Source organism: Camelina sativa, chromosome 8, assembly GCF_030686135.1.
Source record: "Camelina sativa cultivar CO46 ecotype springtype chromosome 8, ASM3068613v1".
Taxonomy (NCBI): Eukaryota; Viridiplantae; Streptophyta; class Magnoliopsida; order Brassicales; family Brassicaceae; genus Camelina; species Camelina sativa.
This window is the reverse complement of record NC_141887.1, coordinates 17,747,376-17,819,298: the sequence shown is the minus strand read 5'-3', so window position 1 is coordinate 17,819,298 and position 71,923 is coordinate 17,747,376. Positions and strand designations below refer to the sequence as shown.

The 71,923-nt window shown below is 36.7% G+C and overlaps 4 protein-coding genes, 1 long non-coding RNA gene, 2 other non-coding genes and 1 pseudogene across 9 annotated transcripts; 2 read left to right on the top strand and 6 right to left on the bottom strand.

The window, feature by feature from the left end:
- The first annotated feature begins 17,134 nt into the window (after positions 1-17,134).
- LOC104707202 (indoleacetaldoxime dehydratase-like) lies at positions 17,135-20,885 on the top strand. Of its 2 annotated transcripts, none has more exons than XM_010423501.3 (4): positions 17,135-17,658; positions 17,878-18,369; positions 18,462-18,740; positions 18,817-19,220. In XM_010423501.3, the coding sequence occupies exons 1-4, from the start codon at positions 17,269-17,271 to the stop codon at positions 19,153-19,155; spliced, it is 1,500 nt and encodes a 499-aa protein (XP_010421803.1). In that variant the 5' UTR covers positions 17,135-17,268; the 3' UTR covers positions 19,156-19,220. The 2 variants fall into 2 exon arrangements, with proteins under 2 accessions (XP_010421803.1, XP_087316553.1); XM_087460427.1 differs by lacking the exon at positions 17,135-17,658 and adding an exon at positions 20,252-20,885 and having other exon boundaries at positions 17,872-18,369; positions 18,817-19,098.
- Positions 20,886-30,198: 9,313 nt separating this feature from the next.
- LOC147940105 (small nucleolar RNA R71) lies at positions 30,199-30,304 on the bottom strand. The gene has a single exon (XR_015564872.1). It is a non-coding gene; the product is annotated as a small nucleolar RNA R71 (small nucleolar RNA).
- Positions 30,305-36,457: 6,153 nt separating this feature from the next.
- LOC104707200 (indoleacetaldoxime dehydratase-like) lies at positions 36,458-39,136 on the bottom strand. The gene is made up of 4 exons (XM_019229203.2): positions 38,698-39,136; positions 37,295-37,771; positions 36,930-37,208; positions 36,458-36,835 (listed from the first exon to the last, which is right to left on the bottom strand). The coding sequence occupies exons 1-4, from the start codon at positions 38,881-38,883 to the stop codon at positions 36,506-36,508; spliced, it is 1,272 nt and encodes a 423-aa protein (XP_019084748.1). The 5' UTR covers positions 38,884-39,136; the 3' UTR covers positions 36,458-36,505.
- Positions 39,137-48,125: 8,989 nt separating this feature from the next.
- On the bottom strand, positions 48,126-50,477 carry LOC104707199 (arginase 1, mitochondrial). Its single transcript, XM_087461689.1, has 6 exons — positions 49,962-50,477; positions 49,710-49,869; positions 49,448-49,581; positions 48,966-49,175; positions 48,772-48,882; positions 48,126-48,557 (listed from the first exon to the last, which is right to left on the bottom strand). The coding sequence occupies exons 1-6, from the start codon at positions 50,112-50,114 to the stop codon at positions 48,297-48,299; spliced, it is 1,029 nt and encodes a 342-aa protein (XP_087317815.1). The 5' UTR covers positions 50,115-50,477; the 3' UTR covers positions 48,126-48,296.
- A 49-nt stretch (positions 50,478-50,526) lies between these two features.
- LOC147940104 (uncharacterized) lies at positions 50,527-51,233 on the top strand. Its single transcript, XR_015563857.1, has 2 exons — positions 50,527-50,668; positions 50,746-51,233. It is a non-coding gene; the product is annotated as an uncharacterized LOC147940104 (long non-coding RNA).
- Positions 51,234-56,096: 4,863 nt separating this feature from the next.
- On the bottom strand, positions 56,097-58,028 carry LOC104709547 (putative inorganic phosphate transporter 1-6 pseudogene; annotated as a pseudogene). Its single transcript, XR_015564698.1, has 2 exons — positions 57,968-58,028; positions 56,097-57,787 (listed from the first exon to the last, which is right to left on the bottom strand). The product of XR_015564698.1 is annotated as a putative inorganic phosphate transporter 1-6 pseudogene (transcript).
- A 3,043-nt stretch (positions 58,029-61,071) lies between these two features.
- Positions 61,072-61,410, bottom strand: LOC147940103 (F-box protein At2g35280-like). Its single transcript, XM_087461150.1, has one exon. It carries the CDS (start codon positions 61,408-61,410, stop codon positions 61,072-61,074), a length of 339 nt encoding a protein of 112 aa, XP_087317276.1.
- Positions 61,411-69,185: 7,775 nt separating this feature from the next.
- On the bottom strand, positions 69,186-69,292 carry LOC147940102 (small nucleolar RNA R71). Its single transcript, XR_015564839.1, has one exon. It is a non-coding gene; the product is annotated as a small nucleolar RNA R71 (small nucleolar RNA).
- Between the last annotated feature and the right edge of the window lie 2,631 nt (positions 69,293-71,923).

Here is a 71,923-nt window from a genome sequence, read left to right as displayed (position 1 = left end):
TTTGTCTTTTAGCATTTCTAGGGCTTCCCTTCCTTTACCTATAAAAGGTATTGTACCCTGCAGCCACCAAAGAGAGAGACTTTTTAGAGTACAATTCTAGACCTAGTATCTACCCTTTAGGGATTGTTTACTTTTTTGCACTTCTTTGCTTAGATTCTTTAGCCACTTTTGTAGAAAAACAAAGAAATCTTTGATACTTGTTGGTTTCATAACTTTCTAAGTATTGAGAATTTGAGTTTGATTTCTTCTTCAATATTGTAGATCTTCATCTCATCTATCTAATAATGCAAGTTTCATTGATTTCTGGGTTTATGACTTTGTTCATCATGTTTTGTGATTGTGAGTAGTGGCTTAGGATCTTGAGGATGGATTAGGGTGAATAAAGGTTATGGTTGTTTGGATTGGTCAAGATTGATTGCTTAATATCTCTTCTGGGTTAGATATGCTCTATGTTATTCTTATACTGAAAGGGTAAGGGTAGATCTTAAGCTTCTTAGCATCATACCAATGTCTAAGTTGCTAGATAAGGCTAATGCTAGAGATTATCATGAAGCATGCTAAGAGATTAGATTTTTTGTTGATTTTTGACATTAATGATCTAGTTGTTTAATGCCTCCTTTGATATGTAATAGCTAGTGAGAGCTAGGTCTAAGAAGTATCTTGGCTTGATTGTTATTGTCATGAGAATGGATTAACATGTATTAAAAGATCATTGTCTAGAGATAGCTCATTGTTGATTGAGGTTTGTTGGCCAATTTAGATAACCATAGCTTGAGTCCATCCCATGAATCCATCCTTAAGACCTTTCCTTGTTTATTGATTTCCCTGTTTTAAATCCTGTTAATTGATTGCTGCTTGCTCTGTTTCAATATTTGCTCTGTTTCTGACATTCGCTCATCAACTCGACCATCCACTCGATCGAGTATCCGATCGAGTGCTTGCTCGAGCTCATTCCAGAGTTCCTGTTTTATGTTCTGCATCTTTCTGTTTCATTCCCTATCTCATTCTAGTTACATTCATTTAGTTTCTGTTTAATCCTGTGGCATTACTTGTTTAGCATTAGTATAATTTCTGTTCCTGTTCCTGTTTCATTCTATTATTGCTTTGATCATTCTGTTTACTTTGCATCTAGCATCTTGTTTTAGTAGCTTAACATTTCTGCATTTCATTATCATCATTAGGTTGTTAGTGACAAACATCCTTTATATCTGGCTTAACTAAGATGAGTATTCACATCCTGATTGCTTGCATCACACTCATTATGGTTTGACATCCTTTATGCTACAACTACATAAGGGTAATTGAAATACCTTGCATCCATCTCTATATTCATCAACATATCATATCATCCATCATCATCACACAAGAAAGCAAGTTTCAAAGGGGAATTTAACGCACTAATGGTACGTTGACGGAACGGCCCTCATGTCGTGGATCAAAAGGGACCCTAGGATGATGTTGTAGACCGCCGGCTTTTCGACCACGACGAATTTGTGCCATGATTCAACTCCTGAGGTATAGATTGGTAATTTTATGGTGCCGGACGACATCATATAATTTCCATCAAAGCCTGTCAAGGACATCTCGAAAGATAACATTGATGGAATTCCCTATATCGATCATAATCCTCGTGACTTTGCTTTTGCCGATGTGCAATTCGATGACGAGAGGATCATTATGTGGGAAATTAACTTCGACGTGATCAGTTGGACGAATGGAGTCAGCCTTAACGTAGTCGTGGATGGAGCGCACATAATCTCTACAAGTTGTCAAGCCTCCCATGATCATGTCGACATGACGGCGAGATGGCCACTGAGTCATCGTTGGGTCGCCATAGAGGGTGTAAGTGTCGAACGCTGTTGGGAATTTGACGCACTAATGGTACGTTGAGACGTCAGCCTTCATTTTATGGAGCCAAGGCGTCCCGAGGATGACATTGTACGCGGTTGGCCTATCGATGACGGCGAAATCGATGATGCGGACTATTTCGCCAACATATAAAGGTAGCATGATTGTGCCGAGGGAAGTGAGGGAGCTTCCATCAAAACCAGTTAGGGTTTGCACATCCGGTATGACAAGATGTAAATCGACTCTTATCCGGGAGAGTGCGCTTCTAAAAATAACGTTTACTGAACTTCCTGTGTCAATTAGGACATCTGGGACCAGGCAGTTGCCGATATTCATTTCAACGACAACGGGTCCGGTAGGCAAATCAGGCAGTCCGGCAGCATCTTCTTCTCTAAACATGATTCGAGCGTATGAGCGACAAATAGGCGTGCCCCCAGCTTGCCAGGCGCTTTTTGTACGTTCAAAATCGTAGGCAGGGTCGAATGGTAAGCATCCCATTATGACATTGATCTTGCGAGGGGCCGGGGGTAGTGGTGTGTTGGCTTGTAGATTCTCCTGTTCACCCGCCTGGTTGCCGGCTTCAATTTGATTATTCGGGGCGGGTCAGTTGTTTGGACGACCTTGTTGCCCTAAGCGGCCATGTGCGTTACCACGGCCCCACTGAATCGTGACCTCGCCGTTGAGGTATTTACCAAGTAAAGCATTTTGCAAGTGTCTACAGGACTGCGTTGAGTGGCCAGTGCATGCATGTACTCGCAGTAAAGATTGTGGTTGGGCTCATCTCTCGCACCATTAGGTGGGGTCGTTGGTACTAGAGTTGACGGGCTAGCAACCGGGAGTGGTGGGGCATCGTTAGCAAGATATGTTGTGTCGCGCTTCTTACTATCCGTGACGTATATTTTGTCGAGGTGCTGTCGGGGCTCGTGGTATATTTCCTTTTCCTTGCCGGTCAACAGTTTGGCCGGGGAGTGCTTCATGGCCAAAACGACCTTCTCCTCTTCCATTTCGATGTGAACTGCCACCCGGTGGAGAGCGTCCTGAAACATGGGAAATCTGTTCAGCTTGAGGTCCTCTCGGAACTTCGACTCATACCATAAGGCCTTTTGAAAGACGGCGAGTGACACGCTATGAGGGGCATTCACTTGCGTGGAAATCTTCTTAAACCACTCCATAAACTTTCGCAATGACTCGTGTTCCCCTTGCTCGATATTGTGGAGATCGGAAATTGTTGCAGTTGGGATGGCCAAGATTGAGTATTGCTTCAGGAAGGTCAACGAGAGCGTGCAGAAACTGTCGATCGAGTTGGGCGGTAAGGAGGAGAACCAGCCCAGGGCCTCGCCACTCAGTTTTTCTATAAACAGCTGGCATTTCCCAGCGTCGAGCTTTTCTGGGGAGAATTCGCATCGATGGAATGCTATCTCAAAGGACGTTAGGTGATGAGTTGGGTCTGAGTCTCCATTGTATGGGGTCAGGTGTTTGATCTTGCAGTTCGGGCGAATGACAACCCGACAAATTCAAGCAGTGAATGGAGTCTTTTGGGATTGTTCCAGCATGTGATCCACGTCGGGCGCTGCGCTGGTTGCCTGGTGGAACTTGCTCGTGACAACCTTCATCTGACTTTTAAGCTTGGCAATTTCGCTGTCCTGACCCTTTTTTGCTTCGTTGTTAATGTCTGGTTGGTCGGCATTTTCTTGGAGCTTCGCACAGATGTTGGAAAGATTGGCAAAACGCTCCTCCGTCTTTCTGTCTTGGGCCTCCATCTTTTCAAGTATGCTCCGCATCATTGCGCCTACATCCAGGGTGCTAGTTCCTACGCCGACCGACCCATTTGGGGTAGTTGGAACCCTGGTCGGCATTAATGGTTCCTCCTGGGCCTGCCGGACGCGATCTGGAGTATTTGCTACGCATATGTGGCTTCCCGTGATCTCTGCTTCTGGCATCCTTCCCTTCGATGTTGGACTTCTCTTTTCAGCTATCTTTGTTTCGGCCCCACGGTGGGCGCCAATTGTTGAACAAGTACTCGTACTGGATCGAAAATAATAAGAAGAAATGGGTGAAACAAAGGACTTTATTGAGATAGTCGAAAATCGGCAAGTTTACAATATCTGATAATAAAGCCGGTCGGCTAATTACATTATTGCACTCTTGCTTTAAGACTACTTAGACTTAGAACTAGAATCGGCTAATCGCTCCGACTCATGTTCCGGAATTCCCCCTTCTCTTTGGCGAGAAAGTCTCTATTTATAGTCGATGGGATGTTTCATCCTCGTGCTTTGGGGTCGATGTGGTACCGCCTTGAGGTGTGAATGGCAGTTGACTTTGTTCGGGCCATCGCTTAACGGGCTGGACGTAAAGTCGGGCCCTTCTAGAAGCTTATCCAGCTCAGATTCTCTTATCTGTCGGTCAATTCTTCTGGTTTTATTGACTTCCTCTGAGATGGGCCAAGTGGAAGGCCTGTTAAGGCTGGGTGTAACCCATATCCAACACTTCACATACATAAACTAATACAATATACTAAAATTTTATTTTAAAATATAAAATATACAAAATTTTGTATAAAATAAAATTTAACCAGTGTTATAGCACATGTACTTATCTAAAATCATTAACAATATAAAAGTTACAAAATATGTGTCTTTTTTCAAGCCATCATCTTTAGCATATGATTTTTTAGATAATGTTTTATCCAAAAAAACTTTTAAAACAATCACATAAATTATCTTTTATATAAAAATTACAATATAAATAAAATGAATTTCAACCTGTGCTCTAGCACGGATCTTAATTTAGTAATAAATTATAAGGCCAGTGAACCAAATTTTGGTTTTAGGAATGTCACTTGACACTATAAGCTGGTTTGGGTTACGATTCGACTTTTTTTTCGGTTTTGTTTGGTTGAAGGGAAAACCCCTAGGGCACGTTTAAAAGAGGAGACTCGGCAGTTTAGCCACTTTTCATCCTCTTTTGTGAAAGAAGAGAAAAAAACTTGGTAAGAGATTTTGTGATCGAAAGGAGAAGTGATCTGAGTGTGTGGTGACGTCTAGGGTTTTTTTCATTGCTGTGTCGTTTCCTTGTCAAAGTTTTAATGTTTCAAGGTGAGTGTGGGATCAAGCTTATCTAAACATTAAAATTGTATGTTCATGTGATGTGTGATTGATTGCTTGACTTTCTCTGTGTTTTGGATGTGTGTGATGACCTTGCATGGCTATTGTTGTGTGTTTGGTAGTGGGACGAATGACTGAAGTTAGATTTTCATTAAGGAGAGATCGATAGAAGGATGTCGAGGGTCTCAGAGTCGAATGATATCATGTGGGTGTCGGTCGACACCAGATGTGTAGAATCGCGAGTCGTTTGCGATAGCTGACGATTGACACCAGGTATGTAGGATTGCAAGTGGTTTATGATGGAGAAGTCGATTATCACCGGAGGTTTTGTTGGTGACGTCTAGTGGTTGATGTTAATCGGGACCTGCCCACCAAACACTGACGGCACCACAAGAGCCTGCACACCAGCCGCGCCAACACCTGAGCTAGCAAGCCCATCAGGACATTCTCCTTACCTGGAGCCCCCTTCGCTGCAACCTCCACTCCCAGGGCAACACCTGTATCGACACCGAGCCCCCCAGCCCTGTCGATACCAACACCATCCTGGTCTCTAGGCACTCTAGGATGAACCTGCGACTCTGCCACCTCCTCACTGGCCATGCTCTAGGTTACACTCACACTGGCCTCGGGAACCTGACCCGCCCACGACCACGACCACGACCACAACCACTCCCGCGACCAGCAATTCCCTCACCTCTAACCATCTATACCACCAAGAACAGAAGGCTAAGCAAGCAAAACGACTTTCTACACAAAAACACACAACTTATCGTGGAATCACAAAGCAGGCTCAAAGAGGATAGTCTAGGATCGTATGCCACACACAATCATTCAATCCAACATCCACAACACGAAGCACACATTGAACCCTTACCTAGAACCGTTTGGGTTCTGATACCAAACTAAAACAACCCGACCAGTTTTTTTTTTCTTTTTTTAATATTATAATATCTAGTTATCCCATATTCACTAGCAACGTAACCCAATCAAACAACAGCGGATAACAAATAAATCAATCTAATAACCAACACCGAACAAAGGAATAACATAAAGCCAAATCCAACAACAATTAAAACATAACAGTCATAGAACCAGCAATCCTAACAACCATTCTAGACAACTAAGTTCAACTATAGCATCCTATCATAGACACAGAGCAATCAACTGAGCCTCTAAAACATCCTCCTCTTCATAGCCTTGATTTCACGATCACACTTTGCCTTTACTTGCGCCACAACACAAAAGAGAGGCGTAAGTATTACCAGAAATACCTAGTGAGGCAATCCTTCCATCTACTGGTCTATACACACAAGCAATAAGATATATCATGCCACAATCAACCAAACAATAAGAAAAACCAGGCAATAAATAAAGCAGCATGACATCAGCCGCTGCCGAAGGTTGGTGTCGATCGACACTGACACCTGCAAAGGGTGTGTTGATCGACACTGGCACCTGCAAAGGGTGTGTCGACCAACACCCAACGTGTGTCCACCGACACAGTGTCGACCAACACAGAACGCCTCGCGTCGACCGACACACTCCTTGTGTTGATCGACGCATACTCGATATTCCACGAAATCCCTAGTTGCATCGACCAACACCTCCACATAGAATTGATCGATGCTCCTAGGTCAAACGTGTCGTCCTTGTATCAGTGTCGACCGACATAAAACTGGTGTCAATCGACACTCATGCGGAGCATCGCCTCTTCACAATCAGAAACTCTGAATCTCGCCTCCAAGCTTCTCTAATCCATCTCCCACGATCCCAAGAACAGATCTAAGCCAGAGTCACAAAAAACGCATAGAACTCACAAGAAAACAATAACACAATACACAAATCACAGAAAACAACAAGATCATGCACTCACCTTTGCCACACAATATCTTATCTTAGATAAGTCATTGTCATGCACTCATCTTTGCCAAACACAAGATCTAAGCCCAAGCGACAAAGCTAGCACCATATCAAACTTTCCACCATGTTCCTAGCCTTGGATCCACAATCTCCAGGAAAAAAACACAGTAAGAGGGACAATAATCTCCAAAAACTCAAGAACGCTCTTTGGAAAAACTCTCTCTTCTCTTTTTTTTCTCTCTGTAAGTGTCAAAAGCGGCTAAAAGTGAAGGAAGTCGACTTTTCCCTTTTAAACTCGGGTCTAGGGCTCTCATAAACCAGCCACGCAAACCGGAGAAATTCAAATCAAACCGAACATCCGACTAAAAACACTGTGTCGATCGACACCACCTTTGTGTTGATCGACACACCCTAAAAGACATCATTTTTTGGTTCGCGGATGTTACAACTCAAAAAAATATATATATGAAAAATTGAAAATACATATCTACACAATGAAATATGAGTCTTAGATAATTCAAAGATATAAAATAGAAACTAAAAAAAATCACAAAACTTAAAATATTACAACATAAGAATATTTAAAATCTAACATATCCTTAACTGAAAAAAAAATCAAAGACAAAATATAGACATATATATATATATATATATTATCACAAAATTCTAATTTAAAAATAAACTTAAAATAAATAATGTAAAATCTAAAAATATTACAATAAGAAAAGAAAAATTATGAAATATGAAATTTAAACAAATATTGATCTTTCATATCCTTAACTGAAAAAAGAAATTCGAATAAACTATACTAAAATTTAATTTTAATCATCACGGATTTAAAATTAGAAATATAAATTAAATAAATAATATAAAATTTTGATTAACATGTCACCATCTTTTATACATATAACATCAAAATATAATATAAGTATAATCATGTTAATGATTAACCTTGAAACGAAAAGGGAAAAAAACTTGTGTCATGATCATGTCAACGATATATTTTGACACGTGTTGTAACACCCGAGAACCAAACTCTGCGTTTTGGGGGTGGGTGTCGATCGACAACCAGGGTAGTGTCGGTCGACACCATTAATTTCTGGTTCGACCAGATGGTTTCAATTGGCGATTTTGGACAGTTTGGTTTAAGGAAAACCACAGAACCGGACTATTAAGTGAGAAAAACGACCTAGGTCGTGTTTTATTGTTGTCTCGCCGCTGAATCAAAAGAGGAAAAAGAAGAGAAAAGTTTGTTCTTGAGTTTTTGTGAGTTTTGTGAGATTTCAAGGCTTTGTGGGTGAGATCTTGCTGTGGGAGTGAGGATTCAAGGCTAGGAACGTGTGGGAAGCTTTCTGGGAGTGTGGATTCGTTAATTGTTGGTCTGAATCTTCCTGCAAAGAGGTGAGTGCATGACCATGGCTAATCTAAGCCTTTGATTTCCTTGTTCTTTCTTGTTTGTTGTTGTTTTGTGTGTTTTTCTTCCTGGGATTGGTTGCTACAAGTTCCTATGGACGTATTTGGCTTGGGTTTTGAGAATTGGACGATTTGGAAGAGGTTGGGGAGCGAGATTCGACTCTCGGCTTCGAGCGGATTGTGGTTGCAGAGGGAGTGTCGACAGACACAACTTGGTGTCAGTCGACACCAGCAAATTAGGCATCAATCGACATTGTGGGGTAGTGTCGGTCGACACCAAGGCCAGTGTCGGTCGACACTTGGCTTGTGTCGGTCGACACCTCCCTTCCAGCGAGATGATGTTTGATTTCCTGGTTTGTTTGTTTTGTTTGTTTATTGTTTGGAACATTGGTATCACTGTTGCTTGTGTGTATAGCCCAGTAGATGGGAGGATTGCCTCAATGAGTGTTTATCAAATACTCATGCATCTCAATATGTGTTTGTGGTGCAGGTAAAGGCAAAGTGTGATCGTGGAATCAAGGCGATGAAGAGGAGGATGTTCTAGGGACTCAATTGGATGTTGTCTGGCGTTGCTAGGTTGCTAGAGTTGGGTCATTAGAACATTGTTAGGTTGCTGGTTTCCTGTTTCCTGATGATTGATTATTGGATTATTATTATTGGTTATTTATTTATGGGATATTTATTGGTATTGTTATTTCCGCTGTTGGTTGTGGTTGTGGATAGGTGGCTAGTGGGTATGGGACCACTAGTTGTAGTTATTTATTATTATTATTTATTATTTATTATTAAAAAAATGGGTCGGCTCGTTTCAGTTTGGTCTCAGAGCCCTTACGGTTCTAGGTTTGGGTTCACTAGGCTTTATGTTGTAGATGTTTGGGAATGAATGTCTTGATTGATTATGTGAGTTAGTCAATTTGGGTTGTAACATCCGTGAACCAATTCTTTGTTTTCTAGGTTGGGTGTCGATCGACACCATGGTGGTGTCGGTCGACACCAATATTTTCTGGTTCGACCAGTTCAATTTAATTATCGATTTGGACCGGTTTGGTTTAGAGAAAACCATTGAACCGAGATATTAAAGGGAGAAAACGACCTAGGTCGTGTTTTGTTTGGTCTCACGCCGTTTTTGAGAGAAACAAAGGAGAGAAAAGTTTGTTCTTGAGTTTTTGTGAGTTTTGTGAGATTTTAAGGCTTTGTGGGTGAGATCTTGCTGTGGGAGTGAGGATTCAAGGCTAGGAACGTGTGGGAAGCTTTCTGGGAGTGTGGTTTCGTTCTTTGTTGGTCAGAATCTTACTGCAGAGAGGTGAGTGCATGACCATAGCTAATCTAAGCCTTTGATTTCCTTGTTCTTGCTTGTTTGTTGTTGTTTTGTGTGTTTTTCTTGCTGGGATTGGTTGCTACAGGTTCCTATGGACGTATTTGGCTTGGGTTATGAGTATTGGGCGGGGAGTGTCGATCGACACCAGCAAATTGGGCATCGATCGACACTGTGGGGTAGTGTCGGTCGACACCAAGGCCAGTGTCGGTCGACACTTGGCTGGTGTCGGTCGACACCTCCCTTCCAGCGAGACGATGTTTGGGTTCCTGGTTTGTATGTTTTGTTTGTTGTTTGTTTGGAACATTGGAATCACTATTGCTTGTGTGTATTGCCAAGTAGATGGGAGGATTGCCTCACTAAGTGTTTATCAAATACTCATGCATCTCAATATGTGTTTGTGGTGCACGTAAAGGCAAAGTGTGATCGTGGAATCAAGGCGATGAAGAGGAGGATATTCTAGGGACTCAATTGGATGTTGTCTGGCGTTGCTAGGTTGCTAGAGTTGGGTCATTAGAACATTGTTAGGTTGCTGGTTTCCTGTTTCCTGATGATTGATTATTGGATTATTATTATTGGTTATTTATTTATTGGTTATATTATTATTGGATATTTATTGATATTGCTATTTCCGCTGTTGTCTGTGGTTGTGGATAAGTGGCTAGTGGGTATGGGACCAGTAGTTGTAGTTATATTATTTTTATATTTATTATTTATTAATTAAAAAAAAATGGGTCGGGTCATTTCAGTTTGGTATCAGAGCCCTTACGGTTCTAGGTTTGGGTTCACTAGGCTTTGTGCTGTAGATGTTTGGGATTACATGTCTTGATTGATTATGTGAGTTAGTCAATTGTGTGTGGCATGGAGTCCTAGAATATTCTCTTCGAGCCTACAGTGTGATTCCACGGTGAGTTTTGGTTTTTGTAGGCTAACTTGGTTACAGATGCACTAAGTCGGAAGAGGGTAGCTTCGGCTCAGGAGCAGGAGATGGAGTCTCTAGTAGGAGAGATCGGTGCGTTGAGTTTGTGTGTTGTGTCTCAGGAGCCGTTGAGTTTGCAGGCGGTTGATAGAGCAGATCTTTTGAGCAGGGTGCGGTTGGCTTAGGAGAAGGATTTGGGGCTGGTGAATGCCTCAATCGATGTGGATTCAGAGTATCAGGTCTCATATAATGGTATTATCTTGGTGCACGGTCGGGTTTGTGTGCCTAAGGATGAAGAGTTGAGGCAGGAGATCTTGAGAGAGGCTCATGGGAGCAAGTTTTCTATTCATCCAGGAGCGACTAAGATGTACCGTGACCTCAAGAAGTACTATCATTGGGTCGGGATGAAGAAGGATGTAGCTAGTTGGGTCGCGAGGTGCGATGTGTGCCAGCTAGTGAAGGCTGAGCATCAGGTTCCAAGAGGGTTACTGAAGAGTCTTCCCATTCTAGAGTGGAAGTGGGATATGATTACTATGGACTTCGTGGTAGGTTTGCCAGTGTCCAGGACGTTTGATGCTATTTGGGTCATTGTGAACCGGTTGACTAAGTCGGCACATTTTCTAGCCATTAAGAAGACTGATAGAGCAGCGGTCTTGGCTAAGAAGTATGTGAAGGAGATATTCAGGTTGCATGGGGTGCCAGCGAACATTGTATCTGATAGGGATTCTAAGTTCATGTCGGTGTTCTGGAGAGCGTTTCAGGCAGAGATGGGCACTAAGGTGCATATGAGTACAGCGTATCATATCCAGACAGATGGACAGTCTGAGAGGACGATCCAGACGCTGGAGGATCTGTTGAGGATGTGTGTGTTGGATTGGGGAGGCCATTGGGCAGATCACTTGAGCTTGGTAGAGTTTGCTTACAACAACAGTTATCAGGCGAGTATTAAGATGACTCCCTATGAGGCTTTGTAAGGGAGGCCGTGTCGTACACCGTTATGCTGGACTCAGGTGGGGGAGAGGAGCATTTACAGGGCAGATTTTTTTCAGGAGACCTCAGAGAAGATTCGGGTTCTCAAGCTGAACATGAAGGAAGCTTAGGATCGGCAGAGGAGTTATGCGGATAGGAGGAAGAGAGATCTTGAGTTTCAGGTAGGAGACAGAGTGTACCTCAAGATGGCCATGTTGCGGGGTCCGAACAGGTCATTGACTGAGACTAAGTTGAGTCCAAGGTATATGGATCCGTTCAGAGTGATTGAGCGTGTTGGACCAGTGGCTTATAGACTGGCGTTACCTGAGGTTATGCGTGCATTCCATAAGGTTTTCCATGTTTCTATGTTGAGGAAGTCCTCCGTGAGGATGATCAGTTGTTAGCTAAGATTCCCAAGGATCTTCAGCCTAACATGCCTTTGGAGGCGAGACCAGTGAGGATTCTCGAGAGGAGGATTAAGGAACTTCGGAAGAAGAATATTCCTTTGATGAGAGTCCTTTGGGACTGTGATGGTGTTGAGGAGCAGATTTGGGAGCCTGAGGCGAGGATGAAGGCAAGGTTTAAGAAGTGGTATGAGAAGCAAGCCGCAACTTGAGCTTGTCTAGCCTGGTCCCATCTGTAATCCGTGGCTGGAGCGGGAATGGAGTATTCCAGCCCATCTCTCTTGTTTACTTGGTCGCTTGGGATGGTTGGTTGTGCGACTAAGTAACAAGAAGAGGTGGTGCTCGGGGTACAAAGTTTCCGTGAGGCGGGGTTTTTGGAGGAAAGTTCTTGAAATAGACGTTTCCAAAAGTGGAAAGTGGAAAAAGTGGATAGTTTTATGTGAGTTAAAATTTGTCCATTTTAGTGGAGAGAGCCTTGGAGGGGCTTGTGTGGCCTTAGTCGCGGACTTTTTAGTCATTGTGTGGCCTTAGTGGCGGACTTTTTAGTCATTGTGTGGCCTTAGTGGTAGACTTTTTAGTCATTGTGTGGCCTTAGTGGCAGTCTTTCGAAACATTGTGTGGCCTTTGTGGCGGGCTGTTTAGCCAGATGTGTGGCCTTTGTGGCGGGCTTTTTAGCCAGAGTGCCTGTTTAGGTGGTCTTTGTGACGGTCCTATTTAGGACATTTGTTTGGCCTTGGTGGCGGTCCTGTTTAGGACATTTGTTTGGCCTTGGTGGCGGTCCTGTTTAGGACATTTGTTTGGCCTTGGTGGCGGTACTGTTTAGGACATTTGTTTGGCCTTTGTGGCGGCCCTTGTGGCAGTGAGATGATCCATGTGTGGTCATGAGGTATCCCAGTGAGGGGATATGTGGTTGGTAGGACATTGAGATGTCTTACGCGAGCCACGGGAAGGAAACCTGGATAGGGATAGGACTCAGACATGTTCAGAATTGTTTGCTCGCGACTCTTGGGGGACTTAGGTTCTCCTAGTACTGCTATATTCTGAGACTTTGTGGCTTGGGAGTATGGTTGATATATCGACTTCGGATGACAATCCGGGGGCGTGCTGTAGGGTGGAAAACTGAGAGACGAATATTGGATTTTTCCTTATATATTATGGCATGTGGGCTTTGGTCCGATGAAGAGCCAATATTATGGCATGCAGACGTAGGTCTGATGAGGAGCCAATAAAACTCAAGGTTTAGGCCTATGAGTAAAGGAAAGTTCAAAAGTCGAGAGCAAATAATGCCTGGAGCGTGAGTCTATCGCCTAGAGGTGACTTTTCACAGATCTATCGGAGGAGTGCGGGCCGTGGAGACGGTGGCACGGGAGTTCTTGACTGATGGTTGGTTGAGATTCGAGGACGAATCTATATTGGTGGGGGAGAATTGCAACACCCGCGAACCAAACTCTGCGTTTTGGGGGTGGGTGTCGATCGACATCCAGGGTGGTGTCGGTCGACACCATTAATTTCTGGTTCGACTAGATGGTTTCAATTGGCAATTTTGGACGGTTTGGTTTAAGGAAAACCACAGAACCGAATTATTAATTGAGAAAAAATGACCTAGGTCGTGTTTTATTGTTGTCTCGCCGCTGAATCAAAAGAGGAAAAAGAAGAGAAAAGTTTGTTCTTGAGTTTTTGTGAGTTTTGTGATATTTCAAGGCTTTGTGGGTGAGATCTTGCTGTGGGAGTGAGGATTCAAGGCTAGGAACGTGTGGGAAGCTTTCTGGGAGTGTGGATTCTTTCATTGTTGGTCTGAATCTTCCTGCAAAGAGGTGAGTGCATGACCATGGCTAATCTAAGCCTTTGATTTCCTTGTTCTTGCTTGTTTGTTGTTGTTTTGTGTGTTTTCTTGCTGGGATTGGTTGCTACAGGTTCCTTTGGACGTATTTGGCCTGGGTTTTGTGAATTGGACGATTTCGAAGAGGTTGGGGAGCGAGATTCGACTCTCGACTTCGAGCGGATCGTGGTTACAGAGGGAGTGTCGATCGACACCACTTGGTGTTGGTCGACACCAGCAAATTAGGCATCGATCGACACTATGGGGTAGTGTCGGTCGACACCAAGGCCAGTGTCGGTCGACACTTGGCTGGTGTCGGTCGACACCTCCCTTCCAGCGAGATGATGTTTGATTTCCTGGTTTATTTGTTGTGTTTATTTGTTGTTTGCAACATTGGTATCACTATTGCTTGTGTGTATAGCCCAGTAGATGGGAGGATTACCTCACTGAGTGTTTATCAAATACTCATGCATCTCAATATGTGTTTGTGGTGCAGGTAAAGGCAAAGTGTGATCGTGGAATCAAGGCGATGAAGAGGAGGATGTTCTAGGGACTCGATTGGATGTTGTCTGGTGGTGATAGGTTGCTAGAGTTGGGTCATTAGAACATTGTTAGGTTGTTGGTTTCCTGTTTCCTAATGATTGATAATTGGATTATTGTTATTGGTTATTTATTTATTGGATATTTATTGGTATTGTTATTTCCGCTGTTGGTTGTGGTTGTGGATAGGTGGCTAATGGGTATGGGACCACTAGTTGTAGTTATATATTATTAATATTTATTATTTATTATTAAAAAAATGGGTCGGGTGGTTTCACATGTCAACATGTTAAATCGATAACTTGACATATGTCATGTTCACGTTAATGACTAACTTTGAATACAAAATTTTATATAATAAAATTGTTAGCTTTTCTTTTAAAATTTTATATAATCTTATCGACAAACTTGACACTTTTCATGACCATGATAATGGGTAAATTTGAAATGAACCTTTATATATATCTTAGTTATTAAGTAAATACAAAAAAAATCTATCAAATTTAGGTTTATAATTAGAAATTAGTTTTTTATATATATCAGTTATTTGTTCTTACTTGTGTATAGATTTCTTTTCTTGATCGTTTTAGAAATTTTACTTTTTTATTTTCTATGTTTTAGTAAATTTAGAATTAACACGTGTCGACATCTTATTAATACAATTGACACATGTCACGATCTTGTTAATGAGTAATTTTGAAACAAAAATTTATATAATAACATTACGTAGATTCTTATTTTAACTACAAATGAAACTACCCGACCTTTTTTTACAAGTAATAAATAAATAATAATAATAAACAATAATAAATAATAATAATAATAAATAATAAATATAACATCCATGAACCGGAAGGGAGGTGTTCTTGACCTGTTCTTGAGGATTTTGGTAGATCTGTGGTTGTTCTTGGAGAGATCTGTAGCTGGGATCGTTGTAGAAGCTTGCTAGGAATGTCAGATTCTTCTTTGGAAAAGGTGAGTGCAGTACCATGGCTTATCTAAGCTTGAGATTTCTCTCATTTTCATGTTTATGTATTATGTGGTTGATTCCTTGGCTTGTTAAAGCGTTTTTTTGTCATTTGGGGCTTTGTGAGGCTTCTTTGTGGCTTTGGATCTTGTTTTGGTGGTTTAGGAACGAAGATTGGGCAAAAAGCTTCGAGAAAGAACGATGTTCGGCATATGCGTCGATCAATGCACTTTGTGCATCAGTCGATGCAATATTAGGACGATGCGACTTGACCTAGGAGCATCGGTCGATGCCATGTGGAAGTGTGATGGATGCAATTAGGGATTTCGTGGAATGTCGAACAAGCATTGGTCAAAGCAGTGTTGGTGTCGGTCGATGCAGGTGAGATCTACATCGGTCGATGCAGGCTTGCGTCGGTCGATGCAAACCTTAGTTGGTGTCGGTTGATGTAGTTGTCCTGGTTTATTTGTTGATTGTTGTTTGTTAGTTAGAGTTATCTCAATTGCTTGTGTCTATAGCCCAGTAGATGGGAGGATTGACTCACTAAGTGTTTTTAAAATACTCATGCATCTCATTTGTCTTGTGGTGCAGGTAAAGGCAAAATGTGATCGTGTAATCCAGGTGAGGAATAGGAAGATGTTCTAGTGGCTCATTGATGTGGTCTGACTTCTGTTCAGTTATTAGAGTTGGGTAATTAGAACATTGCTAGGTTGCTGGTTTGTTGTGTTATGAATATGTTGGTTGGTTTATTATTGCTATTGAATTATTGGTTTGTTATTTATTGGTTATTGGTTTAATGGTATATGTTGGTTATTTTTAGTTGTTTGGTTTGATTGTGTTTTGGCGGCTAATGTGTATGGGACCATTAGTTGAATAGTATTATATATTTTTTTAAAAAAATGGGTCGGGTCGTTTCAATAAATAATAAATAATAAATAAATAACTCAAAATATTTATTTAAATACCCAAAAACTCAAATCACAAAATAAGCGGCAGAAAATAACAATAATAATAAACCAATAATTAACCAGAATCATAGACCAAGAGCGAGCAACTTAAACCATGGTTCTAACATCAACATTCCAATTCTAAAAACCTAGCAGAAACCAAAGCATAACAACAAAGTCCCTAGAACATCCTTCTCTTCATTGTCATGATCTCAGTCACATTTTGTCTTTACCTACACCACAAACACAATGAGAAGCGTGAGTATTACGAGAAATACTCAATGAGGCGATCCTCCCATCTACGAGCTATACACACAAACAAATCAAGAGTACAACCACAAATAAAACATAGCAAACCAGTCATTAAACAGAACACCCAATAATACATTCACCACACCTACACATCATCACACAAAACAAATCATACAACTCAATTGCTCGGATATTAATGGTCATGCACTCACCTTAACAAGTGATTCACGAAAATAACTACAACCAAAAGAGAGGCTCTCCAATTGCCAAAAACAACCAAACTCGCTCCATTAACTTTCCAATTTCTCCAGTGAAAAGCAAGGTCTAGACGTCCTGAAGCTTCCTACAAAATTTCGGCATGATTAGATCTAAGATAAACCCATAATCGAGGCCCAAACACCCGCTGGTCTCAATTCGGGACTGAGAAGAAACGCCCCATGAAGCTGTTGATATCTCCTTCTAAAACGATTTGAGCAGTCGGATTCTATTTTTCCCAAACCCTGACAGTTCTGTTTCTCTCTTTACTCTGATGAAAAAGTTTAATCTGCTTCTCTTTGATCAGAAAAATGTTGACCACAACACCCAAAAGAGAGTAGAAGAGGCGTAGTCTTAGAGAAAAAATATGGTTTTTGATTTACTTATATTAAACCAGGATTTTATAAAAACCGAAATTAATCCAAAACTACTCATTTGGTTTACTCAATACATCACAAATTTTAACCCGGGAACATGAATATTACAACAAATTATATTACATATTGATGAATATTCCTCTGCATTGTAGTGTGTATCTGATCCTAGTTATTATATAATAAAAGATAGTATAGAGAACTCAAATGCTAACAAATCACTCTAAATAGACGAGCTTGAAATCAACTTTTAATAATTCAAGAAAAAAAATTAAAGTGGACATGATATTATTGATCTCTATGTGCTTAACAACTCTATTCGCCTTTCTCTTCCTAAATCCAATCCTGATCATGATACGAGCCAACAAAACAAACCTTAACCCACCACCATCTCCATGGCGGTTTCCAGTTATCGGAAACCTTCACCAGCTAAGTCTAAATCCTCACCGCTCTCTCTGTTCCCTCAGCCTTCACTATGGGCCATTAATGCTCCTTCACTTTGGCCGTGTCCCCATCCTTGTTGTCTCATCCGCTGACTATGCTCATGAAGTCATGAAGACACACGACATAATATTTTCTAATAGGCCAAAATCAAGAGTGGCCGAGAAACTTTTTAATGGTGGGAGAGATTTGGCATTGGCCCCCTACGGAGAATATTGGAGGCAGTTTAAGGTTTATTGTTCTACTCTCTTATCATTTTTATAATTCATTTAACAATGAGTTGATGTTATTTTTAAATATATGGTATTATTCACAAGATTGTTCCCTACTTTTATTTATTGAACAAATATTACGTACATCGAATCTATACAATAGTTTAGAAACTTTTAGGATTAAGATCCCATATAGTATTGCTAATTTATCTTCAATATCTACTTGGGATGTATGCAGAGCATATGCGTTATGAATCTACTTAGCAACAAAACTGTACGGTCGTTTGGGAATATAAGAGAAGAAGAGATCAACGTGATGATTGGGATACTTGAGAAGGCCAGTTCCTCCTCTTCCCCAGTTAATCTAAGCGAAATCCTCATGACTCTTACAAATGATGTAATGACTAGAGTTGTTTTGGGAAGAAAATATAGCAGCGAGGAAGGCGGCAAAAATTCCAAGAACATAGTAAGGAGATTGATGGAGCTAATGGGCGCTTTCCCTATCGGTGAATACATTCCTAGTTTGGCATGGATAGACAAGATCCGAGGTTTCGATAAGAAAGTGGAGACAGTAAAAAATGAGATCCGTAGTTTTTTGGAAAAGGTGGTGGAAGAGCATGTAGATGCAGATGAAAACATATCAGACTTCACTGATATGTTGCTTTCTATTCAAAAAGATAAATCAACGCCTATCAAGCTTGACAGAACCGCTTTAAAAAACCTTCTGTTGGTAAAATGAGTTTGTTAAAACAATTATAAGAGCGTCAACAATTCAATTTTCTTTCTGTTTGTTTGTTAAAAACACTTTTCTTGTTTATTCAGGATATGTTGTTTGGGGGAGCATCAACAACTTTCACCCTAATAGAATGGACAATGACAGAGCTTATGAGACATCCACAGTGTATGAAGAAACTCCAAGACGAGATTCGTTCTGTTTCGAAGAGTATTTTATATGTATCGGAGAAAGAAGTTGTGCATATGAACTATTTAAATGTTGTGATCAAAGAGGTGCTTCGGCTACATCCTTCAGGTCCACTAATTCCGCGACTACTGAGTGAAGATGTCAAGCTTAATGGATATGACATAGCTGCAGGAACACAAGTAAGTCTTTATATCTTATAAAGATAAAATATAAATGACACAAAATGCTTTAAAGAAGTTCTATTTGAATACACAGGTGCTAATCAATGTATGGGCGATCCAACGAGACATTGCAACTTGGGGATCAGATGCAGAGGAATTTAGGCCTGAGAGGCATTTTGATTCTTTTGTTGATTTTCAAGGTCAAAATTTTAAGTACTTTCCTTTTGGATCAGGGAGAAGACAATGTCCTGGAATAGGATTTGCGTTGGCCTTGGCCGAGCTTACGATTGCAAACCTTGTAAACCGATTTGACTGGAGAGTCAAGATAGGACCACTTGGAGATAAGCCTGATCTGGTCGAAGCAAATGGTATCGATGTATGTCGCAAATTTCCTCTTATTATCTATCCAGATTCTAATTTATTTTCCATGTAAAACTCTAAAAAATAAATCAAAATATTTTAATGTTATTAATAAAATAATATTTGCAGTTTTTTCTAGTTATAACGTAGTGGAATTTAAGTTTGGAGATAACCAACGTTGTATTTCGGTTACAGAAATTAAAATACAAGAAGATGTATTAGCGATTTCATTCTATACTAAAACTTTTATAAATTAATAATGTTCAGACTATGATATTTTATTAATTTAGAATTTTGTTAAATAGTTAATTAATAATACAGAAAACTCTGATACGAAATTTGAAAAACAGAAATATATTACTTAATTAATGAAGAAAATGTGTATGTCCAACCAGAGCCAGCCATGCTCACCTACAAGAAAAATGGGCAAATGCCCAAGGCCACTAACCAAAAACCAGTATTTTAGGCGACAATTCTAAATATAAATTGTTTAAATTATATACATTTTAGTAACATTTATTCCAATAGATTATTTGAAAACTTGGCTTTGTTTTCCTTCTTTCATTTGTATTTTAGTTTTTATAATTTATAATTTAATTATTTAACTAGATAAAACAGACCACAATTTATTTTTGTCCTAAGCCTAAAATAGCATTGCGTCCAACGTACCATATCAGTTAAAAACTTTAGACAATGATTCAAAGTTAGACAATCATTCAAAGTCATATTTTAGTAATACCAAATAATCTGAATCTGAATCCAAGTGGGTTTGAAACTTAGCTAAATAACATCTAAATTAAAAGTTTTTATCAGTTTTTTTCAGTTATTTAGTCGATTTGTTTAATTATATCAGAAAATAATTTTAAATGTTTAAAATTTTTAAAATACTATAAAAATATTTGTGTCTAGAAAAAGTTTAAATTGCCTTGGGATGAGTTATATGATGGACCGAGTTTGGATAAACATTACTATAAATTTAAAATATTATTGACATGCATTGTATCATAATTTTATTATTTTGTTAACACGACCAACATTAAAATATTAGATAACTTGATTTCTTCCTCCTATTTCCTGTACTCTTTGCTCTTTCTTCTTTTTAATTCTAATTAAACTTGTGCTTCCTTTAATCTCCTCCCGAATCCCCACCAACCACATGCATCAAATAGCCGCGTGTAAAGCCAAGGAGGTCCACTGTTGGTCGGAGCTTCGCAGCTCCTACCCGCTAACCACCACCTACCCGAAAATGGTATCCGAAGAACCAGCAAATCTCACATCTAGGCTCTCGACTCACCAAAAGGAGATCTCAGACTAGGTATGGGCGATGGCAGGAGCAGATCCGCTTGGTCCATCATTAGTGCCTTGCCTGGTGGAGTCGTTGACGGCACACGACGGCCACCTCACCTTGGTTTCGCCCTCGAGTCCCAGAGATCTTGAGATCCCTGTGTCCCCTTCCGATGTCTCCAGTCCCGCTATGAATCCTCACCAAGCATCCTCCCCCGCGACTGAGATGCCTAATCCCCTAAATCAGATGTCGTCTCAACCTGGCCGCCGTTTGAGCAATCCTCCGCCTCCGACTGGAAAACTAGGGTTTTCACTGACGGACCTACGAAATCTCGACCCATTAAGGCTTTTGAGCCCATCAACACAAGGTGTCCCACAAGAGCTTTCTTCGCTTCTATCCAGGTACGATCGGAACTCCAATCTTTCCCACTCTAGCAAACCTCTGTATAGATTTATGGAACCTTTTGTTCGAAGACTGCAATTGGACAATGAACTACCATTGATTCTAGTTTGGTTAAAGATTCCCTTGGACAACCTGCTATTTGGGAGTATGCTTTTGGAGTTAGTAGCTTGGATACAGTCGGCATTATGATCCAGTCCATACGGAACTGTGGTTACCGATGTGTCTTCAAGCTCCCTTCATTATCTCTTATGCCCTCTGAACCATTTAAATTGCAAGTTATCAACTTTTTGAAGTCTCCACCAAAACATTTGAAGACTAGTGGCATTATGATCCCAAACCATTGGAGTTGGGGTTACCACAAAATTTTCAAGTGTCTCACACTTGCTCCAAAAACCGTAACCAAACCTTTTATTACCCTCAACCTGAGCACCATCAACCGTACTCAAATCATTGACAAAGCTCTCTCTCGGAGACCCTTGGATATGATCCCTTCTTCAACGTCAAAGAGTCTAATGACCATGACAAACATATCATCTGTCGAGTCCCTCGAGGATGTGCATTCAAGTAACCGTGACCTCACATGTTCCAAACTACCTTTAGGCGTTTGTATCACAGCTCTCAAGGACTACTACTTGATGTCTTATGTTTCTACCTTTATGCTTAAGGCTTTGGGGAAAGCCCTTCTTTGTAACCTTTTAAACCTTGGGGCTTTGATCCCCCTTCTTGTATGTGGTTTGTTTTGAATGAATGAATCCATATATTTGAACAAAAAAAAAAAAAAAGACATCATATAATATTAGATATTATATAAAATTGATTCAATCATGATTTTTTAGGAAAATTTGTTGTGTGGTGTATTGTGGGTTAAATTTTAGTCTTTCACTATTTTAACTGTTTTGTATTGGTAAACTATATTAAGTGTAAACATAATTGTTTCTTTTTTAAAAGTTTATAATTTTATTATAACTCTCTTTCATGCATAAATTGTGTCATTTTGACACATTTCACAAAGATTAATAAAACTTCTGAATTGTACATATATGCTCATATTTACTAAGTGATTAATGATATAATTCAGTAAAAATAGTGTTGGGTAAGGTAAACTAGAGAGCGTATGTAAAAATCACGTTAAAAATGTACAATAATTTAATTAAAAATAGTTTTGGGAAAAAGGTAAATTAGAGAGTGTATGTAAAAATCACATTGAAATTGTTACAGTGCATGACACTCTTTATGAATCAAAGATAAATTTCTAAAATAACATTTTTTTGTGAAACAGAAAAAGTAATAGATTTTTGTTTTGATTATCGTATTATATAAAGCGTGGGTTTCAACTTATTAGCTTATAATTTAAATAAGAATAAGATAATCAATTAGTTAAAAAAATAAAAAGATAAACAACAAAATTTATAATTAAACTTCATTCAAAATAGGAATAAAAACCAAAATATCTAAACAATGTGAAAAAAATAATTGCAATCAGCACAATAGAAAATTAAGAATATGAAAATGGTTTAAAAAAATTATTTTATTTCACGTATCATCTAATTTTTTTTTTCTATTACACGAACACGAGTTATAAATTTTTTAAATAAACACTCATTTGCATGCATATCTCTTATCAAATTTGGGTACTATAGAAAGTTCATGTGATTAGACGATGAGTTTTGAACTTCCACTTGTTTATTAAAATATTTCTTTGCATGAAAGATTTTGAATTGAAAAAAAAAAAAAAATTGAATTGCTATTATGATTTCATCGACTATTATTAAAATTTTGTATATAAAAAGTTCATGTGATCACACGATGAATATGGGGAACTTCCACTTGTTTGTTTAAAATATTTTTGCATAACAGATTTGGTACTGTTCTAATGATTTCATCAACTTTTTTTTTTTTTTTTTTTTTTGGATTTCATCGACCATTATTAAATATGTGTACATAAAATATCATTTGATTCGACTATGAATATTGGGAACTTCCACTTCTTCATTTAAAATATTTCTTTACATAAAGTGTGGTTGATTAAGCAACCAACTACTTATGATATCAATCAAAGACCAATCCCAAAACGTGATTATCTGTCTACTTATTTTGTCTCTATATAATTATATATTGGTTATGATTCGTTGAAATAATATGATCCATTTTTTTTATTCTAATATCTAGTAATTTCATATTTACTATCAATCTAACACCAATCAATAACATCAGCGAATATTAAATAAATTATTCTAATAAACCAATAATGAATAAAGAAACCAATACCAATCTCAACAACAAACACAAATATAACAAAAGTCAAAAAACCAGCAATCCTAACAACTGTTCTAGATAACTATGTTCCACTCTAGCATCCTATCACAGACAGAACAAACTATCAAGCTTCTATGACATCCTCCTCTTCATAGCCTTGTAACTACGATCACACTTTGCCTTTACCTGCGCCACAACACAAAAGATAGACGTAAGTATTATCAGAAATACTTAGTGAGGCAATCCTTCCATCTACAGGGCTATACACACAAGCAATAAGATCTCATCGTGCTACAAACAACAAACTATAAAAAATCAGGCAATACACAAAGCAACCACGTCATCAGCCGCTGCTGAAGGTTGGTGTCGACCGACACCCGCCTGGTGTCGATCGACACTAACACCTGCGAAGGATGTGTCGATCGACACTAACACCTGCGAAGAGTATAAGACCGACACACAACATGTGTCGACCGACACAGACCACCTTGCATCGACCGACACACTCCTTGTGTAGATCGACGCATGCTCGACATTTCACGAAATCCTTAATTTCATCGACCGATACCTCCATATGGCATCGATCTATGGTCCTAGGTCAAACACGTCGTCCTTGCATCATTGGCGACCGACACAAGACTTGTGTCGATCGACACTCCTGTCGAGCATCGCCTCTTCACGATCATAAGCTTCTCCCACGTTCTCAGCCTTAGATCTCCAACCTCCAAGCCCAAAAACTATCAAGGACAATGGCAAAAGCTTTAGGGAACCTTCAGGAAAACACTCAGGAACTTTTTGGGAAACGCTTTCTCTCTTTTTCACACCAAAGAGGCGACAAATAGGTTTTCTCAACCCAAAAATGCTGATTTCCTACTTTAAATACGACCACCAAACCAACCCAACTTGAACCGAGAATCCTGAAATCGAACCGAACATCCGATTAAAACGCTGTGTTGATCGACACACCCTCCAATACTCCATTTTTTGGTTAGCGGATGTTACAATTCTCCTGCATCATAGATTCGTTCTCGAATCTAGCACTAAGTCCAACAGTCAAGGATCTCCCGTGCAACCAACACTCTACCCCGCACATCCTCTGACTAACTATATGGACCAAATTATTTTTTTTAAACCTCTCCACAAACCAGGGTGTCACATTATAAAAAACTATAACAGTTGTACAAATGATGTTTAAAATGAAAATGATTAAAGATATCAAAGAAAAAAAATGATACAATACAAGAGGAATGGTTGAGTAACTTTGTAACTTGATTAGTAACTTTGTAATGGTTGAATAATATACGTTATAACAAATAATAATAAAATATAAAATTAGTTAAGTTACAAAATGAAAAATATGAGTAATCAATCATTATCTAATTCATGATATGAAATATGAACATTGTTAAATGATAATTGTTATAATGCTAAAGAATTATTTTTGTCATTATGACAATAGATTATAGTAATAAATTATCATAAATTATAAAATTTTGTAGTAAATTATTAAAAACTGAAATGAATACTATAAATTATAATCAATTATAAAAATGAAATCAATTATTTTAAAATGAAAAATATGGGAGTAATAAATCATTATCTTATTCATAATATGAAAAAATCATATAGTTAAATGAGAAACTTTTATAATGCAAAAAATTTACTTTTGTCATTACAATATTTGATTGTGAAATAAGAACTAATTTTTGAGCAAAATGAATACTTGTATAATAGTTTTTACTTTTTTTATGTTGGAAGAAAACTTGTATAATGACAATGGTGTTGTACCAAACACATACATAGATGAGAATGAGAGAAAATTTTGTTTCTACTTCTTCTCAATAACTTTTTTATACAAAAGGTTAATAAATTTTGAGATAATTTGCAAAATAGACATTTTTCAAAATATAATTGTAAAAGTAGTACAATCACTATTGACAATTAGCAAATTCCACATGTTTTATTGTTTTCTACTGTTCACAAGACTTTCCAACCCTCATCAATATTTCATATTTACAACAAATGCCATTGAGTCTTTGATTTTTTTTTTTTTAAATTCTTCTTTATTATATGCTCTCTACAATCTAAAAACAAAAATGCTGGGTAATTAAAATTTGTTTTCTAAAATTTTAGAGATATAGAAAAATTTATGTTTTTTTCTTTATAATTTGATATGCATTTGTCAATGATTTTATTTGATAATATTAAATATTTTTTATAAATTTTGTGTCTGTACAGCTTATTAAGTATACAAATGTTTGTACATATTATTAAGTGTAAGATGTAATTTATACAAAACCATTGGGGTACAGATAAATAATGTGTACCCTTAATAATGTGTACAGATGATGTCTACATTTAATAAGTTGTATAGACATCTATATACTTAATAGGTCCACGAATACAAAAAATGTATATAATATATTTTAAAATTATTAAATACAATTCATAACGAATTGTAAAGAAAAAATATAGATTTTTTTTTGTATCTAATAAGTTTTCTAAAAAAAGATTATATTAACAATTATTTGAATAATTGTGATTGAATGGGAAAAAAAAAAATTTCTCACCCACACACACATGCCCCTTTTAATAATCTTCTCACCAACCCTATGACCCACAATCTCTCTTATCTCACACACTCTCTATTTCATAACATACTATTTTTCCAATTTTGAATAGTAAATATATTAGTTTGCCAATTAAGTTTTCAAAACGTATTAATTAGCAAACAAACCTATAAATTTTATGAGAAGTATGAGAAAAATCAAATTATATTCACTATTCTTCTCTCTTTTGTAAGATAAAAATAATTAATGCCACAAATAAAGAGCAACTGACAAAATAAAAACCAAATGTTGGTTTTTTAAAATTTTAAGTGACTGAAATTGGTGTTAGCAACCATCAAAATTAAGCTTTAACCCACTTTCTCCAACCAAAATTTTCCAGCCAAACGGTTTGTTTGCAAACAACATTAGTAAGTGATACCAATCAATCCCACTTTGTTTATTTTCCAATGAGCTAGTTAGTGAATCGAACCCCTTTTTGTTTTTTTTGATAAACATTAAAACATATCAAATGTATTTATATTAAAATATTTTTACTTTATACTATCTTTGTTGAATCTGATTAATAGTCACCACTGCAATGGGTTGTTATACTTTCATTGTCAACACGTTATTGTCGCTTGATTATGTAGACCCGTAGTAGTGACGAATTATATAATAATTATGTAGAGAAACCGCCACTAGCAAAATGTTAATAAAATAATATGATTGACGTGATGAAAACGAATTAAGGCTCTCACATCACTAGTATGGTTTATTAAGTATTGATGAAAGATAAGCTAACAAATAAAAGCTACGCAGTCCTACCCACCTTTCTCGATATAATAGTATATGTTGATCTTCCAAGATATCAAATAGATCGTTAATTTATCGTACGTTTGTATTTATCGTCTTCAACATACACTAAGGTTGATGTTCACGTATGATCGTGATAGGTGGGGTGGCTATCGAAACCAGAAGAAGTACCGATCAACACCAGTAGGGTTCTTGGTGTTGTCGAACACGACACCAAGAGGGTGTTCATCAACAAAAAGAATCTATTTCACACTCAACAATTCTGATCATGCGTTTTGATATACGAATAAATCAATCATGCGTATTCCAAACTGGACAATAAAAAATAATAAAATAACCTATCTGAACTTTAATTATAATGCTCTAATCAAAACTGATCGCTGATTATGCTGACTTGATGGCCAAGGTAGCGATGATATGGCAACGACCTATTAATATCATCAATTTATGTAAATATATAGTCTCATTAATATAAAAAAAATTAATATCATGAATTTATCTATATTAACATTTTTAAATTATATTTGGTGTTGTACCCTTTACATTATACCTATTTACATACTTATTCTTTTGGAATTTTGAAAAATAAAAATAAACTTTGGTAAATTTTGGCAATAAATCTTAATTAATATGAAAATAATCCGACTTGTTTTTTTTTATAATAATAATAATTATCTAGTGGTTTTTTACTCACTAACAACAAACCATTCAACTAGCAGAAAATACCATATACATTAAACTAGCAAATATTCAATAATCAATAAACCAAATAATCAACAACTCATAATCCAACAATGTCAAGAAGCAATAAACCCGCATCCTAACAACATATTATTGACCCGACTCTAGCAACCTAACAGAAGTAAAACATCAATCAATCGAGCCACTAGAACATCCTCCTCTTCATCGCCTTGATTCCACGATAACACTTTGCAATTTACTTGCACCGCAACACAAAAGAGATGCATAAATATATTCAGAAATACTTTGTGAGGAAAATCTCTCATCTACTAGGCTATACACACAAGCAATCAGATCTCAAAGCACCAAACAACAATCATAAACAACTCACCATACATGCAAAAGGAACACGTCAGCCACCTGCTGAGAACTGGTGTCGACCGACACAAACCTCCTGGTGTCGACTGACAATCTAATCGATCACTTGCAAAACATCATGATTGGTGTCGACCGACATCTGCCTGGTGTCGATCGACATTGATCCCATAGCATCAACTTCCATCAATAGAAACTCGGCCTACAACGCTGCAAACTTGATGTTACTATATTTTACCATATTTAAGGCCTTGTTTAGTTCATGTTTTGCATCATATAGAAATGATTCCTAAGGTTTTATAGTCATTTATGTCCAAATATGCACTTAGAATGTTTAGAAGCATGCATTGCATACATTTGTGCATTTGGAGTCTTATTAGGTGTTATGGAGCTCTAAAAGGGTAAAGAAAGACTTGGTGTTATTTCTGGAGCTAAACAAGAGGAATGAAAGTATCAGGAAGTGGATTCGCAAGGCAACTCGACCATGCCACTCGACCAGGCACACGGTCGAGTACATGGTCGGATTCATAACGGCTCCTCAAAGATCGATCCGAATGAAGATCTTCCTTTGCGATTCAGCTTGAGCACCCTTCATGCGAGTTGTAGGACATTGAGTTAACTTTCTAATGGCGGTGGTTTCAATTCAATCGAAGGTGTAGTTCAAGAGTTATCCTGAACACATGGTCGAGCACTGGCAGCCGACTCTCTATTTTGTCCTCTAGCTAACTAGGGCTTCTCTCTCTTTACTATATATATGTACTGGCACTTGTGGCCGAAAAGGTCAGATCTTGGAGACCTAAGAGACACCTCATAACCTAGTTTTTGCCATTTTTAGTTGTTTTTACTTTATTGCATCATCTCTTATCTTTTCCAGGATTTTCATTGATTTGTAATCTTCATAACTTTGAATCTATTGAGTATTTGCTTTCACTTCTTTGTATTAAATTGTTCATCTCTCTCATTATCTATCCATCCATGTCTATATCATCATTTTCTGGGTTTGTGTTCTTCATGATGATTTTTAGATCTGATTAGTGAATTAGGATCTTAGGGATGGATTAGGCTGGATAAGAGTATGGTTGTTTAGATTGATCAAGCTTGATTGTTTATATATCTCTTCTAGATTAGATATGCTCTATGTTGTTCTTATACTGAGAGGGTAAGGATAGATCTTAAGCTTCTTAGCATCACACCAATGTCTAAGTTGTTAGATAAGGTTAATGCTAGAGATTATCATGAAGCATGCTAAGAGATTAGATGTTTGAAGTGATTTTTGACATTGATGATCTGGTTGTTTAATGCCTGCTTTTATATGTAATAGCTAGTGAGAACTAGGTCTAAGAGTATCTAAGCTTGATTGTTATTGTCATGAGAATGGATTAACAAGTATTAGAAGGTCATTGTCTAGAGATAGCTCATTGTTGATTGAGGTTTGTTGATCAGTTTGGATAACCATAGCTTGAGCCCAGCCCATGAATCCATCCTTAGGACTTTTCCTTGTTTATTCATTTCCTTGTTTGAGTAATGCTATTTGCTTGTTGTTTGATTTACTTTCGTTTTGCTCTGTTCTGATTGTTGTTCTGTCTCTGTTCTTCGTACTAAGTCACTCGACCTCCCACTCGATCGAGCATCCGATCGAGTGCTTGCTCGAGCATCATCAAGTGTTCTTGTTTATGTTCTCCATTTACTTGTTTCACTACCTATTTCATTTCCTGTTTCATTCTTGTTCATTGCATTCAATCATGTTTAATCTGTTGCATTTACTGCCTTGCATTAGTGTAGTTCTTGTTGCTGTTTAGATTCATCTCTACTTTTCATACTGTTCTCTTTGCATTTTGTCTTTTATCTTAGTAGTTTTATATTCTGCATTTCATTATTGTCATTAGGTTGTTAGTAACAAAACCAACTTGATATTTGGCTTAACTTGAATGCATTGATCACATCTTGACTGCTTACATATCACGCTCTTTATGGATTGACATCCTTTATGCTGCAACATCATAAGGGTATTGAAACACCTTGCATCCCATTTGATCATCTTAGCCTAAGTCTGTTTGCATGTCATCATACATTCATTCATAGGTTAAGATAGAAAAATTCTTGTTTCAATTGGCGCCGTTGCGATTAGGGTGTTTATATGTTCCAGTCGAGATTTCATTATTTCAAGACTAAGCTATGTTACTTTTTATTCTATTACTCACCTCTTTGTTGTTCTGGTGTTCTGTTTTGATTTTCAGGTACCACTCGACTAGGCACTCGACCAAGTACCTCAAAGCAAACGGTCGAGTGCTTGTTCGAGCACCTGGTCGAGCACCTATTCAGAGTCTCAAAAAAACAGAAGAAGAGGTGGGAATGGAACTACAACAAGATCAGATTGAACCTCAAAGGAGAAGGAAGATTGGTGATAGTGATGCTCCCACTACTCATACTCAGAGGTATGGGATAGTGCCTCCTCCTATCCACAACACAAACTTCACAATCAGTACTAGTTTGATCTCCATGGTTCAAAGCAACAGATTTCATAGACTGCCTACTGAAGACCCCCTTGCCCATCTTGATGAGTTTGATAGGCTCTGTAGCCTCACCACTATAAATGGAGTCAGTGAGGATGCCTTGAAGCTGAGGTTGATTCCTTTTTCTCTAGGAGATAAAGCACATCAGTGGGAGAAGACTCTACATTCTGGTAAAATCACCTCTTGGGTTGATTGTAAGAAGGTCTTCCTTGCAAAATACTTTACTAGCTCAAGGACTGCACATTTGAGGAATGAAATTTCAGGATTTCTCCAATAGAATGGTGTATCTTTCAGTGAAGCATGGTAGCGGTTCAAAGGCTACCAGAGACAATGCCCACACCATGGATTCAACAATGAATATTTGTTGTGTACTTTGTATAGAGGTGTTCTTCCCAAGATCAAGATGCTTCTAGACACAGCCTCCAATGGAAGCTTCATGGATATAGATGTAGATGAAGGTTGGGACTTAGTAGAGAACTTTGCTGAAGCCAATGGAAATTACAGTGAGGAATATGATAGAAGCTTAAGAGGAGGTGTTGATTCTGAGGAAGGGCATAAAAAGGAACTACAAGCCTTAGATGAGAAGCTAGATAAACTCCTTCTAACCCAGCAGAAGCAAGTACATGTTGTTTGTGAAGATGAGAAGTTTATGGTTCAAGTTTATCCTCCACAAAAACCCCAGCCAGCTCCTGCTCAAGATCATGAGATGAAGAGTATGCTTCAGAAACTCCTACAAGGTCATGCTAATGGAGCTATGGAAACAAGTAAGAAGCTCACAGATATGAATAACAAGATGGACTGCACATACAATGCCCTTACTATCAAGATTGAAGCTTTAACTTGCAGAATGCTTCACCTAGAGAGCAAGAGTGGATCTTCTTCTTCTGGACAACTCATTGGGATAGGAATTAACAATCTTAAGGAGTTTTCCACTGCCCAAGCTATCTCTCTCAAAGAACTACCTTCAAAGTTCACTGAAGATAGTGATAACCAAGATGGGGAGGATTTTCTCCAACCAAAGGTGCAGAATGAGAATAGAACTGAGTTTGAGACACCACTCGACCATACACTCGACCATGCACACGGTCGGGCACATGGTCGAGTGCTTGATCGAGTCATTGCTCAAAATTTTAACAAGCCGGTTCGGTTCATTCCTCCTCCCTATTAGCCACCTTTGCCATTTCCAGGACGGTTTAAAGAACAAATGCTGAAAGAGTACAAGGCTTCTATTGATCAGCAAACAATGATGGTCTTGAGTCATGAAACTTTGTTTGAAGATGCTGAAATGAAGGATAAGCCACAAGTTAAAGAGCTTGAGCAGAAGAAGCCAACTATTGATGGACAGACCTTCAAGATTGAAGAGAAAGGTCATGAAACTGAGTCTGAAATATTTGAGGGTGTGAATGGGGTGGAAACAAAGAACTCGACCTACTGCTCGACCTACCACTCGACCTACTGCTCGACCTACCACTCGACCGAGCACCTTAGGTCACTCGACCGAGTGGTAGCAAGTCACCTAGAATGCCCAGACTTCATCCCCAAGCTTCACAAACAACAAGAGCCAAGAAATCCTTCCTCTGATGGTCTATATGAGCTTCAAAATATCAACATTCTACATGATTCAGTGAGGGAGTTAACAACTAAGGATGATGATATAAGTGGGAAAATCAAGAAGCTCCATGGTTAAGTCAAAAGTTCCTCTCCAAAGAAAGAAAGGGAAGGTTTGAGTATTATTAGCAGACACAGCTCTTTTAGCATTGACCCAGGAATAAGAGGAACAATGCAATATTTGAGAACGGAGGGGACTTCATCACCTCTCTATGACTCTTCCAAAGCATAAGAAGTATGCAAAGTCAAGCTTAGAGACTTTAAACAAGCTCACTTGGGAGGAAGTACCAAAGGTATCCTTGTACATATTGGTTTAAGTTTCTTGTTATTTTGATCTTGTTTTCTTTAGTATTATGGTTCAGGTAGTAGGAAGGGAGCTTAAGCACTTGGTAACAGTTTCATAAATGAATCCCATCCTCAGCCCATCCCAATTAATATTCAAACTCTATCTTTGTATATACTATTGCATTTCTTGTTTTTGTGTTGTTTCTTGATTCTTAAATCCTCCTTCAAATTTTTCTTACACAAGGGACTGTGTAATTTAAGTTTGGGGGAGGGTTTGAGATGACATTTGATGTTGTGTTTTGTTTTCTTATTTCAAATTTTTTGCATAATCATGTTAGTACTTGCATTTCATCTATGGCATGGAAAACCCTAAAAATTTGAAAATTTTTGCATAAATCTTTAAAAAAAAAAAAAACAAAAAAAAAAAGAGTGTTCATATAGTTTGCATTGCATATTAGGATCTTGTTAGTATGTTTCATGTAGGACTGTTTCATATTTGTATTAGGGATCTATGATGAGTTCAGCATTGTTAACTTGTTTAAATTAGCTAGACTAGGATCAATGTCCAAGTTAATAGTACTTTGATGCTAGTTGAGTAAGCTAAAAACATAAGATTGAACCAAGCCTTGAATTCCTATATTGCATTCTGGTCTAAATTGAAGCATGTTGTGATTTGATGTCATTTCCTAATTATAAGAACCTAATATTGACTTGTAATTATCTGATTGTGCATTGCTTTAAACTCATGTATACCATATACATATTTGGATCATATTTCTCCTTTTTACCACTCTTGTTGATCCAAGTAGCTGATTTCACTTTTAAATCAGATTCCCCTACCCTTAACCTACCCTTCTTTCAAGCCATGTTTATTTTTGTGTGTGTGAGGCCTTTTTGGGATTGAGCTTGGTAGAAAGTGTTAGGTTTGAGCTGACAGGAATAAAGCCTTGTGTAGTTCTAGTTTGCATTTTTAAAATTAGATAGGACTAGGTGGTACTTACTTTCTGGGTTTGGGACTTGGTTTGTTTGAAAAAAGAAAAAAAAAAAAGAGGAAAATAAAGGCCTTGTTTAGTTCATGTTTTGCATCATATAGAAATGATTCCATAGGTTTTATAGCCATTTATGTCCAAATATGCACTTAGGATGTTTAGAAGCATGCATTGCATACATTTGTGCATTTGGAGTATTATTAGGTGTTATGGAGTTCTAAAAGGGTAAGGAAGGACTTGGTGTTATTTCTGGAGCTAAACAAGAGGACTGAAAGTATCAGGAAGTGGATTTGCAAGGCAACTCGACCATGCCACTCGACCAGGCACACGGTCGAGTACATGGTCGGATTCATAATGGGCTCCTCAAAGATCGATCCGAATGAAGATCTTCCTTTGCAATTCAGCTTGAGCACCCTTCATGCGAGTTGTAAGACATTGAGTTAACTTTCTAATGGCGGTGGTTCAATCGAAGGTGTAGTTCAAGTGTTATCCCGATTTTACTGAACAGATATCATCCCAGATCGAAGACTTGAGCTACGTGACGGACCAACCACTCGAGCACTTGCAGTCGACTCTCTGTTTTGTCCTCTAGCTAACTAGGGCTTCTCTCTCTTTACTATATATATGTACTGGCACTTGTGGCCGAAAAGGTCAGATCTTGGAGACCTTAGAAACACCTCATAACCTAGTTTTTGCCATTTTTAGTTGTTTTTACTTTATTGCATCATCTCTTATCTTTTCCAGGATTTTCATTGATTTGTAATCTTCATAACTTTGAATCTATTGAGTATTTGCTTTCACTTCTTTGTATTAAATTGTTCATCTCTCTCATTATCTATCCATCCATGTCTATATCATCATTTTCTGGATTTGTGTTCTTCATGATGATTTTTATATCTGATTAGTGAATTAGGATCTTAGGGATGGATTAGGCTGGATAAGAGTATGGTTGTTTAGATTGATCAAGCTTGATTGTTTATATATCTCTTCTAGATTAGATATGCTCTATGTTGTTCTTATACTGAGAGGGTAAGGATAGATCTTAAGCTTCTTAGCATCACACCAATGTCTAAGTTGTTAGATAAGGTTAATGCTAGAGATTATCATGAAGCATGCTAAGAGATTAGATGTTTGAAGTGATTTTTGACATTGATGATCTGGTTGTTTAATGCCTGCTTTTATATGTAATAGCTAGTGAGAACTAGGTCTAAGAGTATCTAAGCTTGATTGTTATTGTCATGAGAATGGATTAACAAGTATTAGAAGGTCATTGTCTAGAGATAGCTCATTGTTGATTGAGGTTTGTTGATCAGTTTGGATAACCATAGCTTGAGCCCAGCCCATGAATCCATCCTTAGGACATTTCCTTGTTTATTGATTTCCTTGTTTGAGTATTGTTATTCGCTTGCTGTTTGATTTACTTTCGTTTTGCTCTATTCTGATTGTTATTTTGTCTCTATTCTTCGTACTAAGTCACTCGACCTCCCACTCGATCGAGCATCCGATCGAGTGCTTGCTCGAGCATCATCAAGTGTTCTTGTTTATGTTCTGCATTTACTTGTTTCACTACCTTTTTCATTTCATTATTGTCATTAGGTTGTTAGTAACAAAACCAACTTGATATTTGGCTTAACTTGAATGCATTGATCACATCTTGACTGCTTACATATCACGCTCTTTATGGATTGACATCCTTTATGCTACAACGTCATAAGGGTATTGAAACACCTTGCATCTCATTTGATCATCTTAGCCTAAGTCTGTTTGCATGTCATCATACATTCATTCATAGGTTAAGATAGAAAAATCCTTGTTTCACAACTCTCCCAAGGACACCACAAAAGCCACACAACGCCATATAAACCACACAAAAAAAAACACAACAAGCAAGGAATTAATCCACCAAATCACAGAAAAACACAAAAACTCAGAGATCTAATGCTCAGATAAGCCATAGTCATGCATTCACCTCTAAAGCACGAAGATCTGACTCGACCACGACGAAACAAGACACTACAATGAGCTTCACAACCGACCACCACTCTAGATCACCACTCCCAAAGCTAGAATTCTCCAGATACAACACATAAAGGTTCAAAAACTTGCAAGAACTCACAAAACTCTCTCTAAACTTTCTCTCTTCTTTCTAACTTTTTGGGAAACAACAAAAGTGACTATCCTCTCAGTGGCGTCGAGTTTTTTGGTCTTAAAAAACTAAAGCCCTTGGTTTTCCAACAATCGAACCAAACCAAACCGGTGATTGAAACCCAAACTGACCAATTAGAAATAGATGATACCAATCGACACCAATCCCGAATCTTTCTTTTGGTTTGCGGGTGTTATAAATATACACCAAATTTACAATAACTGATTATTCCTAAAATATCTTTACAATCAATTTTTGATCTACTATTAAATTAGAAGATTTTAATGTTTTAGTGAAAAAAAACTGTTCTTTTTTGGTAAGATTTTTCTGAAAGAAAACAAAATTGTACGTCACCATTAAATATTAGATATCATATAGTTTTAAATATTCAAATAATTATGATTCTCCCAAATTCAACCCACATAAATTCAATAAAAAATCCTATTAAATTATTATAAAAACCACCAAAACATATATAACACTGTAACATCAATACTAAAAATCAGAGAAACTCACTCTATTTGTAAAACAAAAAATAAAAAAAAATTATATATAAAATAATTGTTCCGTGGTGTACCACGAATTAAATCCTAGTTATCTTAATAAAAAGTTCTCAGAGATTCCAAAAAATATTATTTTATTATTGTATTAGATTTTGTAATTTTTACACCAGTCCGACATAGAACCAGAAATTTGTATTATTTTTTAGTTTTTATTAATTTATAGAAGTTATACTGTATTTATGTTTTTGTGAAATTATTAGATATTTAATAAAGTATTGGTTTATATCCTTCTAGCAGAGATAATTTTGCATTTTTAAAAAATTTTGACGCCCAAAAGCACGTCTTTTAGGAGTGATTTTACTAGTTCATTGCCACATTATCGTCACATTGGTCCCGATCAGCATAATCAACAATTGATTTTGATTAAAGCACTATAATTAAAGTTCAGGTAGATTATTTGAATTTTTGATTGTTCAATTTGGATACGTACTGTTGATTTGTTCGTATTTAAAAACGCACGATCGGTATTGTTGAGTGTGAAATAGGCCATTTCCTGTCAATCAACACCAAGTTTGTCGAGTACGGGTGTCGATCAACACTACTGTTCAGCAGGCGAGGTTAGTGTAGTTTGTTGCCTAAGTATTTTTGATAATATATATTTATGCATTGTTTTATGTTGCCTAAGTGTGACAGTGGGATTATGGTAACGGGGAAGATGATGATCTAGGCACTCTTTGGTGTTGTGATTGTTCTGTTAGGGGTTGTCTTAGGATTAGGATGTTAGTTTTCCTGAAATAATTGTTGTTAGAACGGATATTAAGTTGATGATGGTAGCCAGAATCTTGATTTATGATGTTTTGTTATTCCTGCTTCATTTGGTCTATGTTATTTTCGTTGGTTTATTCGATGGTTTGCTTGATAATTGGTTCGGTTAATTCAGTAGGTTTGTTAATAAGTACGGGACCATTGATGAATGAATAAAAAACAAAAAAAAAAACAAGTCGCCTCAGAAATAGTCTTACATAGAGAATAAAGTAGAAGATGGACATACAATAAGAGGAAACTTGCGGCAAACTTCAATACCAGTTGCTTCAAAAACATCAGGCTTACCACCTCCCTTGACTCTCCACTCGAACCGGTTGACTAGGTTGGCAAGTGTCACCTCGACCAAACCCAAGGCAAAGTCGATTCCAGGACAACCCCTTCTCCCAGATCCAAATGGAATGAAACTGAAATTTTGACCTTGAAAATCCAAAGGTGAATCTAAATGCCTCTCCGGTCTAAATTCTTCTGCATCTGCTCCCCATGTTTTAGTGTCTCTTTGGATTGTCCACAAATTGATTAGCACCTATGTTCCCATAAATAATTTTTTCTTCTTAACAACCATATTTTTAATTTAGACATGAACTTCCATATGGATTTTATTAGATGTAAAGACTTACTTGTGTTCCTGTAGCTATGTCATATCCATGTAATTTGACATCTTCACTCAATAGCCGGGGAAGTAATGGAGCCGGCGGATGTAACCTAAGGACCTCCTTAATAACAACATGTAGATAGTTCATTTTCTCAACTTCCTTCTCCAATACATATAAACTACGCCTTGGAACTAAACGAATTTCATCTTGGAGTTTCTTCATACACTCTGGATGTCTCATAAGCTCTGTCATCGTCCATTCAAGTAGTGTGAAAGTTGTTGCCGAACCCCCAAGAAACATATCCTACAAAAAGAAATAAATTTACAAATTAGTTAAGTTGATTCTGCAAGCTTCCCTTTTCTTAAAAGAAAAACATGAGTTTGCCTTACAAAGAGCATAATTTTTAACCCGCTTCGATCGAGCTCAAATTGCGCGGTCTTATCTCTTTGCACCATTAGCAATATACTAAAAAAACTTGACTTGAATTTATCAGCATCTTCATGTTCTTGCACCACTCTTTCTAAAAACCCATCAATCTGGTTATTTACTTCTTTTACTTTGTTATCAAGACCTCGTACCCTATCGATCCATGCTAAACTAGGAATGTATTCGCCGAGAGGAAAAGCACCAAAGAGCTCCATGAATTTCCTTAATATGCTCCTTGAAATCTCACTACCTTCCTCAAAACTATATTTTCTTCCGAAGACAATTCTAGTTATAACATCGTTTGTAAGATCCGAGATGAGCTCGCTTAGATTTACCGTTGAAGAGGAAGAACTCGCTTTCTCTAGCTTTTCCATCATCACATTGACTTCGTCTTCTCTTATATTTTCAAAGGACCTGACTGTTTTGCTGTTGAGGAGGTTCTGAACGCAGATACTCTTCATGTGTTACATGCATCCCAATGGAGACATTAATTGGAGATATTTTACTTGTGTAAAATTCTAATGGCCTTATATAATTTGATTCACTTAAATAATAATGCTCACAAATCACAACAACATGTTTAACCCGATCACAAATTATACGGTAAAAACTTAAGGATTCGGTGTTGGTCGTCAAAAATATAAAATTAACAAACTTCAAATAATTTAAATGAATACAAATTTTCAAAGCGTTAAGATCGTTACAAAAGATATATATATATATATATATGTGGTCAATATATTTAAAGAAAAATATGTATGAGAAATTACTTTTGATTTCTTTTGATTAATACTGATCCTAAATTTTAAAAACTTTCAATAAAAATGAATATGTCACTAACAACTTTTAAGAGCAAGAGCATTGGTAGAGAGCAATAAAATGTTGACATGGGTGAAATGAGTCTTTAGAAAGATTCTGATAGGTCATTATTTGAGAATGTATTTTCCTATCTCCCCTTCTTTCCATTATTTTTATTTTAATATTGGTGAGAGACTTTCACTATCTATACTTTAATAATTACAAACAAACTTTCATGAAAATGGATTTTTTGTAAATACATATTTGTTCGAAGCTCGAGAAAATTGTGTGTATTTCTAGAATTCGGTTATTAGTTGATGAATGCGCATATATTTTTACCATGAAGCTATTAAAAAAACACAAAGAAAAATGGGTATTAATTAAGAAAGGAACACATTTATAACTTAGTGTATGAATGGCGTTTGTGACACAAAAGTTTTATTGACATAAAAATAATTTATTTTAAAATTGAGAATGGAAAAAATCCTTGATCTGCTTCATATATTCTCTCCCTCAAGACAACACAAACCTCTAAATTAAAATAAAAAACATTAAGGAAATCATATACCTTCATCTGCCTCCAATATTCTCCATAGGGGGAAAATACCAAATCTCTCCCACCATTAAGAAGTATATCAACCATTTTTGTTTTCGGGCGGTTGGCAAACTTTACATCGTGTGTTTTCATGACATTACTAGCTACCTCAGCAGAAGAGACTAGGATAATAGGGACGTGACCGAAGTGGAGAAGCATGAGTGGCCCATATCGGAGGCTAAGGGAACGGAGAGACTAGAGAGCGGTGGGGATGGAGGCTGAGCTGATGGAGGTTTCCAATCACCGGAAACCGCCACGGAGACGGTGGTAGGTTTGCCTTGGTGGTTCGTTTGAGGATATGTTTTAGATAGAGAATGGCAAAGGAAGTTGTTAAGAACAAAGAGACTAAAATCACTTTCATTTATTTAATTTTTTTTAGTGCAAATTGAGCATCTGGTCGTGTTCTTAGTATACTATGTTTTTATAGACAAGTACTAAGTTATATAAAAAAGACGAGTTCCCTTTATATGATATGATGATTTAAAACAACTCTTTTAGATCATTGGGCTTCTTAGCGAGAGGCCCAAATGCTTTACAATGAAGCATTTTACAAATTTTCTGATTATATATAAATGGGAAAAATGCAAAAAAAACTTAAAGTTATTTTTATTCGTACGTTTAATAATAAGTGACATCGGTCGTTGATGGTAATTATGATGGCTAATGGATCTAAATAGAGAATCTTACTTCCCTGCATTGATGGAGTGTGGTTCAATGATTTGTCTATCACTATCTCGCAGGAGATGAAAAGAAGGCAGAGATGGCGATTGAAGATGAAAAAGACGAGGAGTAACGACGATTAGAGAGAGGAGAAGGAAGAAAAGAAAAAAGAAGTAGATAACTGGAATTAATTTCCGGTTTGATATGGTTAATAGAAAACTGAAGGTTTTTATATTAAAAATTAATAATTAATTAGATAACTGTGGTAAAATTGGAATTTTGATTTTGTTGAAAAATCTTGGGTATAAAAACAACAACAATTATTGTTTTCGGTTTCAAATGACATATTTTTATTATTTGGTCTATTTTTATTTCAATCAAAAACAATTGAGTATTAAATGTCCAAATAAATCACATACAGTATATTGTTTTAAAACCCCTTTGTTCTGCACAAGAACTCGGTTCAGCAGCAACATATTCTTCTACATCTCTAATCTCCTTTACCTCAGATCTCCATTGTAACAATTTCATAGGCTTTTGATACTATAAATTCTTTTTCAACGAAATTTTCTAATCAACATCTTCCATATATATATCTAGTTTGATTAAAATGCATTCTATCAACTGGTCGGGAGCTTCCTATGGACATATTAAGATCTGTGTTGGAACGTCTGAGTTTTGTCAATTTCAACTACGTTAAGATGGTGAGCCTGAATTGGTAATTGTGTTAGAATCAAACGGTGCCTCGAAAAGATAAATCTCCATGGCCGATTTTGTTTTCAAATGATGGTGGTTGTGCACTGTACAACCCTAAAGAAGTTGGGGTTTAGAAAACGAAGAAAGATTTATCTGTAGGATCTTGTTTAACTTTCGTGAGTTGTTAGTCTCGTTGATATGTCAATATATATAGTGAGTACAAGAGTATCTAAACTACAGAATAGAATCTAAACAACAATTAAGATATTGGATATAGTCATATCTTATTCTAACACACCCCCGCAGTTAGAGCGGAAGGTTGACGAACGCTCAGCCTGGCTCAAAAGTCGAGGAACAAAGGAGAAAGTAACCCTTTGGTGAAGATGTCAGCATATTGATAGACAGAAGGAACATGGAAGACGCGAACCTGACCGAGAGCAACGCGTTCCCGGACAAAATGAATGTCAATTTCAATGTGTTTAGTCCGCTGATGTTAAACCGGGTTGGAAGAGAGGTAAACGACACTAACATTCACAATAGACTATCATAACCTTGGACAACATAAGATGAAGCAAAAGAAATAAATTCCGAAGCCATGTTGCCTCGACCAGAGCATTAGCCACTCCATGATACTCTTCTTTGGCACTTGACCGGGAAGCGGTTTGCTGATGCTTAGCCGACCAGGAAATCAGGTTATCACCAAGAAAGAAATGATAATCGGAGGTGGAGCGTCTCATGTCGGAGCAGCCTGTCCAATCAGGATCCGAATACGCAACAAGGTTGTCCACCGAAGAGCGATACATTCGGAGGCCATGACCTAAAGTGCCTTTGACATACCGGAGATGTAACACCCCGACCGCCACCTCTTAGTGGGCTCCATGTCCAATCCCAGTCCATGGGCCCACTTTCCTTAATGGGCCTCACGTCCCCTCACTAGGCCCGTGAGCCCATCCATATCCGACGGCCGGTTTGCTACGTCCGGCAGGCTTTAAAGACTTGTTACCGTCCCTATAAATCAGCACATGATCTTTCCTTGTGTTTTGTCCTCACTCGCACAATTCCGACAGTCACTTCACGGAAAGTCATCCATCCAGAGACTACTCCAGCATAAGCACGCTTAACTGTGGAGTTCTCTCAGGACCCTTGACCGAAAAGATAAGTGCACTTTGTTGACATAGGTGGCCATATCAATTCTTTTAAAACTCTCTGCAAGTCTCTGAAACCGGGGTGTCACAGGAGAATGTGTTTTAGTGCGTTAAAATGTTCCTGTCGGGGATCATGCATGTAAAGGCACACTTGTTGAACATGATAGATGATATATTGTCAGGTGAATGTAAGATATTGAATGACATCAGCAAGACTGTGATTCAACATGGCATCAACGACTAGTGGACCAGCATCAACCGGAAACATGGGTTTTGTATCCGTCGGAGTAAGACATAGACTACAGTTGGACATAGAAGCCCAAGCAAGGATCTTAGTGGCATATTGTCGTTGCTATAAGAACAAACCACATGCATCACGTGTTATCGCAATACCAAGGAAATAGTGAAGTTTGCCTATGTCCATCATTTCAAATTTGGTATTGAGAGAGGAGATAATGGAGTGAAGAAGGTGTGAGGAAGATGCTGTGAGCATGATGTCTTCAACGTAAAGCAAGATAGGCTAGTTCCTTGTAATAATTGTAGACAAAGAGAGATTGATCACACTTACTTTGCGTGAAACCAATCCGTTTAGCATAGGTGGCAAAACGATTGTACCAATTGTGAGGAGCTTGCTTAAGTCTATACAGTGACTTACGCAATGTGATTAGGTTTCAAGTGATCAACAAAACCGGGGGCTTGATGCATGTAGATCGTTTCTTCAAGATCCCCATTGAGAAAAGCGTTTTTGACATCCAGCTGATGAAGTGGCCACTCGCGAGACCGCAACCCCTAGAACTGCGCTTATGGTAACCGGCTTAACCACGAAACTGAAAGTTTCATCACAACCTACGCAAACTTGCTGTGAGCGGGCATTAGCGACGAGGCGAGCTTTGTATCGCGCAAGGTTGCCATGTGCATCATATTTGTGCCTGAAAAGCCACATACAACAAATAATATTATTAGCAATTGACCGCGTAACAAGATCCCATGTCCTATTTTTAATTTGAGCTTCATGTTCTAAGGTCATGGCTCTGTTCCAATTTGGATCTTTAGCAGCCTGAATATGAGAGAAAGGAAGTGTAGATATTGTCGAAACATTGAGATTAAGCCGATGTGTTGGCTTTGTTATTCCACTTTTGCTTTGAGTGGTCATGAGATGCAATGGAGGTGGATTATTGGGCTGCATATTTGACGGCGGAGGGGGGAGGAGAACTCACCGGGTGAATGGGCTGAAAATTTGGCTGAGGAGGTGGAAGAGAGATTTTCCAAAGAATTAGAGATGGTGGCGTAAGAGGCATGACTTGTGGCTGGTCGTTTGGCTGTAGAGGTGAGGAGAAAGGAAACACATTTTCGTCAAAGATAACATGCCTAGAGAAAATTATTTTTTTGAGTGGAGAGCTCTAAGCATCGATAACCACGATGATCATGTGGGTATCCAAGAAAAACACATGCAGTCGAACGAGGTGTGAGTTTGTGTGAAGTTACTGGAAGAAGGTTTGGATAGCAAAGACAACCGAAGATACGAAGGTGAGTATTGGAGACTGGTGTTTTGAACAACCAAGAAAATGAAACCTCATTTTGGATGACCACAGAAGGGATGATGTTCAACAGATACACGGCTGTGTGAAGCGCCTCAACCCAAAAGTTCAGTGGCATGGATGCTTGAACAAGCAATGTACAAACAATATTGTTAATCGTATGAAGCATTCGTTCTGCCTTATCGTTCTGATGTGACGTATGAGGGCATGAGAAATGGATAGTTGAGCCTTCGAATGCAAGAAACCCTATCATTGGGCAATTGTTGTACTCCCCACCATTATCGCATTGAACGGCTTTGATGGACTGTTGAAACTACGTCTTAACATAAGCCGTGAAGTGGAGATATCTGCTGAACACATCACTTCTGAATTTAAGAGGATAAATTCAAACAAATTGAGAATAGTGATTCGCAAATAATATATTATTCCACTAAAACTTGTCACAGGAGAGGTCCACAAATTGGAATGAATAATATCAAAATGAGACGAAACAACACAAGTAGAAGAATATAATGGCAGTCTCGTCTGGTAAAGTCGACAAAGTCTGATTATTAATTTTTTTTTAATTTCGTGTGCTCATATAATAAAACCAAGTATATTGCACTATTGTTTGAAAGTTGCCGCTGGTTCAGTGGTATAATCCTCCCTTATGTACTCCGAGAACTCGAGTTTGACCCTTGGTGATGCATTTTTTTTTTAAATTAAGAATTTCAAAATGACGTCGTATCATTTAACCCCAACAGTTAACGTGTTGTTAGACCATAAATTCATGCTTTTTTGGCAAATTCTGGAAAGTTTGGGTTTTTTTTGGTTGAATTCTCATAAAACATTTGTATGATTATAAATTTTAAAAAGAATATTATTTTGAGATTAATCTTTTAGTTATAATTTTTATTATATGCAATGCATTTTTTAGTAATAACTTGTGACCATTTGAAACTAACTTCTAATGATAAGATTGGACATTATGATAGTCACAAAATATCATGATTTTTGAGTATTTGTTAAAATTTTGCGACAAATTTTTAATTATCATTTGTGACCATTTGAGACTATAGTTTCGTAATAATAATATACATAATTAAAACGTTATTTTAAACACGAATTGTGACGATTTAAAGACGTTTTGTTAGTCTGTAATTGAGACAGTTTTGTTACTTTTTTGTCGTAATTATTGATGACAAAATGGTTATTAATATATTCGTTACAACTCTTGTGACGTTTTTGTTACAAATAAAAATTTGTGACGACTGTATTGCAACCATTCAAAAATCGTCACAAATTCGTAACAATATTTATATTGTGACTAAATACTTTTTATTGTGACTAAATATTTCGTCTTAATAAAATTATTTTCTTGTAGTGTTCTATTGCTGCAATCTTTTTTAATATCTGTCGCTGCGACTTCAAATTAAAGATTTCAGAATCGCTGGATGAAATAGCGATAGAAACCCCAAGCTTTAATTTGAACAGCGACAGTCGCTAGCTTTTAAAAATCAAATTACCATTATCAGCTATTTACAGATCTGTAAGTTTTTTTCAGAACAAGAAATTGCCATTATCGAGATTTGCAGAACTTTACTAAATTTAGAATTATACCCGTTAAAAATTCATTATTGCAAAACTTTATATGTATAAAAAAAAAAGAAAAAAAAACTGCAAAACTGTGCAAAAGAGTCGCGACAGTTAAAAGAACAGACCAATGATATTGGATATAGTCATCAGGGCCGGTCCTAGGATTACCGAGGCCTAAAGCATTTTGTATACTATACATGGTATTTTATAAAGATACTAGATTAGCACATGCTTCATATACGGGTTTTAAAAATATCTATTAAAATAAAATTTTAAAAGAATATATTAATATTTTTTTATAAATGAAATATACTTTCCAGGAATAAATATATAAATATTCTTAGTTAAAGATAAGTTTTTGACTTTAATACACTAATTTTTATTTTTATTTTTATATTTTACAATTATTATTACAATTATTACAATAATCTAAAGTTATATTATCAGCTACCAAAACTTTTTCCAAACATTGATCATTAAGAATGTCATTATAGAAGGTCAAATCTAGGACCAAGCAGAGGAATAGCTAGTCAACCAATGACCAATATTGTCAAATTTCAAAATAAACTAAAAGACAATTTAAAAATAATACAACATTAAAAAATATATATATATATATTGATCTTACATATCCTTAACTAAAGAAAAAAATTCAAAATAATATAAAATATTTATTTTAAAATCATCACGAATTTCTAATAAAAATCAAATTTAACTAAATAATATAACTAAAATCTAAAAATACTACAACATAATTAAATTAAAATATTTAAAAAGAAAGAATAAACAAATATTGATAGTTAGTAGAATTCCTTTTTACAATAGGTTTAGAACTTTTACTTTTTAAGTTTTAGTTGTTTTTAATGTTTTAGTAAATTTAAAATTGACATATGTCAACATTTTATCGATACAAGTAACACGTGCCACGATCTTGTTAATGAGTAACTTTAACATCAAGCTTTATATAATAAGATATGGACAATTTTTGGGTTCACCCCCTTTAAATTAAGGAAACAAATTTTAATGAAGGAAATAAATTTTGTAGATCAATCAATTTTAAAATTATTAATTTAAATATTATATTACCGTTTTTAATTATTATTATTACATCTAAAATCTAACCATTTTTTATAAACCCAAATCGACATATAATTTTTTTTAATTGTAAAATCTAAACCCTAACCAATCTTTTATAAACCCAAACCGACATAGAATTTTATTTAATTGTAAAATCTAAACCCTAAACATTCTTTTATACACCCAAACCGACATATAATTTTGTTTAATTGTAAAATCTAAACCCTAAACATTCTTTTGTAAACCCAAAACGACATATAATTTCATTTAATTGTAAAAGCTAAATCCTAACCACTCTTTTGTAAACCCAAACCGACATATAATTTTGTTTAATTATAAAATCTAAATCCTAACCATTCTTTATAAACCCAAACCGATATACAAATTTTAAATTACAAATTTAATCTCTAATCCTCTTTTATAACCCAAACCGACATAATTTTCTTGATAAAAGATCTACATAATTTGTTTCCTTAATTTGTATTGTCTTTTTATTTTAATTTTGATTTATTTTTTTTAATATGATATGACATGGCATATTGTTGTATTCTGACTGGTTAATTAAGAGAGGGTGGTGTGAACCCAAAATTTTTTCAAGTGTGCACATATAATACAAACAATTTAAAAAATACAAAAATTGCTGATTTGGAGAATCGAACCAGCACCATTGTACTTGTTCTCCTACAACATAACCAACTTAGCTAAGATTTGCTTCGTTACCTAGCCCAAATTATTTTTGTATATTATGTGGCCTAAAGCAGATAAGTGGGCCGGGCCTGATAGTCATATCTAGGCATGTCAATTAGGGTCAAAACCTGCGGCCCAGCCCTGAAAAACAACGGCTCGAGCTTAAATATGTATGTCCAGTAAAAAAAGGGCTTTACGGGCTCAGCCCGTTTGGGCTATATGGTTTTTCGGGCTTAGCCCGACCGAGTTGGGGCCAGCCCGAAAAGCCGTTTAACAAATATATTTGTACTTTTGTGTTAACATTTTTGTTTGATTGCTATTGTAAATAAAGTTTTAAACTCTAATCATAGTTTTCATATTTACTTAATAACTTTACTTAATACTTTTGAAATTTTTATCTATGATATTTTATATGAATTATATTTTGTTTTATTTGGTTAAAGTATTAAAATTTTATTTAGTTTTAATTGTTTCTTATAAATTAAATTGGTTGTAGTAAATATAGATGAGTTATTAAAATTTTGATTGACTTGTTTTACAGTGCACCTTTAAACACTGTTTTTTAAGGCTTATAAATTTGAATTTTTGATCTTTAACATAAGCCCGAAAAGCCATGTAACCCTGTTAGAACCGGGCTCGGACTTTGAAATATAGGCTCGGAAATATTTTGGACCGGGCCAGAGTCAGACATTTGCGAGTTTTACGAATTTTGGGCCGGACCAGCCCGATTGACACCCCTAATCATATCTTATTCTAACATTATCAGCGATTTGATTCTTGGCCAACTCAGGTAACTTCTTGGTTCTTGATTCTAAATCCAATCTCCATATATATATATATATATATATATATATATATATATATATATATATATATATATATATTATCATAGATTTGTTTAGCAAGAAAAAGATCCATCTTCCACCTCAAGAGTCGATCAAACGTGACCAATACAATCTTGGGAGACTAGGAGATGAAGAAATCATGGACGTAGGAACCGGATATTCCTCGGTCGGTACGAAGATCTAAGAGGTCTTTTTTGGGTAGACGAGAAGAAAGAAGAGTACGTTGTTGTTTTGTACTTTCTTCTTTTTTTTTTTTTTGATAGACCCGATCGGCTGATCCGGTTAGTCTTAGGGGGAACGCACCAAAGTGCTACCATGTGAACTCGTCGCCAACACCTAGATGTTGGGCTATTACACTGCCTAACCCAAGTTTGGAATGCTTTCCGACTAATACCCGGGGGTAATCAGGCCGCCTACATTTCTAACTACCGAATAAACCAAGTGGGCCAAGCTGACAGACTTTCCAACAAAGTGTTGATAACAGCAATAAAGGAAGATCGAACTTGGGTATGGGAGTTTCACCCTTTCCCCACGCTGGTCCTACCACTCGCCCACCACTTCTTGGGCAACTAATTTAGCCTTTTGCAAGAACGGGGAAAATCATTACCGTGAGGTTCCAGAATACAGAGTTAGGAAGTATATCTGATATAGTACTACTACGAGGTGAGTGGTGACAGTATTTACGTCTCAACGATTCATGCTATCGTTGTAAAACTTGATTTGTCCTGGACAAGAAAGGTTTCAAACTTGTGTTCCAAGTATAATACCTGCACTTTCAAAGATGTCCTCATGATTTAACAACACATAGCACTAACGTTGCTGTTAGAATATATTATCAGGAGAGGTTTTGTTGGTCGAGAGCATCTTTAACGAAAGAACGATGCGTAAGGAACCGATCAAACCCAACACATACAAAAAATAATAATATAGTTAGTCGTCCTTCATTGACATTTACTTTTAAAATGCATGATCATAGTGTAGGCATTCTTATTATCATATATATGACTGAACTCAGAGAACTGGTTGGGTATTCGTGCTAGAGCGACCATTATCTGATTCAGAGATTTGCAAGTCAGGATCTAAGCTTTGGCCCCTGCTTACGAGCTATATTGAATGCCAAGATACCTGCTAGGTCGAGCGATGGTTAACGACAATGTCCCGCAAAAAAAAGCAGAGGATTATGAGGGTATGAACATTGATATTATAACCTAAGATCAGAATTTATATTATGTTTGTTCGTCTACAGAGGCAGACTTGTTGCATTCAAGAACCTAATATGAATGTTACAAACTTTCACAATGAAACATAGAAACATGATAAAACAAGATACTCCAAACAACCATTCTGGTTCATTTCGAGATTTTCGCGGCTAATTCTCTAACAAGCTTAGCCGCAACCATTGCCGTCATACCGTCCACAGTATCACGTTGTGGGTTGAACTCAACAACATCAGCCCCAACAACATCTGCCTGAAGGTTGTGTAAGATGTTAAGGACATCTCGGAAAGAAAGACCTCCTGGTTCGATGTGGGACACTCCGGGTGCAAATGCCGGATCGAGGCAGTCAACATCTATCGAGATGTATACTCCCTTCACTCCTTCCCCTAGTTTCTGTACAAACCACATTCAATATATAACTTAACATGTACCAAATGCACAAAACCTCTAACAAGCATTCAAGAAGCAATGCATACAAAACCCCAACCAAATTCCTCAGACTAAAGCTGAACTAACTAATTTAATACCACCAAGTTTCAAACTGAATGACCACCCCTTACATCAAATACTCTTCGTCTAGTCTACCTATAGGGAGAGATAGAGATACCAGATTTTCCAACATAGGGCGATCTCTCGAGAAGGTTCGCATCTCATATTGTTCTACTCCAAACCTCTTGCCCTGTTCCCGTCCTTCCTGGTTTATCGATCTAATCCCAACCTACAAGAAATTTTTGGTTCTCCTTAGGAGATTATCTTTCCCAAGAGATTGTGATGTATATACAACAGAGAAATCGGACAAACCTGTAAAAGCCGCCGGACATAGCCACCTTCCATGATACGAGCAAAAGAAGATGCATGAGAGTACTTGTTTCCTTCGAAACAGTCATAGATATCAGGATGGGCATCAAGATGAAGAATGTCCACAGGCCCTCCAAGCTTCTCAGAAACCGCTCTCACAACAGGATAAGAAATGGAATGATCTCCACCTAAGACCAGCGGACGCAATGGTTCCTGACACAGATAACAAAAACATCAGTGACTTGGACTTTTAGCTTCATTGCCCTTTAAAAAACAGTATGTCAATCAAATGTGACCAAACAGAAAAACTTCAGATCCTATATAACACCAAGATGATCCAATAAGTATAACAAAAGACTAATACAGCACTGAGACGTGTTGACCTCAAACACTCACGGATTTTATGATTCAAAACATTCAAAACCTATTTACTGAAATACGTAAGGTAGCATAACATCTAGAGCTAATGGTGAAAATAGCTTTACCTCTTCCATCACCAACTTCACAGATTCACTTATTACATTCATCAGTCTATCATCATCAACCCCACAATCTCTAATCTCTTGTACTGGAACATCCCCAACATCAGTTAGAACCCGTGGATCCTTCAAGTCCTTCCCTGCAATATATTCCACCAAACAACATCAATCAATTTATAAACCATGAATAGCCTAAGTTGGATGATCTAGGCTCCTCATCCACAACCAGATTTTGTTGCTATACAAAAGATGAAACCCATGTTAATACCTTCTTCAGTTGCAGAGTTTGTGCTACCACACCAAATAGCTTCTCTAATACGAGGAGGAGCAAAGGCAGGACCTTGAAGGAAAGAAGAGTTGTGACCAAGTGGTACTCCAAGAAGTGATGTTGCAGCTTTAGCTCCTCCTAAAAGACGCACTAACTCTCCCTACAACAACACAATCAATCATCAAGCAAGGGACAAGACCAATAAACATTGAAAAAAGATTAAACCTTTACAAAACAAAAAAAAGTGTATACTTTGAGCCTAGCCCTTTCACGAATGAGAGTTAACGAAGCATCAATGACACGATTTTGCCCTTTCTCGATCGAAGAAGCAGACACGGTCGTGAACGATGCAGAATTGAGCCTGTGGAAGTGGTGAATCCCTCTTTTCCCAATAATCCTCGACATATCTGAAATTAGATCTGAACTCACAGATCAAAGTCTGGGCAACACAAGATTTGTCTGAGAAACCTATGTCGCCCCGCTCGGAATTTTTCTCGGTGGAGCTACTACGAAAACGAATCAGTGACCAAGAAGATAGAAACCAAAAATTACGTTACATACTTACATACTTAATGATGGTAAATAAATTACGTTACATGTATATATTTTTTAATAATTAATTTATTAAAAAGTTCAATGATGGTAATTAATTTAGTAGGTTTTTCTATTCACATGTAACACACATACTTAATTAGTCTAAGTCTAGCATTTTTGAATATTTAATTTTCTATTCAGGAAAATTTATTATTTAATTCGACAGTATTTATTGTTTTGCTCCAGCGTTTCTGGTGAGCTCTCCCACGGCTCCATCGTTTCCGGTGAGTTATAGGCTGTCGAATTAGAGATCGAGATCGACAACAATAACAGTTCCAAGGGCATCAATGTATTTTGACCCGACGGTGCTCCTTACAAAGACAACAATGGTGGTGATTCAATTGGCAATTGCACACATGAACTTTGTATGAATCTCCAACCAAACTCTCGATCCAATCCAATCTGATTACTACTTGTCTCAATTTTGAATTTTGAATCCCAGCTGCTTACAAGGAGCGATTCGTTCATTTGGGGTGAGATGAAGACCAAGTACTTGATCATCATCGACGGTAAAAACTTCGGATGTGGATCGTCTTGTAAACACGCTTCGGTATGTCTTGGTGCGGAGGGAGTTAAAGCAATGGTGGTTCAGTCTAATGCTAGATTCTTTTTCAGAAACTTTGGATACATCCGAAGTTAGAGTTTACGGTGAGTGTAAAACAGGGAATGTTGCGACAAATGAGTTGGGGAAGGTGATAGTATTCTTATCAATCACACAACAGGGATAGGGTATAAGCTGAAGCCTATTATTGACGTTGGACCAATCATTGATGTTGGAGGTATATTTGCTTATGCAACGAAACCTCGAATGGTTCCACATGTTGATGCTTCTTTTGCCTTTGTGTATGTTCGATTTGAACCGAACTATCAATTTGTGTAGTGGTAATGGTGTATGATTGAGAATTGTGGAATAAAGCTTGACATTAATGATGGGAAACATAGTGTTCTAATAAAGAAAAATAACACAATAGTAGGTATTATAGTTTTGTGTGAGAAGATAATAATGACTTAACCAATAATAAAGTGTTTCAAATTTCGTTTGTTTATCCACTTATAAAGTGATATTGAAGCTGATGATTGACTTACTTTTTAGGCAACTATAATAAGTGAATGGAAGAAATTGGGTTTATGTTTCCCACGAACATACGAAGAGAAGTCGTTTTTTTTTTCAACAACAAAGGAGAGAGTTGATGACGAAGATGAGCACTTGACTTGGAAATTTGAGTTCAAGTCATTATGGAAGATCTTTCTAAAATTCAAGAACGTCTTCCTAAAAACTATGGAATCCTTTCTAAATTTTTTTAAAATGTGTTTTAAATCTCTATATATGTTTTTTGCCTTATTGTATCACATATTACTCTATTAGTAGTGATGTATAATTATTTGATTTTGTGCACATATTGGTGTTATACAATAAATATAGCAATAGAAATATCCATCATGATGCTTTAGGGGGATTTTTCTAAACGTCAATGACTACTTCCTAAATATCAAGAAGTCCTTCATAAATTATAATTAGACTACCTATCTTATGTTTTGCCTTAATGTATCACAATCTAATTTAACATAATTCCTAAGCATGTGTGTCGAAACATGGTAGGTGTGAATTCACGTTTATAAATTTCATACTGAATGTTATGTAATCCTTCTTGAATATCTTGAATCTAAAAAATGTGTTTAAATCTTTTTATTTTTATGTTTTGCCTCAATGTATCACAGATTTTACCATCAATATGGGTAATGATTTGATTTTGTACACATCCTAGATATAGGTTCAAAATTGGTGTTTAAAGAGACTCAAATATTTTATGAATGTCATCTAAAAGACTCAAATATTGGTGTTCAAAAATTGAACATTCTCATAAGGGAATATTTGTACACCAATCCACATTCACTAAGGGGGTGTATTGAAAGTATGATTTTGAAGGTTTTTTTGGGATTTAGGAAATTTGGAATTTTGATAGATTTTAGGGAAGTTGATACGATTTATGTTAAAATTCTTTCAAATCCCACCTAAAACCATGAGATTTGGATTTTTGTATTTTTAACTAAACAAATCCTCTCAAATCTTCCAGAATCCCTAAAACTTTTTAAAATCCAAATCCACAAAGTGTTTTGAGTAACTGTGGATTTTAAAGTAGATTTTTAAATTATCAGTGGATTTTAATCGACTTTTTAAAATCCATGATTGAAAAACATAGGATTTGTAAATTTTACACAAATCACTTAAAATGTCAAGTTGAATACATCCCCCTAAGAGTTTCAAAACGCTTTCATATAGATAAAGCAAATCCTCTCAATAAACCAATGGTCATTAGATCACTTAAAGTTAAAAATGATCCATTCCGACCACATGAAGAAAATGAGGAGATATTTGGTCATGAAGTACCATATCTAAGTGCAATTAGAGCATTAATGTACCTTGCAATTTGCACTCGGCCTGATATATCATTTGTCATTAACCTTTTGCGAGGTTCAGCTCATCCCCTACACAAAGACATTGGAGTGGGATAAAACATGTCTTTCGTTACCTTCAACGGACTATTAATTTAGGATTATTTTATCCTAAAGAATCAAAAGGTCAAATGGTGGGTTTTAAAGATGTAGGGTATTTATCAGATCCACAAAAAACTCAATCACAAACTGGGTATATTTTTACTGTTGGGGGCACCGCTATATCCAGGTGCTCTTAGAAACAGACATTAGTAGCTACTTTCTCAAATCATGCTAAAATCATTGCACTTCATGAGGCAAGTAGAGAATGTGTATGTCTTAGGTCAATAAGTCAACACATTCTATCAAGTAGTGGAATCCGCGTAAAAACGTAGCCAACTATCTTATATGAAGATAATGTGGCATGTGTTGCTCAGACAAAAAAAGGCTTGGGCATATGGGTAACCCGTTCAGGTTTGGGTATATTGAGTCAAACACATCCCTCCAAAGTTCTTCTCATATACCAAAGAGTAGGTTTGGGCATATGGGTAACCCGTTCAGGTTTGGGTATTGCCCGTTCGGGTTCGGGTAAACGGGTTTAGGAAAATAGAACCCATTGGATAATTTTAGAGTTTCAGTTTGGGTACTATCGAGTTCGGGTCAGTTTGGGTTACAAATTTTGAGAACCTAATTACTACCTGAACTACCGGATACCCAAAAAAATCTTTAAAAGTTTTAAATTTAAATAATTTTTAGATAAATTTTGACATATGTAACAAATATTTTTTAGATATTTTAATTATTTTAGGTATTTAGGTATAAAACTAATTGATATATTCAAAATTACAATTATAATTTTGGATAATTGAATTATATCAATGCTAAATATTATTAATATTCTAGATATATTTCTATATTTTCCAGTTTTATGGGTACCTGTTTGGGTAACGGGTATTATCCTAACCCGAACCCGAACCCACGAGTTTATCAATATAGAACCCAATAGAGTTATTATATAGGTATACCTAGACCGAACCCAAACCAGTCTTTTTGGGTCGAATTCCAAGTTAGGTATTCGAGTACGTTTATTTTGCCCAGCCCTACCAAAGAGCTTGAGAAAAATAAGGTTGTTAAAGTAAGATATGTTTGTCATCTAACAATGTGGCAGATCTTTTCACAAACTCATTGCCTACTTCAATATTCAGAAAACATGTCCATAACATTGGAATGCATCATCAAAGGGATCTCTAGAGTGTTACACTAAGTTATTCGAGGGAGAGCAAGTGTGATTAATTATACTCTTTTTACCGTACAATGGTTTTTTCTCAATGAGTTTCCAAAAAAGGTTTTTCACGATGCTACAAAACACTTCAGAAATGCATAAATGACAATGAGCTCCAAGGGAGAGTGTTTTAAAAGTCAAGACTTTTGGTATTGATTTTAAACTCGAGCTCATTGACGTTTATTACCACAATAGTATATGTCTATTTTCTTCACTATATATAGGAGTATCTTTGTATGATTAAACACACATTTCCTCTACAACAAAAAGATGAAATATAATCACTCTCTCTCTCTTCGTTAGCTTTATACACTTTTATCTACTTTTATATTACTCAAATTATATACGATACAAAATACTAAATTAAAATAAAAATATAGTTTTTATACATATTATAAAAACAAAAATATACTACTTATTCGAAGATGGAAAATATGTGGTGAATGTCTCACATCAAAAAAATTATATTACAAAAAAGGGCAAAAATTGATTTCAAATCTAAATGAGTAAGAAGTTTTATTTTCACGGCTGTCTACGCTTCAAACCTCAGAGAAGAGAGAACTAATATGTGGAATGACAACCAAGAAATTCAGTCGAGTCTTTTCCTTGAAAATCAGAATTCGATTATTGGTGGTAACTTCAACAAGATCATCCATCATGTAAAGTTCTCTTCAAGACTTCAACCCATGTCAACCATCTCACTAGAAATATGAAAGATCACTTACTGTCTTTGGACATCTTTGACTTGGACAAACAGATCAAAAGAGCCTGTTACAAAGAAGTTGGACAGAATGTTAGTCAATGGAACAAACATTTGTTTTAATAGATAATTTGTTACAATGTATACAAAATCATGTCAAGTTTGAACTATTTGTTCGGATAATATTGTAAAATAAAAAAGGGAGGATTACTAGAATAACGTAGAACTGAGTAATAACCAGAATGAGTCTATAAACAACGCGAGTGTTTGTCTAATAACAACAACTAGATAGTTATCCGTGTTATACACTAAAAAAGAAATATTTGCATCAACTTTACTGTAATTTGTTAATTATAAAAATTCTGTTTCACAAAGAATATTATTTTAGAATTTTATTTTTGTTTCACAAAAAGTGTCATTTTATATTAGCAATGCATTATTTTATATTTTTAAAGCATTTTTTGCATTAGATTTCCTAATTTTACCTTTAATCTATTACTAAATTAACACATTAAACACTTATTGAATAAGAGTATATATTTATATTTTAATGTTTGAAATGTGTCAAAATGACACTCTTTGTGAAACATAGGGAATGGTAGAAGTTTTATTTGATTTACTCTATACATTATATAATCTTTTACATTTGATTTATTTAGTTTCATACTCTGATTTGAATATGTCTTCGTTACATCATACAAGGTTCAAACCCGTGAATTATATAAATTTGTTAAAATCTAGAAAATAAAATAAAATCCGCATTGAAGCGGTCGTGTTTAGAAATCTCGTTTTAACTTTTGATTATTTTTTAAGTTGTATATACTATATTGAATAAAATATAACAATTGTGATTCCTTAGATTTTAATAACATGTCATTGCGTCGATGTGCAGTACGAAAAAATATTTAACAAAATTAGATATTATATTTTAAAATTTTGAAATATATACAATGTTCTATCTTAGTTTTAAAATATATGTCATTATTAAACAATTTAGAGATGCAAATATTTAATCTTAGTTTTATAAAGAAAATTAACTTTTATAATTGTTCTAAATATTTTGTTATTATTTTATAACATTTCTGAAACAAAAAATGGAATCTGTTAAATAATTTCATTAAATAATTTAATTTTTTTTATTATTATTTTATAAACCAATATAAGTTTTTCTTGTTAGTTATTAAATTAATTAAAATGTAATGACATTATCATATGGTTAAACTGCTTAAATAAGTATATAGAGATTAAGAGTTATAGCCTTATTTTATATTTTGATGATATTATCTTTTTCTTGTTTTACTTTGGATATAATGTTCTAACGATTTTTTTTTGTTTAATACACAATAGAAAGAGATATATATATAAGTGGGAAAACTCACCAAGAACCAGTATAATATAATCTTTTAATAAGGATCTATATATCTGACAAAATCCTAAAACTCTGAAAAAAAAGAAAAATAAAATAAAACCAAAAAAAAAAATTCTAAACAACAATCTTCTCCTCGATCTTCTCCGGTTCAGTTTCGCCGGAAAGCTCCTCCAGTGATATCCCCTTAGACTCCGGAATTACTAATAACGTGATCAACAAGCCAACAAAATTGATTGTTGCCATGATGTATAACGTCGTGCTCATACCTACAGCTTTAACCAAAGCAGCAAACCCGAATGCACCAACCATCGCACCGGCTTTACCTGACGCAGCCGAGATACCGTGACAAGTAGACCTAAGTCTCGTCGGAAAAATCTCAGCCGGGACAATGAACGTAGTTGCGTTAGGTCCGAAATTGGAGAAGAAAAAAGTGAGAGAGTAGAAAACCACAAAACCAATCCGGTTAGCCGGTAAAGGCCAATGGTGGTACGGTATGGCTAAAACCAACATGAAAACAGTCATCATAGCGAATCCAATGATCTGAATCAAGTACCGTCCCACTATGTCGATTAACCATATAGTGGCAACGTAACCAGGGACCGTGCTACACAGAGCGATTAGGGTTTGAGCCCTGGCGATCATGAAGAGCTCTTGGATTGCGTTCATGTTTTTAGCCGGAGGTAACCATCCGATTGTTGTGAAGATATCCTTCTGGAACAAGTTTTGGCTGTAGAAAGCAATGTCGAGGAGGAACCATGTGGTGGCTGTTCCGAATAGGTGAAGTCCGTGACGGCGAAGGAATTTCTTGGAGAACAAGCCAAACTCATCAGTGGAAACCCTAGCTTGGTCATGTTTCGCGGAAGAGGCTTCAACATCTACGTTAAGAACTCTAGTCATATCCAAAGCCGCTTGGTCAGCGTTCTTGGCGACTAGAGAAGTGTAACGAGCAGTTTCAGGCATCTTCATACGCCAATAGTATGTCAAGAGAGCTGGTAAGGCGCCCAACATGAGGATGATCCTCCACACGTAATCCGCCTGTGGGACGGTTGAGGCCGCACCGTCCAATACATAGGCCCGAGATGGGAACATACTCTCGAAAATAGACGAGACAAGTACAGAAACAATTCCTGCGGCAAGGATCCCAACTCCTTGCATACCAAAAACCGCTGCTATGAAACGACCACGAGTACGTTTGTTAGCATATTCGGACATGGTCGTAGCCGAGAGTGGGTAGTCACCACCAATGCCAAACCCGAGCCAGAAGCGGAAGAAGCAAAGAGTTACCATGACGGTTTTGGGGTCATGACCAAGGGAAAGACCAGAACCAATGGAGCATATGGTCATGATTAAGAGGGTCAAACCATACACTCCCTTACGTCCAAGCTTGTCACCAAGGCACCCGAAGAAAATCTGTCCAAGAAACGTTCCAGCAAAGGCCACACCGCTCACGGCCGCAGAGATGCCGTCAGGAAGGCTTCCAGGAGAGGAGGAGCCAGGAACTTGATAGTAGATCCGGCCAAGTAGCTTCGTGACGAGAGATATCACGAAGAGATCGTACGAGTCTGTGAAGAAACCCATACAGGAGACTACAACCGCCTTGTAGTGGTACAGTTGAGTCTTTGCACTGTCAAGAGCTTTCAAGATGCTTCCTTCTTCCTTGTTAGCCGCCATCTCAATATATTTTTTCTGTTATCTTCACTCTGAAAACCAAAGAAGTGAAAACAATTGTTACAATATATATAGAAGTTGTTGTCACGAAAAAAAAAAGATTCTAGTTCAATAAGGTCTAACAACATTGAAAGATCAAAATAACATTGGCAAAGAAATATATGTATTAGTAGTATGTTTAGAAATTGAATATAAGGACATGAAGTGTTTACCAACAAGCGATTCTCTGAAACGCACTAGGTTTGGTTTAGTTGATGAAGACTGTTGAAGATTAGATTGTTGGGGGCTATAGCTTTATATATATACCCATGGAGATGAGAGCACAATAGCATATTCTTTTAGGAATAGGAATAGGAATAGAGATTATTGTACGAGTAAAACAAAAACTAAAAAGTAATTAATTTTTTTGTTTTGTAATTAATTACCTCTAGCGATTTTTTAATTTAAAATATATACATTCGATAAATACGTATTGGGAAACTTTTCTTGATTATATCCGATAGTAAAGAAAAAGAAAAAGACGGGTGAAAAAAAATAGATCTTTTTTTTTTTTCTGCCGCCAAAATAAAAAAAAAGTAAAGAAAAAATTATTTTTTACCCCTCTTTTATCAGTCCAAAAATATATCACATTATAAATGGGAAAATAAATTTCTTAATATTATCTATATTTTTAATATAATTAATGTAACATCCGCGAACTAAATTCCCGGTTTAGGGGTGCATCGGTCAATGCATGTTTGGGGTTTCTCGATCGAGTTTTAAGTTAAATGCTGCGTTTTGGGTTTAGGGAAAACCCTTAAATTCGAGTTTTGTCTCATTCGGCGAGTTTGGCCGTTTTTGAGAGAAAAGAAAAAAGAGAAAAGGTTCTTGAGTGTTCTTGAGGATTTTGGGTGATTTGAGGCTGTTCCTGTAGAGATCTGTAACTGGGATTGTTGTAGGAGATTCCTAGGAGCGTTGTTTGCTTGTTTAAGGTTCAGAATCTTCTGTGGCAAAGGTAAGTGCATGATCATGGCTTATCTAAGCTAGAGATTCTCTGATCTGTGTGTGTATATGTTGTGTAGCTTGTTAGAATGTTATCTAGGTTCGTGTGAGGCTTTCTTGTGGCTTGGATCGAGTTTGTGGCTTGTAGGAACGAAGATCCGCGAAAAACTTTGGGAAAAATGATGCTCGGCATGTGCGTCAGTCGATACAGTGCGAGGACGGCGCGGATTGACCTAGGAGCATCGGTCGATGCCATGTGGAGGCGTCGGTCGATGCAATTAGGGTTTCTGTGTAATGTCGAGCATGCATCCGTCGATTCAGTGTGAGTGTCGGTCGATGCAAGCGAACCTTGTGTCGGTCGATGCAAGCTTGTGTCGGTCGATGCAACCTCAGTCGGTGTCGGTCGATGCATGTTTGTCGTCGGTCGATGCAGTGCCTGGTTTGTTTGTTGATTGTTGGTTGATGGTTAGAGTATCTCTATTGCTTGTGTGTATAGCACAGTAGATGGGAGGATTGCCTTACTGAGTGTTTATTAAATACTCATGCATTGCAATTTGTGTTTGTGGTGCAGGTAAAGGCAAAGTGTGATCGTGGAATCAATGCAATGAGGAGGAGGATGTTTTAGGGACTCGACTGGTTGTTGTCTGGCATTGCTAGGTTGCTAGAGTTGAGTCATTAGAAACATTGCTAGGTTGCTGGTTCCATGTTTTCTGTTGGTTGAATATTGGATATTGTTACGTTATAATATTGATTTTACTATTGGATATTTATTGGTTATTTCCGTTGTTGGTTGTGATTGTAGTTAGGTGGCTAGTGGGTATGGGACCACTAGCTGTAGTTTATTATTTACTAGCAGTTGATCCGCGCCACGCGCGGAAGTTTCTTGAGTTTGTTTTTTTATTTTTATTTTGGAGTTTGATATTTTCTCTGTTTTTTCCCGCATTTCTGTGTCGTTATGGTTTTCATGTATATTGTTATTGGTTTTTTTGTTGCTTTTTTTTGTTGGTTTAGTTTTTTGAAGTTGGTATTTTATTTCTATTTTGGAAGTCTATAATTGATTTAAATCATGATAATGTTTTTTTCTATTTATATAATGTAGAATTTGTAGTTAAGGTTTCTATAGTTATTGTTTGTTTTATTTGTTTAGTTTTTAATTATCTATTTTTTTACTCATTTTGTAGATCCCTATTTTTCGTTGTGGTAGATGTTGTTGTAGGTAATGTATTTAGTTTTTAAAAAGTAAATAATTAATCTGTGGTAGTTGTTTTTTTGTAAACGCTTTAGTTTTTGGAGTAATTTGTTTGGGTTTTTCGATGTCAAATGTTTTGGCAGTTAAATTACTTACAATTCTGTAATTTTAATTTCGTTGTTTTCATGTTTGACATTGGGCCTTAATATCTTTAATACTTTGAATTTTGTTGGGCCGTTAGGTTGTTATTGGTTTGTCCTTCATGTGGGAATGGTTTTCTTCCTTTTCAAAATAGGATGTCGTCTGAACGGATAGGGGAGAAGTAATTTTCCCGATCTACAGTATAGTTTGAGTTTTCAAAGTATTTCCTTCATCCTGCTAATCCTTCTTCATTTATCCCTTTCAGTGATGCATAATTTATTCTCTGTGCTTCGCATTCGTACGGGTTAGTTGGCTCTACCCTGGTTTTTTGGTCCAGTTCAGTGTTTGTTGGTGTTGAACTCTGGCTTTTTTAATTTTGTTTTTTGGGTTTCATTTCAGAATAAATTTGTGAATTGTATTGCCGATTATTGTATTAATTTGGTTTTGTTTGGTCTACAGAGTGTTGGTATCGATCAGATGTGATTTGTGTGTTGTTAAATAAAATGTTTACCTCTATGAAGGGTTGTCCCCAGAAAATTGTCAGGTGTAGTATTATGTTTGCCGGTTTAGTAAGTCAATGAATTTAGGTTTAATGGGAAGATAATCTCGAACTTGAATATTAGCATCTTTCCCTTCGACTAAGGGTTTGTGTAGGTCGAGTTCTTTTACCCGGCTTGGTAATGGTGTCGTATATATTTATCGATTAATGTTAATTTAATTGTTAGCTGTGTTTCTCTTATTCTATGTATGTGTTTGTTAGTCTCTCGATTGACTTGTTTAATCATTTTTTTTAAAGGAGGCTTGTTTTACAAATGAGAGTTTGTAAATGCTATAAGTGTATCTGAAGACCTTTATTATGGAGTCGTTTTCTTTGTTAATGAATCAGGATAACAACGATTCTATTATGAAGTTTGTAAATTTATAGAGGATGATAACATTGGTTAGGCTTTTTGTTTTGCACAACTGTACAATTCCGTAAAGGTAAACAACGTTCTCGTAAGTACCTTATGCTGCCTTTTTCAAGTGTTCCAACCCTTCTTCTGTGTTGTTTTTCTGGAAATACTCTTGGATCCCTTTGATGTAGTGAGCCTCGAGATTTTCACTTGCAATGGTTTTTTCTATGAGATCTTGGTATTTCGTGAGTGCTACTAGGGGATTGATTGCTAGTGGTCGTAGGTTGATATGCTTGTAAACACGGTGATCTTGTGTTGCTTTGGCTAGATGTGGTGATGCTTGCATAACATGTCTGACGTTTGTGCGTGACCTTCGTGCAACTCGAGAGATAATATCTCCGAGCACATCGTATGGGAGTTCTTCAATGGAGTAGGCTGTGTTTGGAAGCATTTTTTGGGAGTTGTCTATGACTTTTAGTTTAGACTTTGCGTAGAGTTATTTATAAGCTGGTTGTGAGTTGGACATACGTTTCCCTTTTCGTTGAACCTTTGATATGCATGTCTTTACGAGATTTGCCGTTTAGTTCGTTATGATTAATTTATGGTATAATGGTTAGTGTAAATTGGGAGAGTGGTCTGTCTTCTTAAATTTGTGGTCCTTTATTTTCTCAAATTGATTCAAACTTAAGAATAATTAGAAAAGTTGTTTACAAAAGTATAATGTCACACATGTGGCGTACAGTTAAAATCCATTTATAATATAATTTTTATTTTCCCTAGAAGACTATTTGTAATGTATGTGTATGTTAACATAGGTTTGTGTCTGATTGTATTCTCATATTCTTATGAAGATTAGTAGATATGAGTTTATGCCTCAGTTGGCATATTTTCTCTTTAGGGTGTCCGTTGGTGTGTCGGTTTCATTTTCGATCTATGTTTCGTCTAATTTATTTAAAATTAGTTACTTCCTAAAGTTGTGTCTTCTTATTCATTCTGTTAGCTTATGTTAGTGGGGTAATTTAAATTCTGCGTTTTTTAATTAAAGTTAGTGGGTTGTTTATGTTGGAGTATTTGTCACTTGTAGATTTCGCGTAATATTTATATTATTGTATTTTCGGGTTTTTCATTGCTTGTTATTATAGTCTACTGTATTTAAAAGTAAAATTGAAATTTTTATTCATAATTTTTAAAAGGTTGTTTAAATGAACGTTATTTAAAGTATGTGAAGTTTCTCGCATGAACAATCATATCAACGTTAGTTTTGGTTTTGTCCCCGGTTTGATTTTCTAGTAAACCATCTTATCGAATGACACGATTTTAAACGGGTGTTGTTATTGAAACAATGGTAATTGGGCGATAGGTTTATAACAGAAAGAGGATAAGATAATGTCTTCACAATAGCCATATTGTGTTTATTTAAAACTTCTCTTAGAGATCTGTTTCCCTACATATAGGACAATTCCTTGTCACATATAGCCAACTGATAATACAGTGATGGTGGTAAGTATGGTTACATTTGAGAGTGTTGACTTCATCTTTTCTTGTAAATGTTTCCAAACAAATAACGCAGGCTTCATTTTCCTCTTCTTTGGTTGGCCTTCTTCTCGATGTTTGTAGATTTGCAATGAAGATCTCGGTCTTCGGAATGTAGTTTTCCTGCAAGTTGTAAACTGTAACTGTGAAGTGCATAACAAAAGTCCTATTGCTTTGAATTTCTGTTAGTAGAACTGCGTTCAGAAATTGCATGAACCATGCTGTTCTTCTTCTACCCTTGTTGACTGGTATTCCATTAGTTGCTAGGTGGTATAGTAAGAGACCTCTATAGTGTGCTAATGTCGAATCCTCGGTGTTTATTGGGTAAGGTATGTGGACTTCGGTTTGATGTTCTCCTGTCTGTGGCCTTCTGATTGTGAGGAGTATTGATATTTTGCTCAGCAGAGATGAGGGAACAGTTTCATAAGAAAATGTGTACTCCCTGTTTTGGTTTCTGGCCATTGTTGCACTGTTGTTTTGGGTTTTTTTTTGCGTTACGCTTATAACTTTTTTAATACAGTATAAGGTTGCTTTATATATAGATGTTGGGTACTTTGTTTAAATAATCCTCCATTAATAAAGGTTTTTTAGGACGGATGGTTTGCCTTCCTTTTTTTGCCTGATTGCCGTTTCAAATCTCAATACTGGTGTAGTGGGGTTTTAAAGGTGGACTTCAATTTGATTGTCAAATTTGGATCTTAGCCGTGGGAATTGGGGTAATTATAATATTTTTTAATAAACTATTTTTCCGATCATTTATTGAATTTTGACAACTGTATCTAATTTTATATGTTTGAACTGGGGCCTTCCCAATTGTTATTCTTCGTAGTGGTTTGATTACAGCTCGAAGACTTATGTTAATAGGTCTGGGCCCAAAATTTGGGTTTTTGGGGATGTTTTTCTGACCGTGGTATTTGTTTTTATATTAAAAGTTCGAAGATGAGGCCCATCTTCATTTGTGTATTGACATTTTGGGCTTCGAACTTTGTCATTGTGTTAGTTGACGTACCATAAAAGTTTCTATAATATGGGTTCTTTGTTGTTCTTCTTATTTGTTGTAAAGTAAGACGGTTATATACTTTTTTGTTAAATGACTGTATGTTTATTTAGTTCGATTAAGTTTGACAGAGTACTGGTACGTTTTGGGTAGATTCTGCATTTTTAAAACAGAACCATTGCCTGTATTTTCAGAGTACATTGTTCTGACATTAAAAAAGTTCTACTTAGCTCTATATTGAAATATTTTTAAAAAAATTGATTACATCAGTTTCGTTTGACTTTCTACGGTTCTTTCTCTAGTTAGACCTATGTTCTGTTTAGAGTCGGTCGTGTTTTCATATGGAGAATAATGACTGAATTTGCGCATATTTTTATTTCCCCTGCCCTTTATAAAAGATAATGGGGGGAAACAACTTGAAAAGAAGGAGAACTGAAAACAAATAAAATAGTTCTAGAGAAAACCCACTAGTTTGGACATCAATATATGTTCTTTGTATGTTCACAAAGAACATATATAGTCCATTTAATTAATAAAGCATATCAAAAACAAATTCGAGGAAGAGAGGTCGTTTTGAAACAATTCGAGGATAAACAATATCCTATAATAATCAAAAACACACAGAAAACAGCAAGATTTATAACAAAAGCACACAGTAAATGTCAAGGGAATTTACCATTGATAGTGAAGAAGCAAAATGCTCGCTTCAACATAGCTTAAAGAGAGGATCATGGAAACTTGTCCAATATCATCATTCTGATGTCTGCGAATATCTCTTTCCTTGAGAACAGCATAATTTATCTGGAAGAATAACATCATTACGACAACACTAAGTCAATGGTCACAGTAAAAACTAACCGACGACGGATTAATAAGTACTCAAAACAGCAAAAAAAAATCCAAACTTTAACAACCATCAATTGCTTAACAAAGAACACCAATCTTCCTAAACAAAAAGGAAAAAAAAAAATGCAAAGTTCGCCATCCATATCTGCGAAAGCAAGAAACACACAAAGGTAAGAAGAGACAAGGAAGAAGTGGAACCCACCTGAGAGCGAACGGAGGCGATCATGGCGGAATCGTCCACGGATTCCTCGAATAAGCCGTTATGATTTTATAAAGTTATATGTCCATATGAGTTTATAAATAAGGTTTATCTTTTATAATTAAACGATGTGATATATCGTTGGAGGTTAAAACTTTATAATTTAGCAAGACTATATGTCAGTTTAAGTTTATAAACAAGAGTTAGGGTTTAGATTTTACAGTTTAGATTTATAAAAGAAAATTAGAGTTTAGGTTTTATAATTAAACAAAATTATATGTTGATTTGAGTTAATATGCAATATAAAAATTTAGATTTTATAATTAAACAATATTTTAAGTTGGTTTGGATTTAATTAAATTATATTTTTGCTAATAGTTTTTAAATATGTATATTTTTAGTTTAATATGACATGACGTTAATTGATTGGCTAAAACAAGAAAAGTGACAAAAACAATTTCACCCCTAATTAAGGATGAACTGAAGTATGTTCGATAGTAAAATACTGAAAATCTCTTGGAAATATTTCATGATTGTAAGTCTCGGTCAAATTGACATTTTTCTTTCCTTTGGAAAATTACTAATTATTTACTAACAGTTTATTCAGAAATACATGACTTTTGATTTTATAATATTAGATAAGGGTTCAATGTGCAGGTTTTAAAATTATTGAAGAAAATAATTCCTAAACCCTAAACAATTTTTTAAATATATAAAAAAAATATTTCCTAAGTAAATATATAAATAAATTTAGTTAGAAAAAAAATCATATTTGTATTTACCTTCATACACTTATTTATATTTTTTATATATTTTAAATATATTATAACAATTATTACAATAATCTAAAGCTAAATTATATCCCACCAAAATTTTTGCCAAATACTCATCATTACAAATATTATTATTGTCAAATTTCAAGATGATACGCTCAAATTCGAGGATAACTCAGCCGGATTAGAAAGGATAGAAACTCGCGAAGGTGCAAGATGCAACAAGAGAGATTTAATAGATTTAGGGGTTGCACAGCAGTTGTGGAAGGCTGCTGATATTCGTAACTCCAATCGCTGTTATATATGATACACTAGTCCAACAAGAGGAGGCTGTTGCTTGGATATTACACACCAAAAAACAAGGAAGTGTTCTAGATAAAGAACAAAGAGATAAACTCATAAAACGAAAAAGAAAATTGATTGATTATTCTCAAATGAGATTACATGAGTTTTTATAGGGATAAGAAACTTGTTAATAAGGCCAAGTATTAATTGTTCTTGAAACTAAACCACATTAAAGATAGATGGTTGAATGAAGATCCAACTCTTGAAGTTTTTCTTCCCAGGGTATCATTTCCAAGGTGTCCTTCCCAGCCCCGGCTCAAGTGGGGAGGGCAGAGGGGCAGTGGCCCATGGTACCATCTAGAACACTGAAATACACTGAAATTCTTGTGTTTAAGGGTCCAATTTTTTTTTTTAAATAGTCCAAATTCTTAACATTTATATGTATATTAGGGTCTATTTTGTGGAAATAATTTTTAAGAGGGTTCAAACAAGTTTTTAAAAGTACAAATATACTAAAATTTCAGTGTATATATACCTTAGTTCAAAAAATGTTTTTGCCCTAGGGCTCTAAAGAGTTTTGAGTCGGGGCTGGTCCTTCCCAAGGTGAGTTGAACTCCATTTTCGTCACCCCTCTTTCACCACAAAATAAAATGATTATTTTGGGTTTTCTTGGATTTTAATTAGACTCAAAGTGGGCTGAACTTGATATGTATCATCCCCAATAGAATTTCTCATGCTCTCTTTGGCCATAAGCTCTTGATCTTCTCTCTCTTTGACTCTTTGGTCCAACTTGCTGATGAGAAACAATATGGGATGCATGTGATTTCTTCACCTTGGTCTTAGTAGAAACAGCTCATGGTTGCCATACATAATTCTGGAAGCTCCTAAACCAATTGGACCAAAAGCTCTTTAGGTGAAAAACTAGATTGACCTCCTTTGGAAAATGAAGTGTATCTTTGTATTCTGTGGGCCAAATCTTCTGTTCCTTGCTGGAAACATGATGTTCATATATTTTACCTTTTTTTCCCTTAGTTTATTCACAACTTTTGCATCTTTTGCTATCCATTTAGGTCATTATTGTGTAGCTTTAGGACTAATCATGCATTAGAGTATAGTTGCATTGCATTTGCATCTTTTCATGCATAAACAGGTGATTTTGGAGCTTAAGGAGCATGGAAGCAATGCTGAGGAGAAGTGAAGCAATCCTGAGGAGAAAACAAGAGAGTTAAGGCTGTAGAATCAAGGTCCGGAGTCCAACTCGACCGCACACTCGACCACCACTCGACCGTGTGCTGAGAAGGACTCGACCGAGTGGAGAATGCACGAGAGAAGCCAGCTCTACCAGCCACTCGACCGAGCACTGGTCGAGTTGACCGAGCCGTTGACTGCTTTGACTTTTTGTATTCTTAGGGCTTCCACCTCACCTCCTATATAAGGCCCTTGTACCTGCAGCCACCAAAGAGTCCAGCTTTTTAGAGAGTCTAAAACCTAGTTTTTACCTTTTTTAGATTTATTCCTTTTGCACTTTCTTTTATTTTTTAGATTTTGTACTTGTTTAAGAAAGAAACACTAGATTCTTGTATTTTGTTTGTTTTATAACTTTCAAAATATTAAGATTTCGAGTTTTATTTCTTCATCAATATTGTAGATCTCTGTTTCATCTTTCTAATGATGTAAGTTTCAATATTTTCTGGGTTTTTGACATATTTCACCATGTGTTTTTGTGAGTAGTTTGCTTAGGACCTTGAGGATGGGTTAGGCTGGGTTGATCTTGTGGTTTATTTGATTTGGTCAAGCTTGATTGTTGTAGATCTCTTCTAGGCTAGATGTTCTTAATGCTGATCCTATATCTGAGAAGGTAGGGTTTGATTTCAAGCATCTTAGCATCACACCAATGTCTAAGAAGCATAGATAAGGCTAGATCTAGAGCTTACCATTAGGCTTGCTAAGAGATTAGAAGTCTTGTTTGGTTTGAGATGTATTGCTTAATGCCTGCTTGTGTAGATTCTTTACTTTGTGAGAACAAGTCTAGAAATGCATAGGTTTGATTGTTTCTTGCCATGAGAGTGGATTAAACATGTCTTAGAATAATATGTCTAGAGATCAGCTCAAAGGTTGCTTGAGATTTGTTGACCAAGTTAGATAACCACAATGATTAGCTCAGCCCATGAATCCCTCCTCAAGGCCTTCTTTGTTTATTAATATCTTAGTCTAAATATCATTGCTTGCTTGTTGTTTGATTCGTTTTTGCATTGCTCTGTTTTTCTTGTGTTGCTCTGTTTTCACGTTTAGTCTAGCTCGACCCTGCACTCGACCTACACTCGGTCGAGTGCTGCTCGAGTTCATCCCCAGAACTTGTGTTTATGATTTGTGATTGTCTTGTTTCATTCCTGTTTCATTTCCATTGCATTCACTTAGGTTTCTGTTCATTACTTGTCTTGCATTAGTTCATTAGCATAGTGTCTATCTCTGTTCTAGTTTCATTATAGTTTTAATTTGTCTGTTCTGTTTGCATTTAGTATCTTGTTCTAGTTGTTTTTACTTTCTGCATTTCATATCTCATTATAGGATTGTTAGTGACAAACAATCTTTACAATTGGCTTGACTTAGACTCATATGCATATCTTGATTGTTCACAAACACTCAGATAGGATTGACACCTCTTATACTGCAACTGCATAAGGGGAATTGAAACACCCTGACTTCTATTCATTCCATACATCATCATTCCATACATCATTCATTCACCACACCACAGAAAAAGTCAGTTTCAATTTGGCGCTGTTGCCCATTTGAGTGTGTTTTGTGACATTTAGGATCATTATTAGTCTAAAGATTAAGTTCGTTTAAACACTTGTGAAGTTACTGAACTCGAATCTTCCTTTGCTTGGCTATTTTTTGTTTCAGGTACCCACTCGACCACCTACTCGACCACCACTCGACCGAGCTGTGATCGAGCACTTGATCGAGCCAGAAGCCGGATCCAATTAGCCATTACTTCCCAGTCGACTCGACCACCCACTCGAGCCTGCGCTCAACCGTGTACATGTTCGAGTCTGTAGAAGAGTTTGTTGATGCACACAAGGTCAAAAGGCAAAGACAGTCTTCCACAGCCTATTGACAACATCCACAGGCTACAAAAGGGTTTGAGACATAAGCAAGGAAGAGTAGTTCAACAACAACAAGGTCAAGACATCATGGAGCAACCAGCTATCCATGAGCAGAGACCAAGGCACATTGGTGCAGGAGATGCACCCAATACCCACAACCAAAGGGCTGGAATTGTGCCACCTTCAGTAGCAAACAATAACTTTGAGATCAAGAGTGGATTGATTTCAATGATACAAGCCAACAAATTTCATGGGTTGCCAATGGAGGATCCACTAGATCACCTTGATGAGTTTGACAGAATATGTGGACTCACAAAGATCAATGGAGTGAGTGAAGATGGATTCAAATTAAGGCTCTTCCCATTTTCTCTTGGAGACAAAGCTCACCTTTGGGAGAAGACTCTTCCTACTGGAGCTATCACCACATGGGATGCATGCAAGAAAGCTTTTCTGGCCAAGTTCTTCTCCAATGCAAGGACTGCTAGGTTGAGGAATGAAATTTCTGGGTTTGCTCAAAGGAATAATGAGAGCTTTTGTGAAGCTTAGGAGAGGTTTAAAGGATTCCAGACTCAGTGTCCTCACCATGGCTTCAGCAATGAGTCACTTCTAAGCACCTTGTATAGAGGAGTGCTTCCCAAGATAAGAATGCTTCTTGATACAGCCTCTAATGGCAACTTCCTCAACAAGAATGTGGAAGAAGGATGAGAATTAGTTGAGAATCTTGCTCAATCTGATGGCAATTATAATGAGGACTATGATAGGACCATAAGGGGCTCCTCAACTGATCAAGAGGACGAGTATAAGAAGGATTTGAAGATGGTCAATGAGAAGCTTGACAAGATACTCCTAAGCCAGTCCAAGTCCATTCACTTCATTGGTGAAGAAGAAGCTCCAGTTCAAGAGGGGGAGCCTGAATTTTCTGATTTGTGCTACATGCAAAACCAGGGAGGATTCAAAGGCTACAACCAAGGAGTTTTCAAAAACAACAATCTCTCTTATAGGAGCACTAATGTGGCCAACCCTCAAGACCAAGTCTATCCACCTCAACAACCTCAACAGCAACAAAACTACATCCCCAAGCAACAACACCAAGTGTTCCAGCCCCAATTGTGTCCCCCACCAGGGTTTCAGACTAACCAAGGCCAGGAACAAGACTTAAGAGCAATGATGCAACAGTTGTTGATTGGGCAAACACAAGGCAAGATTGAGGAAGCCAAACAGTTTGCTGAGTTGAATCAAAGGCTAACATCACAGTACAATGATCTGAACATGAAGTTTGAAGGTCTCAACTCCAGAGTGAAGTATATGGAGAGCAACATTGCCTCTACTTCAGCTCCTAAACCCAACCAACTCCCTGGAAAAGCTGTTCAAAATCCAAGGGAGTTCACTGCAAAAGCCATTCATATCTCTGATGAGGAAGTCACTGAGGACAGTGAAGTCCAAGTTTGGGGGAATTCATTAGTTACTGAAGCCCCAAGTGACGTTTGTGCAAAGCAACTGGAGTCCGCTATTGCACTCGACCAAGTACTCGAACAGCCACTCGACCGAGTGCATGCTCGAGTGGTCGATCGAGTTGCAGATTCAGAAGCTGCCAAGCCTGCTACGTACATTCCTCTTGCTTACAAGCCACCTCTTCCATTCCCAGGACGTTTCAAAGCACAAAAGATTAAGGAGCTTAGGGAAATCATTGAGAGAAAGGAGATGATGGCTAAGCAACAAGAAGAAGAGAAGGCTTTGAAGGAAGTGGTTGTGATTGAGAAAAAAGAAGAAGTGATGGCCATACAAGAGATCACCATTGCTTACCAAGAAGAAGAGAGAGGACCTGCCTTGGAACAGTATGATCCATATCCTCTCTACAAGGATTTTTTGCTTGATTTGTCAAAGAAGAAGGCTGAAGCTCAAGATGAGAAGGATCTTGAGGACCTTGGAGGAGTTATCATACCAATCAAGCTTAAGGATCCAGGTCCATTCTATCTGCCTTGCACACTTAGCTATCTTCACTACAACCAATGCCTTTGTGATTTGGGAGCTTCAACAAGTGTGATGACATACTCCATATCACAAAAGCTTGGGAGAACTGATTTCAAATCCACCAACCTTCATATATGTCTAGCTGATGGGTCAAACAAGGAGATAGTTGGAAGGTTGGAGAATGTCCCAGTCAAGATAGGGAAGGCAAGGGTTCACACTGATTTTGTGGTGTTGGAGATGGACAAGGAACCTGAAGATCCAATCATTCTTGGAAGGCCATTCCTAGCCACTGTTGGAGCAGTTATCGATGTCAAAGAGGGTCTTGTGACCTTGAACATTGCTGAAGATATAGCCATGAAGTTTAACATCTATAACCCAACCAACCTTCCTACCATTGATGATCAACCTTTTACTATCAAGGACAAAGGAGGTCAAGAAGGTTTAAGTGGTGAAGCAACTCCAAAGGCTAAGCTCTCCTCTCAATTGAGAGATGATTCTGTGGAAAAGCTTAAGAGGTCAGTTCAAGAGTTGACTAGTATGGTTGAGGATCTTCAAGTTAAGCTGAACAAGAGGTCCTTAAGGAAAGCAATACCAAGGCTCAAAATCAAGAAGAAATATGGTTTGTGTGTTAAGGGTGAGGTGATCAAGAGGTTCCAGGGAGGATTTCATCATCTCCTTGATATCTAAACCAAGTCTAAAAAGGACACCAAAGTCAAGCTTAGTGACTTTAAACAAGCTCACTAGGGAGGAAGTCCCTAAGGTATCCTTTGTAAATATGGTTTATTTTCCTTGTAGTTTTGATGTGTTTTCTTTTATGTTTGTTGTGGACAGGCCTTTAGGTGAAAATGTAGTTGGGTAAGGAGAGATTTAGACTTGGAGAAGGAGACTCGCAGGCCCACTCGATCTGCCCACGAGAGGTACTCGACTGAGCTAGAAAGGAATTAAGGCCCATTTGATCTTCAAATCGCTAGAACGATCAAGTGGAGGGAATAACAAGAAGAAAAATTTTGAAATTTCAAAATTTGATCAAGGTGCTCGACCGTGTACAGTCGAGTGTGGGGTCGAGTGGCAGCAAAAAGCAGGTCAAAGATTGCCATTTCAAATTTGAATGGTATGGACGCTCCACCCTTGTCTCTTTGTCCCCTTAGCTTCTTTATATAGACCTTGCACGAGATTATACCTCTCACATTCTCTCATTTGCTCAAAACAATTGAATTCAAGTTTTAAGTCTCTCTCATAGCTTATCTTTT

Excerpts from the sequence above, each read along its gene's own strand:
- LOC104707199 (XM_087461689.1), bottom strand. The coding sequence starts at position 50,114 with ATGTCGAGGATTATTGGGAAAAGAGGGATTCACCACTTCCACAGGCTC. Across the intron at positions 49,870-49,961 it reads GTGAAAGGGCTAGGCTCAAA|GGAGAGTTAGTGCGTCTTTT; the intron begins GTATACACTTTT and ends GTGTTGTTGTAG. Across the intron at positions 48,558-48,771 it reads GCCCTATGTTGGAAAATCTG|AAACTAGGGGAAGGAGTGAA; the intron begins GTATCTCTATCT and ends TGGTTTGTACAG.
- LOC104707202 (XM_010423501.3), top strand. The coding sequence starts at position 17,269 with ATGATATTATTGATCTCTATGTGCTTAACAACTCTATTCGCCTTTCTC. Across the intron at positions 17,659-17,877 it reads AATATTGGAGGCAGTTTAAG|AGCATATGCGTTATGAATCT; the intron begins GTTTATTGTTCT and ends GGATGTATGCAG. Across the intron at positions 18,741-18,816 it reads ACATAGCTGCAGGAACACAA|GTGCTAATCAATGTATGGGC; the intron begins GTAAGTCTTTAT and ends TTGAATACACAG.
- LOC104707200 (XM_019229203.2), bottom strand. The coding sequence starts at position 38,883 with ATGCTTCTCCACTTCGGTCACGTCCCTATTATCCTAGTCTCTTCTGCT. Across the intron at positions 37,772-38,697 it reads AATATTGGAGGCAGATGAAG|AACCTCCTCAACAGCAAAAC; the intron begins GTATATGATTTC and ends ATCTGCGTTCAG. Across the intron at positions 36,836-36,929 it reads ACATAGCTACAGGAACACAA|GTGCTAATCAATTTGTGGAC; the intron begins GTAAGTCTTTAC and ends ATGGGAACATAG.
- LOC147940103 (XM_087461150.1), bottom strand. The coding sequence starts at position 61,410 with ATGCTTCCAAACACAGCCTACTCCATTGAAGAACTCCCATACGATGTG.